Here is a 58,004-nt window from a genome sequence, read left to right as displayed (position 1 = left end):
AAATCGCCTAATGAGGACATGTTGGGGACGCGGCTGGAGATGCTCACATAGATTGCTGAACCAAATAATCTCCTGATGAATCAAAATATTATTAAGAGCGACTACGATTTCAGTCCGTGTACTGTACAACTCAGTATATTTAAAAGGCCCCAACTCCTCAAGTTAATGCGGATTTGGGTTCCCGCAAAAGAAATTGTGGATTTGGGTAATCACGGTCCATAAACTGCCCTGTTCGCTCCGCATGAACCACGACACACTACCAGTCTGTCTGCCTCGCTCCGGCTGGTTGCCTATTTAACACACGTTGGGTCGCCCGCATATGCTCAGCTCAAGCCAAGCTACGCTGGTGCACGCCCCTTGCATCCATCCATCCATCCACGGGAACCATGGAGGAGAAGCCGGCCATTGGCTTGGGGAGCCTGGTGAGCAGCCTGCGAGTGGTGTACAAGAGCGGCAGGACCAAGGACCTCTCATGGAGGCGGTCGCAGCTCAAGGGGCTCATCAGGCTCCTGACGGAGAAGGAGGAGGAGATCTTCGACGCGCTCCACGACGACCTCGGCAAGCACCGGACTGAATCCTTCAGGGACGAGGTATTAACAGACGGTTCGTGCTTCGTTTAGCCAAGCTCTTCCCTGATCTGTGCTGCTGGTCTCTAGGTCGGGGTTCTCGTCAAGTCCATCAAGCACACGCTGCAAAACCTCGAGAAATGGGCGGCCCCTGAGAAGGCAAGCCCTTGCCAATCTTCATGGCTTACAAACGTCATTGGGCTGCTGCATGACTTCTTGTTTTTGTCAGTGTAGGCTCCTACGCCGCTGGTTTCCTTTCCGGCGACGGCGCTGGTGCTGCCGGAGCCGCTCGGGGTCGTGCTCATTTTCTCCTGCTGGAATCTTCCAATAGGTGCCCTCTTTGCTCCACAATCCCTTCAGTTTCATGATACCTGTTCTCTCAGTTCTTCATTATCTTTGCAATGAGATGAATAGACGATGAAGTCGGTAAAAATCAATCTTGACAGACCAATGCTCACCGCTAGCATCTAAAAAACGAATCTCGCCACTAGTACCAGCGTAGCATCGAAAGAGGAAAGAAGTTTTTTTTTCGAAACGGGAAAGAGGAAAGAAGTTCAAGAAGACGATTACGAGGTGTTGTTGGCTCGCTGTACGCTCACATGGTTTACTGCCAAAGGACCTCACATGCTCGTACGACCAAAGAACAGCGGTGCTGTACGAGGTCTGAGTTCAAACAACCTTTCTGATGGCAACAAGCTGGGTGCAGTCTTGCGATTGTGACAAGTGCCTTCTATTTTCACTATACATGTTGGTTGGCTGGTCACTTTTATGACAGGTTGATAATTTGATATGCGTAAGGCTGTTCCCTTTTTTCCTTCTTCTAACTGCATTTTTTAATATGAATAAAACACTAACAATAATAAAAGTTAACACATTAATATCAAGATCATACCCGGTCTCTAGAACGATACAATATCAAGATATTGAGATGCACACAGCCAAAAACATAAAAGAAGAATAAATAAATAACGGAAATGTTAACGTCCACACGCGTGGGCGTTGACTATCTCGACCACACGCATTCATCACCGTCCAGTACTATATGCACGAATTTTGACACAATCTGGCTGATTTTCTGTGCCACGTAAGACAAGGCGTGTGTGTGGTGTGTGGCATAGTTCGCCCACACATCCGTTTTATCACACGGAGGGGCCGGTGTGTGGGCGTTTAGCAGTTCACCCACACACCAGTTTTCAGTCACGCACAAGGGCTGGTGTGTGGGCATTTGCCATCTCGCCCACACGCCCGCCTCCTCTCCCACACGTAAACTGCTAGTTGCCATGTATTTTTGCAGCGCACATGGCAACTGGCTCTAGTGTGCTTTATAAGCAGGTGGCAACTCTCTTTTTTTACCCGAGTTGCCATGTGTTTTTGCAGGGTACACGGCAACTGCCTAGTGTGCACGTAAGCAGATGGCAACTGTCTTTTACCGAGTTGCCATGTGTTTTTGCATGGTACATGGCAACTGCCCCAACGTGCACGTACATGGCAACTGCCCTAACGTGCACGTAAGCAGATGGCAACTCTTCTTTTTTACATGGCAACTGCCCTAGCATGCTTGTGAGCACATGGCAACTCTCTCAACTGCCTAGTGTTAGTATGTGGCAACTCCTAAAGTTATGAAATCATGGCAATACATTAGATCAGACCATACATGGCAACTACAGTTGAGCAACCATGGCAACTGCAGTTGTCCGACATGGCAACCATAATTCAGCGACATGGCAACTGCATATAAACGAACATGGACGAGGGTCTGGACCATGGCAACTGCGGGCGCGCGGTGGGCATCATGCGTCGCGTGCGGGACTAGAAGGGTACGAGGCCTGACATACGGGCGTGTGGGCGTTATCAACTTCGCCCACACGCACGCGTGTGAGAGGGTTCAGGAGGGAAAAAAATATGTGTGTGGGCATTAGTTGTTTTGCCCACACGTAGGTGTGTGGTGTCAGGACCCCGATCCTAAGTCACACCGATCTAGCATGTAACACATCATATCACTTTGCGGCCTCACGCACGGTATTCCCACGGGTGCCACCTTACCTGGGCCGGGACCATTTGCGCCTTTTGCCTCACGTATATGATAGTGCCGCTAGTATCCATATGACAGAGAACCCGGGCCGACATGGCTAGTCGTGAACCCAAAGCGGCACTAACCCATGGGGACAGGCATACATGAATCAACCTCGAGCATGTCGGTCAACAGCGTGTGAATCCGGGCTGTAGCATTGGGCTAACAGGACTCCGGTAACCCGGGCTGTAGCAGGCTAGGCAGGACTCCGGATGTCACCGCGTGACATTTCCCCGAAGGGACAGACACAGGAACGAGGTGAAACACATGCCGGCCAGTCAAGTGTCCTGAGCAGTAGTGCTGGGCTAGTAGGACTCCGGTGAACCGGGCTGTAGCGGACTACTATGGCTAATGGAAGCACTAGACTACATTTCCCCATAAGAGAGGCTGCCAAGAATAAACAACTAGATTGTCGGATCCCATACATACCAAGCATTTCAACCATACACACAATATGCTTGATATGTGTAAATACAACATGGCATCACAACATAACTCTACGACTCAAGTATTTATTCATTAGGCTCCGAGGAGCGAGATATTACAAACATGGGTCTCATGACCCAATATTCAGAGCATACAAGTCAAAGCACACGCGGAAGCTTAACATGTCTGAGTACAGACATCTATAAATGAAAAAGGTTGAGAAGCCTGACTATCTACCAGATCCTGCCGAGGGCACAAGATCGTAGCTGAGGTAACAAGCTAAACGTCGAAATCCAAGCGGAACTTCTAGCGAGACTGAAGTCTCTCTGCAAAACATAAAATAAGCAAACGTGAGTACAAATGTACCCAGCAAGACTTACATTAGAACTATCTACATATGCATCGGTATCAACAAAGGGGTGGTGGAGTTCACTGCAGCAAGCCAGCTTTGACTCGGTGGCTAACCTGAACTACGACTGCAAGTAACTCTTTTGAGGTGGCGCACATGAGTCCACAAATTCACCATATCAATACACCACTATGGATCCGCTCCCGTCTCCCTACGAGAAGGCCATCCATAGCACTCACGCTTATCTTGCGCATTTTAGAGTATCCACTTTCACTTGTCTATGAACTATACAAGGGGTCCAAGTTTCCATATCCGAGGAATCCGGCTATTCGAATAGATAATGATAACCCTGCAGGGGTGTACTTCTTCACACACGCTCTCGCCACTTATCGCCCTGTACACGTCATGTATATAACACCCTCGATGCGACTATAGCTCCCACGTGTCGAGGCACGACTTAGAGACATAATCGCATTGAAGGCATATGTCGCAAGTTAGGCAATCTTCACAACATCCCATGTAATATGAACAATAAAAGGGAGAACATAGTTGGCTTACACTCGCCACGTCATGCAAGTACATAAATAACATTACATCATCCAAACACTCATGGCCCGACTACGGCGCCAAAATAAAAGAGAACCCAACATGCGACAAAGCCCCGAATCAAACCCCAACTAGGCACCACTACTGATCATCAGGAAAAGACACGTAGTAACGCTGAGAGTCTTCGTCGAACTCCCACTTGAGCTCGTACTCGTCACCTGGAGCGGAATCACCTGGACCTGCATCTGGAGTTATAGTATCTGTGAGCCACAGGGACTCAGCAATCTCACACCCTCGCGATCAAAACTATTTAAGCGTATAGGAAGGGTAAGGCAATATATGTGGAGCTGCAGCAAGCGACTAGCATATATGGTGGCTAACTTATACGCAAAAGAGAGCGAGAAGAGGAGGCAAAGCGCGAGCGAGAATCTAGAGGAACATCCTGCGCAAGCATACTCCAACACCGTGTCCATTTCCCGGACTCCGCCGAGAAGAGGCCATCACGGTAACACACTCAGTTGATTCATTTTAATTAATTAAGGTTCAAGTCATCTACAACCGGACATTAACAAATTCCCATCTGCCCATAACCGCGGGCACGGCTTTCGAAAGTTCAATCCCTGCAGGGGAGTCCCAACTTAGCCCATGACAAGCTCTCACGGTCAACGAAGGAATAGACCTCCTCCCAAGACGTTCCGATCAAACTCGGTATCTCGGTAATTCAAGACAACTTCGATAATGGTAAAACAAGTCCAGCAACACCACCCGCTGTGCCGACAAATCCCGATAGGAGCTGCACATATCTCGTTCTCAGGGCACACCGGATAAGCTAAGCGTACGGGAGCCAACGTAACCCAAGTTGCCGAGGGACGGCCCCGCACGGTGCTCTAGGTTGGACCAACACTCAGAGGAGCACTGGCCCGGGGGGGTAAAATAAGATGACCCTTGAGTCCGCGAAACCCAAGGGAAAGGCTAGGTGGCAAATGGTAAAACCAAGGTTGGGCACTGCTGGAGGAGTTTTATTCAAGGCGGACAGTCAAGGGGTTCCCATTATAACCCAACCGCGTAAGGAACGCAAAATCCGGGAACATAACGCCGATATGACGGAAACTAGGGAGGCAAGAGTGGAACAAAACACTAGGCGAGAGGCCGAGCCTTCCACCCTTTACCAAGTATATAGATGCAATAAGATAACATGGCAATATAATGATATCCCAACAAGTAAATAAAAGATGTTCCAATAAGGAACGGCCTCCAATCTTCACCTGCAACTAGCAACGCTATAAGAGGGGCTGAGCAAAGCGGTAACATAGTCAATCAACGGTTTGCTAGGACAATGGTGGGTTAGACGCTTGACATGGCAATTTGGGAGGCTGACAAGCAAAAGGTAGGCATCGTAGCATTGGCATAGCAAAAGAGCGAGCAAACTAGCATAGCAAAGATAGTAGTGATTTCGAGGGTATGATCATCTTGCCTGCACAGTTGTCAAAGTTGACTGGATCCTCAAGAGCAAACTCAACGGGCTCCTCGTTAGCGAACTCGTCTCCCGGCACTACCCAAACAAGACAAACAGGCAACAAGGACACAATCAACCACGTGCAAGGACCAAGCGATATTATGCAATGATGATATGCTATGCGGGATGCGATGCGGGATGCAAAATGCAAGATATGACAGAAAATTGCATGAACCTGGCCCCAACTTGGAATTCCAAGGGTGCCACTGGAAAGATAAGATGAAATCGCTTGAAAACGATGTAAAGAACGCCGGAATCGGAGTTACGGTTTGGAAATGGCAATCGATTCAAAATTGACACCGGTCTGCGATTTACAGCAAGTAGGCATCTAAATGCAATGAAATAAACATGCTACAGCCACCAAACATGACAAAAAAATACATGGCAGGGATGCACACAAGATGCTTAACAAAAGTCTAGCACTGAGCTACGGCCAATTCATTCATTAGGAGGTTCAAACAAGCATGGCAAAAACGCAAATGCAAAGCTGATTTCGGACTTAGTGAAATCAACACTTGTCTGAAATTTCGGATCACGAAGCCCTCTTCGGAGCAGCAAAACAACATGAAAAATGACCTAATTAAGACAAGTAAGAACATGGCATGGAGCTACTCAACAAGCTTAACAAAAGACCCAAAGTGACCTGGGGCCAAAAGGGTTCACAAAATATACTAACGGGTACACGAACATAGCTAAAACACAATCAGTTTTCAGACTTAGTGAAAACTGAGACATGCTGAAATATAACTCACGAAGGCACGTAAACGAGCTCGATGCACTCACCACGATGCAAGTCATGGCAAGGAAAGTATACATCCATTAAGAAGGCATAAAATGCAAGCTAGACATGGCAAGAACAATGGCATAGCATGCACGGATCAACTACAATAACGTCGGCAAAATCGCAAACAAGTTGACGATCTGTCCAGATTCACAACGAAGCAAAAGTAGAGCTCGATTGACTCAAGATAGGGTGCTCCATAATTGCAAAAAAAGACATGGATGGATATACCATAACAATATTAACAAAACTCCTTTACTGATCATCCTTAAAAGAGGCACGGATCACTAGGAAACAAGCTGAACATATGGCATCATGAACTAAATAATCCCAGACTTAGTGAAAACTACTAAGTCCCTGAAAACTGATTTACCGGATGCCTCACTTTACAAGCTTGCACAAGTCATCACACACATCCTAAAAATGCATGGGTTGCACCTCTGGAAAGAAGACAAAATCCTTAACAAAACATATGAAGGACTCACAGGCATATCATGCACACAATAATCATGGCAAAAATGACAAAAGTCTAAGATGAACTAGCAGATCTGACAATTAACTCACGAAGCCCTCTTATAACAGTATTTCGAGCATCAAGATGAGCTCAAATGAAAATGATGCAATGGAACGAAATGATGTATTCGTCGAGGCGAACATTTTCATATACTATATGTCCAAAACGAAGCTACGGATGCAAAGATACGGCCGGTCAAAGTAGACATAAGAATTAGGGTTAGGGACGAAAAAGTCAACCGAAAATATCTCCAGATCCAGATCTGGAATCACTGTTCACGGGCACGGACTTCGAGGTCGCCGGATTCTTCGCCAGAGTTCGTCCGGGATCGCCGGAGCTTGGAGAGGAGGAGGCCGGACGGCGGGGCCGGCCGGATCCGAGGCGCGGCGGGGTAGCGGCGGCGATGGCGAGGTCGGTGGCGGCCGGGCGGCGGCGCGGGCTCGGCGCCGGGCGGGGCGGCGGCGAGGTGCGGCGGTCACCGGCATCGAGTGGCGGGGCGGCTCCGGCCACCGGGCGCGGGGACGGAGGAGAGAGGCGGCGGCGCTCGGGCGAGGAGGCGGCAGCCCGGACGAGGCGGCGCGGGGGCCAGGGATGGGCCTGGCGGGCCGGCGGCGGAGGCGAGTGGCGCGGGCCACGTGGCGGGAGGCGGTTGGCTGCGGCGGTGGGGCGGACAAAGTCCGGCATGGCCGGACACGTCCGGTGCGCGGCGCATCCGATTTTTAGGGTTTCGAGAGGGGGAGATGATCCGAAAATTGTGGGGCTATTTATAGGCATAGGTGGAGCTAGGAGAGTCCAAATGAGGTGTGGTTTTCGGCCACGCGATCGTGATCGAACTCTCTAGGACATGGAGCAGAGTTTGGTGGGTTTTGGGCCAAATTGGAGGGGTGTTGGGCTGCAACACACACGAGGCCTTTTCGGTCCCTCGGTTAACCGTTGGAGTATCAAACGAAGTCCAAATGATACGAAACTTGACAGGCGGTCTACCGGTAGTAAACCAAGGCCGCTTGGCAAGTCTCGGTCTAATCCGGAAATGTTTAATCCCCACACACGAAAGAAAGCTAGAAATGACCACCGGAGGAGAATGAAGCGCCGGAATGCAAAACGGACAACGCAAATGCTCGAATGCATGAGATGAACACGTATGCAAATGCAATGCACATGATGACATGATATGAGATGCATGAAAACGAAAACAACACACGGAGACAAAGACCCGAACCCGAGAAATAAATATAACTTAACGCCGAAAACGGCAAGAGTTGGAGTACAAATTGGGCAAGTTATATCTGGGGCGTTACAACACTCCACCACTATGAAAGGATCTCGTCCTGAGATCTAGGACTGAAAGAACTCCGGGTACTCATAACGGAGGTGATCCTCGTGTCCCCAGATAGCTTCACGGTCGGAATGGTGTGACCACTTGACTTTGAGAAATTTGATTGACTTGTTGCGAGTCTTGCGTTCAGTCTCTTCAAGAATAGCAACTGGGTGGTCACGATAAGAGAGATCTTCTTGGAGCTCAATGTCCTCGAAGTTGACGGTGCGGTCAGGAATCTTGAAGCACTTTCGAAGCTGAGAGACATGGAACACGTCATGAACATTTACAAAGTTTGAAGGAAGCTCGAGTTGATAGGCGAGGTCGCCTCTCTTGCTGACAATCTTGAAAGGTCCCACGTATCTAGGGGCAAGCTTCCCTTTGATACCGAAGCGACAAGTACCTTTCATAGGAGAGACACGGAGGTAAACAAGATCTTCGATCTCGAAAGCCAAATCACGGTGCTTACTATCATAGTAGCTCTTCTGGCGGGATTGGGCTGCTTTGAGGTTATCACGAATGACTTTGCACATTTCTTCTGCTTCTGTGATTAAGTCATTACCCAAAAGCTGACGTTCACCGGTTTCAGACCAGTTGAGAGGGGTACGGCACTTCCTGCCATACAGAATTTTAAATGGGGCCTTGCCCGAACTTGCTTGAAAACTGTTGTTATAGGAGAATTCAGCATAAGGAAGACATCCTCCCACTTCATGCCGAAGGAGATCACACAAGCCCTGAGCATATCTTCAAGAATCTGGTTGACACGCTCGACTTGACCGCTTGTTTGAGGATGAAAAGCAGTGCTGAAGCGGATGTTGGTGCCCATGGCCTTCTGAAAAGAATCCCAAAACTTGGAGGTAAAAATGCTGCCACGGTCTGAAGATGTCACTTGAGGAATACCGTGCAGAGAGACAATTCGAGAGGTATAGAGTTCCGCCAATTGAGCTGCGGTGATCGACTCTTTGATAGGCAGAAAGTGAGCCACTTTGGTGAGCTTGTCGATGACAACAAATATAGCATCATTGCCACGCTTGGACTTTGGAAACCCAGTCACGAAGTCCATTTCAATGTGGTCAAACTTCCATTCTGGAATGGCAAGAGGTTGGAGGAGACCAGCTGGCCTTTGGTGTTCTGCCTTCACTCTTCTGCAGACATCACATTCATTCACGAATTAAGCTATCTCGCGCTTCATTCGAGTCCACCAATAAGTTTGCTTAAGGTCTTGATACATCTTCGTGCTCCCAGGGTGGATGGAGAGGAGAGAATTGTGAGCCTCGTTCATGATCAGTTTACGGAGTTCACCTTTGGGCACAACAATACGATCCTCGAAGAAAAGAGTGTCCTTGTCATCAAGGCGGTAGCACTTGTACTTGGACTGACTCTTGGCAATCCCAATCTTCACCTTTTTCACCATAGCATCAAGAAGCTGGGCTTGGCGAATCTGGTCTTCTAAGGTAGGAGAGACTTGAAGGTTGGCGAGGAAACCTTGAGGAACAACTTGCAGATTAAGCTTGCGGAAAGCTTCACAAAGCTCGGGTTGATAAGGCTTGATAATCAGACTGTTGCAGTAAGCCTTCCTGCTCAATGCGTCAGCAATCACATTAGCCTTGCCCGGAGTATACTCGATACTCGGGTTATACTCTTGAATCATTTCGACCCATCGAGTTTGCCTGAGGTTGAGATTAGGCTGAGTGAAGATGTACTTGAGACTCTTGTGATCAGTGAAAATGTCCACTTTTCTTCTCAATAGAAGATGTCTCCAAGTCAAAAGAGCATGCACAACTGCCGCCAACTCGAGATCATGAGTGGGGTAGTTCTTCTCATTAGGCTTCAACTGGCGAGATGTATAAGCAACAACTTTCTTCTCTTGCATCAATACTGCGCCAAGACCTTGGAGAGAGGCATCACAAAAGACCTCGTACGACTTGGATTCATCAGATGGAGTCAGAACTGGAGCAGTGATCAATTTCTCTTTCAAAGTGTTGAAAGCAATATCACACTCCGGAGACCAAACGTACTTGACGTGCTTCTGAAGAAGATTAGAGAGAGGCTTCGTGATCTTAGAAAAGTTTTCAACGAATCTTCGGCAATAGCTTGCGAGACCGAGAAAACTGCGGAGTTGCTTCACATTCTGAGGAGGTTCCCAATTCACAATTGCGGACACCTTCTCAGGATTCACGGCAATGCCCTTGGCAGAGATGACATGACCAAGATAAAGAACCTCATCGAGCCAAAATTCGCACTTGAAGAACTTGGCGTAGAACTGATGTTCCCTGAGCTTATCAAGAACCAAACGCAAGTGCTTGGCATGATCTTCCTTGTTCTTCGAGAAAACCAGAATGTCGTCGAGATAGACCAAAACGAAGTCATTGGTGTAGGCGTTGAAGATGAAGTTCATCATGCGAGAGAACGTCGGAGGAGCGTTGGCGAGGCCAAAAGACATGACAGTGTATTCATATGAACCAAAGGTTGTTCTGAATGTTGTCTTGGGAATATCTTCTTCACGAATGCGAATCTGGTGATAACCCATACGGAGATCAAGCTTGGAGAATACTTGGGTACCTTTGAGTTGTTCGAACAGCTCATTGATGTTGGGAAGAGGGTATTTGTTCTTGATGGTCTTCTTGTTCACCGGACGGTAATCAACACAAAGTCGGTCCGTTCCATCCTTCTTCTTCACAAAAAGAACACCACAACCCCACGGAGAAGAACTAGGCCGGATAAGGCCCATTCTTTCCTGCTCATCGAGTTGCTTCTTCAGCACTTTCAACTCTTCAGGTCCGAGCTTGTAAGGACGCTTGCACACAGGTTCCATGCCAGGCTCAAGTTCAATAACGAATTCAACTAGCCGGTGCGGAGGCATTCCTGGGAGCTCTTCTGGAAAGACGTCTTGATATTCGCAAACGACTGGAATTTGCAAGATGGCGTCCAATTCACCCTTCTTATTGAGAGAAAACAGACGAATGGTATCATCACGAGCGGCAAAGACAATTACATCCTCAGACGAATGAGTCAATTGAATCTGCCTGGCTGCACAATCAAGCTGAGCCTTGTGCTTAGAAAGCCAATCCATCCCAAGAATAAGATCAATATCCTAGTTACCAAGAACCATTGGAGAAGCCAGAAACTTGAAATCACCCATCATGATAGAAACATCCGGAACTATTGAAGTAGCCCTCATAGACTTAGCCGGAGAAACCACTCCCATAGGTTTACCCAACATTTATGAAACGAAGTCATGCTTGGAAACAAATGGTCTTGACATGAAACAATGCGATGCACCAGTATCAAAAAGAACTTTTGCTGGAAAAGAGTTAACTGGAAAGTTACCCATGATCACATCTGACGAGTCCTCTGCCTGAGCTGCATTCATCAAATTCACCTTGGCATGCTTGGGGTTATGCTTGACCACAGCTGTACTTGCCGATCTGACAGGAGGAGGAGGAAGACGCCTCTGGTTGAAACACTTGTTAGCATAGTGACCCTTCTGTTGGCACTTGTTGCAAGTGACCTCTGAAAGCGGACGGTGATACGGAGCACTCGATCTTGGAGCTTGAGACGAAGTCTTATTCTGAAAGCCAGGGTTGGGTGGGTGGGAAGAACCACTACCACCTTTGCTCTTCTGCTGATACGGCTGACGGAACGGAGGAGGAGGAAGCCAAAACTTCTGCTGCTTGGCCACTTGAGTAGAGGAAGAAGAAGTAGCATCTCTGACTCGCTTCTTGGAAGCATCACACCTCAACTGAGCAGCCTCTTGCTTCAGTGCCATGTTGTAGAACGCATCGTACCTCAAGGGCTCAAAGAGGATAAGAGCGAGCTAAATTTCTTCTCTGAGACCACCCCTGAACTGATATATCATGCTCTTCTCATCAGGCATGTCCTGCTTGGCAAAGCGGGCGAGCTTCTGGAACAACTTGTTGTAGTCATAGACAGACAAAGAGCCTTTCTTCAGATTGCGGAATTCCTCATGCTTGCTTTCAACCACGCTCTGCGGAATATGATGAGCTCGGAAATCTCGACGGAAATCATCCCAAGTGATAACACGTCCACCTCTGGAGTCCCTGTACTGCTGGAACCATTCTGCAGCTTGATCTTTGAGTTGGAAGGAAGCGAACTTGACAAAGTCCTCAGGCCTGACGTTACTGCACTCGAAATGCTTACACAGATCCACAAGCCAATCGTCAGCATCGGTTGCCTCAACACAATTGCTGAAAGTTGTTGGCCCGTTAGCAAGGAACTGGTTGAGTGTAGCAAAGTGACTCTGATTGCTGCCTAGATTCCCTTGACTGCCTTGATTGCGCTCTTGGAGAATTTGCATGATCAGCTGAGTGTTTGCATTGGTTGTGGCCATCACAGCTTGCCATGCCTCTGGAGGAGGTGGAGGTGGTGGCGGATCAGGATTCGGAGTCGTGCGCGTTGGAGGAGCCATCCTGAAGAGGTTGACCACCATTAGCACATTGACAGATAAATATTGAAGCTGAATCCAACGGAATGGAAATTGCAACATATAGTCTTCACATCCGAACAAAATGAACGAATGCATTCCTCTTGAAATGGTCACATATCCATAAATTGAGAAGCCACGTAGAATTAAGATAGAGAAATAAATCAACAAGGTACGGAACGAGAACGAATAATCGGTAAGAAATCTCAATCTCAAACCAATATCCGTGGAAGAAGAAAAAAAACTAGAGCTACTAGAATTCCCACCTATGAAACTCCCGAACCTTTCCGTTATGCAATCAGGTGTTGGGGATACAGGGGAAGCATAATATCTCACCCAAACTAGCAAATCCTACATCCAGCTGTATCCATCCTTCAACACATAACCAAGAAACCTTCGGAAACCATCTACCTCAACCTTCGAAAAGCAACCGTTATACAAGTTATGGCGATACTCCCGAACTCCCGCCCCAGTACTGGGTGGCGTCGAGGTTATCTCACCAACGAACTGCATAAAAGAGATTTTCGATGTCGGCGAACATATCTCAAGTATTCCAGAATTGCAACGATAAAATTATGATGACAACACCTCAGAGCTCAACTCCCCGGGACACTTCCACTAAACCCCTGACAAGAGGCACCAAGACAATGTTCTCATCATAAGCCATCGGAACGATTACAAGATACTCGCGTGATCCTAAAATTTTTTTTAGAGAAATTTGAGAAGAGAAGAGTCAAAACTCTACGTCAGGATGTCTTACCAGAGCGATGAGGAGACTGGGAAGTAAAAAGAATTCCTAAACTCTCCGATATATAATTCCTAAAGACTCAAAACATTTTTATAGACACAACTCGGCCGCTAAAAACGATCAAGCAATGGGGCTCCTAAGGTCGGGGAAGGCTCTGATTACCAACTTATAACACCCTCGATGCGACTATAGCTCCCACGTGTCGAGGCACGACTTAGAGACATAATCGCATTGAGGGCATATGTCGCAAGTTAGGCAATCTTCACAACATCCCATGTAATATGAACAATAAAAGGGAGAACATAGTTGGCTTACACTCGCCACGTCATTCAAGTACATAAATAACATTACATCATCCAAACACTCATGGCCCGACTACGGCGCCAAAATAAAAGAGAACCCAACATGCGACAAAGCCCCGAATCAAACCCCAACTAGGCACCACTACTGATCATCAGGAAAAGACACGTAGTAACGCTGAGAGTCTTCGTCGAACTCCCACTTGAGCTCGTACTCGTCACCTGGAGCGGAATCACCTGGACCTGCATCTGGAGTTATAGTATCTGTGAGCCACAGGGACTCAGCAATCTCACACCCTCGCGATCAAAACTATTTAAGCGTATAGGAAGGGTAAGGCAATATATGTGGAGCTGCAGCAAGCGACTAGCATATATGGTGGCTAACTTATACGCAAAAGAGAGCGAGAAGAGGAGGCAAAGCGCGAGCGAGAATCTAGAGGAACATCCTGCGCAAGCATACTCCAACACCGTGTCCACTTCCCGGACTCCGCCGAGAAGAGGCCATCACGGTAACACACTCAGTTGATTCATTTTAATTAATTAAGGTTCAAGTCATCTACAACCGGACATTAACAAATTCCCGTCTGCCCATAACCGCGGGCACGGCTTTCGAAAGTTCAATCCCTGCAGGGGAGTCCCAACTTAGCCCATGACAAGCTCTCACGGTCAACGAAGGAATAGACCTCCTCCCAAGACGTTCCGATCAAACTCGGTATCTCGGTAATTCAAGACAACTTCGATAATGGTAAAACAAGTCCAGCAACACCACCCGCTGTGCCGACAAATCCCGATAGGAGCTGCACATATCTCGTTCTCAGGGCACACCGGATAAGCTAAGCGTACAGGAGCCAACGTAACCCAAGTTGCCGAGGGACGGCCCCGCACGGTGCTCTAGGTTGGACCAACACTCAGAGGAGCACTGGCCCGGGGGGGGGGGGGGGGTAAAATAAGATGACCCTTGAGTCCGCGAAACCCAAGGGAAAGGCTAGGTGGCAAATGGTAAAACCAAGGTTGGGCACTGCTGGAGGAGTTTTATTCAAGGCGGACAGTCAAGGGGTTCCCATTATAACCCAACCGCGTAAGGAACGCAAAATCCGGGAACATAACGCCGATATGACGGAAACTAGGGAGGCAAGAGTGGAACAAAACACTAGGCGAGAGGCCGAACCTTCCACCCTTTACCAAGTATATAGATGCAATAAGATAACATGGCAATATAATGATATCCCAACAAGTAAATAAAAGATGTTCCAATAAGGAACGGCCTCCAATCTTCACCTGTAACTAGCAACGCTATAAGAGGGGCTGAGCAAAGCGGTAACATAGCCAATCAACGGTTTGCTAGGACAATGGTGGGTTAGAGGCTTGACATGGCAATTTGGGAGGCTGACAAGCAAAAGGTAGGCATCGTAGCATTGGCATAGCAAAAGAGCGAGCAAACTAGCATAGCAAAGATAGTAGTGATTTCGAGGGTATGATCATCTTGCCTGCACAGTTGTCAAAGTTGACTGGATCCTCAAGAGCAAACTCAACGGGCTCCTCGTTAGTGAACTCGTCTCCCGGCACTACCCAAACAAGACAAACAGGCAACAAGGACACAATCAACCACGTGCAAGGACCAAGCGATATTATGCAATGATGATATGCTATGCGGGATGCGATGCGGGATGCAAAATGCAAGATATGACAGGAAATTGCATGAACCTGGCCCCAACTTGGAATTCCAAGGGTGCCACCGGAAAGATAAGATGAAATCGCTTGAAAACGATGTAAAGAACGCCGGAATCGGAGTTACGGTTTGGAAATGGCAATCGATTCAAAATTGACACCGGTCTGCGATTTACAGCAAGTAGGCATCTAAATGCAATGAAATGAACATGCTACAGCCACCAAACATGACAAAAAAAATACATGGCAGGGATGCACACAAGATGCTTAACAAAAGTCTAGCACTGATCTATGGCCAATTAATTCATTAGGAGGTTCAAACAAGCATGGCAAAAACGCAAATGCAAAGCTGATTTCGGACTTAGTGAAATCAACACTTGTCTGAAATTTCGGATCACGAAGCCCTCTTCGGAGCAGCAAAACAACATGAAACATGACCTAATTAAGACAAGTAAGAACATGGCATGGAGCTACTCAACAAGCTTAACAAAAGACCCAAAGTGACCTGGGGCCAAAAGGGTTCACAAAATATACTAACGGGTACACGAACATAGCTAAAACACAATCAGTTTTCAGACTTAGTGAAAACTGAGACATGCTGAAATATAACTCACGAAGGCACGTAAACGAGCTCGATGCACTCACCACGATGCAAGTCATGGCAAGGAAAGTATACATCCATTAAGAAGGCATAAAATGCAAGCTAGACATGGCAAGAACAATGGCATAGCATGCACGGATCAACTACAATAACGTCGGCAAAATCGCAAACAAGTTGACGATCTGTCCAGATTCACAACGAAGCAAAAGTAGAGCTCGATTGACTCAAGATAGGGTGCTCCATAATTGCAAAAAAAGACATGGATGGATATACCATAACAATATTAACAAAACTCCTTTACTGATCATCCTTAAAAGAGGCACGGATCACTAGGAAACAAGCTGAACATATGGCATCATGAACTAAATAATCCCAGACTTAGTGAAAACTACTAAGTCCCTGAAAACTGATTTACCGGATGCCTCACTTTACAAGCTTGCACAAGTCATCACACACATCCTAAAAATGCATGGGTTGCACCTCTGGAAAGAAGACAAAATCCTTAACAAAACATATGAAGGACTCACAGGCATATCATGCACACAATAATCATGGCAAAAATGACAAAAGTCTAAGATGAACTAGCAGATCTGACAATTAACTCACGAAGCCCTCTTATAACAGCATTTCGAGCATCAAGATGAGCTCAAATGAAAATGATGCAATGGAACAAAATGATGTATTCGTCGAGACGAACATTTTCATATACTATATGTCCAAAACAAAGCTACGGATGCAAAGATACGGCCGGTCAAAGTAGACATAAGAATTAGGGTTAGGGACGAAAAAGTCAACCGAAAATATCTCCAGATCCAGATCTGGAATCACTGTTCACGGGCACGGACTTCGAGGTCGCCGGATTCTTCGCCAGAGTTCGTCCGGGATCGCCGGAGCTTGGAGAGGAGGAGGCCGGACGGCGGGGCCGGCCGGATCCGAGGCGCGGCGGGGTAGCGGCGGCGATGGCGAGGTCGGTGGCGGCCGGGCGGCGGCGCGGGCTCGGCGCCGGGCGGGGCGGCGGCGAGGTGCGGCGGTCGCCGGCATCGAGTGGCGGGGCGGCTCCGGCCACCGGGCGCGGGGACGGAGGAGAGAGGCGGCGGCGCTCGGGCGAGGAGGCGGCAGCCCGGACGAGGCGGCGCGGGGGCCAGGGATGGGCCTGGCGGGCCGGCGGCGGAGGCGAGTGGCGCGGGCCACGTGGCGGGAGGCGGTTGGCTGCGGCGGTGGGGCGGACAAAGTCCGGCGTGGCCGGACACGTCCGGTGCACGGCGCATCCGATTTTTAGGGTTTCGAGAGGGGGAGATGATCCGAAAATTGTGGGGCTATTTATAGGCATAAGTGGAGCTAGGAGAGTCCAAATGAGGTGTGGTTTTCGGCCACGCGATTGTGATCGAACTCTCTAGGACATGGAGCAGAGTTTGGTGGGTTTTGGGCTAAATTGGAGGAGTGTTGGGCTGCAACACACACGAGGCCTTTTCGGTCCCTCGGTTAACCGTTGGAGTATCAAACGAAGTCCAAATGATACGAAACTTGACAGGCGGTCTACCGGTAGTAAACCAAGGCCGCTTGGCAAGTCTCGGTCCAATCCGGAAATGTTTAATCCCCACACACGAAAGAAAGCTAGAAATGACCACCGGAGGAGAATGAAGCGCCGGAATGCAAAACGGACAACGGGGAAAATGCTCGAATGCATGAGATGAACACGTATGCAAATGCAATGCACATGATGACATGATATGAGATGCATGAAAACGAAAACAACACACGGAGACAAAGACCCGAACCCGAGAAATAAATATAACTTAACGCCGAAAACGGCAAGAGTTGGAGTACAAATTGGGCAAGTTATATCTGGGGCGTTACAACACTCCACCACTATGAAAGGATCTCGTCCTGAGATCTAGGACTGAAAGAACTCCGGGTACTCATAACGGAGGTGATCCTCGTGTCCCCAGATAGCTTCACGGTCGGAATGGTGTGACCACTTGACTTTGAGAAATTTGATTGACTTGTTGCGAGTCTTGCGTTCAGTCTCTTCAAGAATAGCAACTGGGTGGTCACGATAAGAGAGATCTTCTTGGAGCTCAATGTCCTCGAAGTTGACGGTGCGGTCAGGAATCTTGAAGCACTTTCGAAGCTGAGAGACATGGAACACGTCATGTACATTTGCAAAGTTTGAAGGAAGCTCGAGTTGATAGGCGAGGTCGCCTCTCTTGCTGACAATCTTGAAAGGTCCCACGTATCTAGGGGCAAGCTTCCCTTTGATACCGAAGCGACGAGTACCTTTCATAGGAGAGACACGGAGGTAAACAAGATCTTCGATCTCGAAAGCCAAATCACGGTGCTTACTATCATAGTAGCTCTTCTGGCGGGATTGGGCTGCTTTGAGGTTATCACGAATGACTTTGCACATTTCTTCTGCTTCTGTGATTAAGTCATTACCCAAAAGCTGACGTTCACCGGTTTCAGACCAGTTGAGAGGGGTACGGCACTTCCTGCCATACAGAATTTTAAATGGGGCCTTGCCCGAACTTGCTTGAAAACTGTTGTTATAGGAGAATTCAGCATAAGGAAGACATCCTCCCACTTCATGCCGAAGGAGATCACACAAGCCCTGAGCATATCTTCAAGAATCTGGTTGACACGCTCGACTTGACCGCTTGTTTGAGGATGAAAAGCAGTGCTGAAGCGGATGTTGGTGCCCATGGCCTTCTGAAAAGAATCCCAAAACTTGGAGGTAAAAATGCTGCCACGGTCTGAAGATGTCACTTGAGGAATACCGTGCAGAGAGACAATTCGAGAGGTATAGAGTTCCGCCAATTGAGCTGCGGTGATCGACTCTTTGATAGGCAGAAAGTGAGCCACTTTGGTGAGCTTGTCGATGACAACAAATATAGCATCATTGCCACGCTTGGACTTTGGAAACCCAGTCACGAAGTCCATTTCAATGTGGTCAAACTTCCATTCTGGAATGGCAAGAGGTTGGAGGAGACCAGCTGGCCTTTGGTGTTCTGCCTTCACTCTTCTGCAGACATCACATTCATTCACGAATTAAGCTATCTCGCGCTTCATTCGAGTCCACCAATAAGTTTGCTTAAGGTCTTGATACATCTTCGTGCTCCCAGGGTGGATGGAGAGGAGAGAATTGTGAGCCTCGTTCATGATCAGTTTACGGAGTTCACCTTTGGGCACAACAATACGATCCTCGAAGAAAAGAGTGTCCTTGTCATCAAGGCGGTAGCACTTGTACTTGGACTGACTCTTGGCAATCCCAATCTTCACCTTTTTCACCATAGCATCAAGAAGCTGGGCTTGGCGAATCTGGTCTTCTAAGGTAGGAGAGACTTGAAGGTTGGCGAGGAAACCTTGAGGAACAACTTGCAGATTAAGCTTGCGGAAAGCTTCACAAAGCTCGGGTTGATAAGGCTTGATAATCAGACTGTTGCAGTAAGCCTTCCTGCTCAATGCGTCAGCAATCACATTAGCCTTGCCCGGAGTATACTCGATACTCGGGTTATACTCTTGAATCATTTCGACCCATCGAGTTTGCCTGAGGTTGAGATTAGGCTGAGTGAAGATGTACTTGAGACTCTTGTGATCAGTGAAAATGTCCACTTTTCTTCTCAATAGAAGATGTCTCCAAGTCAAAAGAGCATGCACAACTGCCGCCAACTCGAGATCATGAGTGGGGTAGTTCTTCTCATTAGGCTTCAACTGGCGAGATGTATAAGCAACAACTTTCTTCTCTTGCATCAATACTGCGCCAAGACCTTGGAGAGAGGCATCACAAAAGACCTCGTACGACTTGGATTCATCAGATGGAGTCAGAACTGGAGCAGTGATCAATTTCTCTTTCAAAGTGTTGAAAGCAATATCACACTCCGGAGACCAAACGTACTTGACGTGCTTCTGAAGAAGATTAGAGAGAGGCTTCGTGATCTTAGAAAAGTTTTCAACGAATCTTCGGCAATAGCTTGCGAGACCGAGAAAACTGCGGAGTTGCTTCACATTCTGAGGAGGTTCCCAATTCACAATTGCGGACACCTTCTCAGGATTCACGGCAATGCCCTTGGCAGAGATGACATGACCAAGATAAAGAACCTCATCGAGCCAAAATTCGCACTTGAAGAACTTGGCGTAGAACTGATGTTCCCTGAGCTTATCAAGAACCAAACGCAAGTGCTTGGCATGATCTTCCTTGTTCTTCGAGAAAACCAGAATGTCGTCGAGATAGACCAAAACGAAGTCATTGGTGTAGGCGTTGAAGATGAAGTTCATCATGCGAGAGAACGTCGGAGGAGCGTTGGCGAGGCCAAAAGACATGACAGTGTATTCATATGAACCAAAGGTTGTTCTGAATGTTGTCTTGGGAATATCTTCTTCACGAATGCGAATCTGGTGATAACCCATACGGAGATCAAGCTTGGAGAATACTTGGGTACCTTTGAGTTGTTCGAACAGCTCATTGATGTTGGGAAGAGGGTATTTGTTCTTGATGGTCTTCTTGTTCACCGGACGGTAATCAACACAAAGTCGGTCCGTTCCATCCTTCTTCTTCACAAAAAGAACACCACAACCCCACGGAGAAGAACTAGGCCGGATAAGGCCCATTCTTTCCTGCTCATCGAGTTGCTTCTTCAGCACTTTCAACTCTTCAGGTCCGAGCTTGTAAGGACGCTTGCACACAGGTTCCATGCCAGGCTCAAGTTCAATAACGAATTCAACTAGCCGGTGCGGAGGCATTCCTGGGAGCTCTTCTGGAAAGACGTCTTGATATTCGCAAACGACTGGAATTTGCAAGATGGCGTCCAATTCACCCTTCTTATTGAGAGAAAACAGACGAATGGTATCATCACGAGCGGCAAAGACAATTACATCCTCAGACGAATGAGTCAATTGAATCTGCCTGGCTGCACAATCAAGCTGAGCCTTGTGCTTAGAAAGCCAATCCATCCCAAGAATAAGATCAATATCCTAGTTACCAAGAACCATTGGAGAAGCCAGAAACTTGAAATCACCCATCATGATAGAAACATCCGGAACTATTGAAGTAGCCCTCATAGACTTAGCCGGAGAAACCACTCCCATAGGTTTACCCAACATTTATGAAACGAAGTCATGCTTGGAAACAAATGGTCTTGACATGAAACAATGCGATGCACCAGTATCAAAAAGAACTTTTGCTGGAAAAGAGTTAACTGGAAAGTTACCCATGATCACATCTGACGAGTCCTCTGCCTGAGCTGCATTCATCAAATTCACCTTGGCATGCTTGGGGTTATGCTTGACCACAGCTGTACTTGCCGATCTGACAGGAGGAGGAGGAAGACGCCTCTGGTTGAAACACTTGTTAGCATAGTGACCCTTCTGTTGGCACTTGTTGCAAGTGACCTCTGAAAGCGGACGGTGATACGGAGCACTCGATCTTGGAGCTTGAGACGAAGTCTTATTCTGAAAGCCAGGGTTGGGTGGGTGGGAAGAACCACTACCACCTTTGCTCTTCTGCTGATACGGCTGACGGAACGGAGGAGGAGGAAGCCAAAACTTCTGCTGCTTGGCCACTTGAGTAGAGGAAGAAGAAGTAGCATCTCTGACTCGCTTCTTGGAAGCATCACACCTCAACTGAGCAGCCTCTTGCTTCAGTGCCATGTTGTAGAACGCATCGTACCTCAAGGGCTCAAAGAGGATAAGAGCGAGCTAAATTTCTTCTCTGAGACCACCCCTGAACTGATATATCATGCTCTTCTCATCAGGCATGTCCTGCTTGGCAAAGCGGGCGAGCTTCTGGAACAACTTGTTGTAGTCATAGACAGACAAAGAGCCTTTCTTCAGATTGCGGAATTCCTCATGCTTGCTTTCAACCACGCTCTGCGGAATATGATGAGCTCGGAAATCTCGACGGAAATCATCCCAAGTGATAACACGTCCACCTCTGGAGTCCCTGTACTGCTGGAACCATTCTGCAGCTTGATCTTTGAGTTGGAAGGAAGCGAACTTGACAAAGTCCTCAGGCCTGACGTTACTGCACTCGAAATGCTTACACAGATCCACAAGCCAATCGTCAGCATCGGTTGCCTCAACACAATTGCTGAAAGTTGTTGGCCCGTTAGCAAGGAACTGGTTGAGTGTAGCAAAGTGACTCTGATTGCTGCCTAGATTCCCTTGACTGCCTTGATTGCGCTCTTGGAGAATTTGCATGATCAGCTGAGTGTTTGCATTGGTTGTGGCCATCACAGCTTGCCATGCCTCTGGAGGAGGTGGAGGTGGTGGCGGATCAGGATTCGGAGTCGTGCGCGTTGGAGGAGCCATCCTGAAGAGGTTGACCACCATTAGCACATTGACAGATAAATATTGAAGCTGAATCCAACGGAATGGAAATTGCAACATATAGTCTTCACATCCGAACAAAATGAACGAATGCATTCCTCTTGAAATGGTCACATATCCATAAATTGAGAAGCCACGTAGAATTAAGATAGAGAAATAAATCAACAAGGTACGGAACGAGAACGAATAATCGGTAAGAAATCTCAATCTCAAACCAATATCCGTGGAAGAAGAAAAAAAACTAGAGCTACTAGAATTCCCACCTATGAAACTCCCGAACCTTTCCGTTATGCAATCAGGTGTTGGGGATACAGGGGAAGCATAATATCTCACCCAAACTAGCAAATCCTACATCCAGCTGTATCCATCCTTCAACACATAACCAAGAAACCTTCGGAAACCATCTACCTCAACCTTCGAAAAGCAACCGTTATACAAGTTATGGCGATACTCCCGAACTCCCGCCCCAGTACTGGGTGGCGTCGAGGTTATCTCACCAACGAACTGCATAAAAGAGATTTTCGATGTCGGCGAACATATCTCAAGTATTCCAGAATTGCAACGATAAAATTATGATGACAACACCTCAGAGCTCAACTCCCCGGGACACTTCCACTAAACCCCTGACAAGAGGCACCAAGACAATGTTCTCATCATAAACCATCGGAACGATTACAAGATACTCGCGTGATCCTAAAATTTTTTTTAGAGAAATTTGAGAAGAGAAGAGTCAAAACTCTACGTCAGGATGTCTTACCAGAGCGATGAGGAGACTGGGAAGTAAAAAGAATTCCTAAACTCTCCGATATATAATTCCTAAAGACTCAAAACATTTTTATAGACACAACTCGGCCGCTAAAAACGATCAAGCAATGGGGCTCCTAAGGTCGGGGAAGGCTCTGATTACCAACTTATAACACCCTCGATGCGACTATAGCTCCCACGTGTCGAGGCACGACTTAGAGACATAATCGCATTGAGGGCATATGTCGCAAGTTAGGCAATCTTCACAACATCCCATGTAATATGAACAATAAAAGGGAGAACATAGTTGGCTTACACTCGCCACGTCATTCAAGTACATAAATAACATTACATCATCCAAACACTCATGGCCCGACTACGGCGCCAAAATAAAAGAGAACCCAACATGCGACAAAGCCCCGAATCAAACCCCAACTAGGCACCACTACTGATCATCAGGAAAATACACGTAGTAACGCTGAGAGTCTTCGTCGAACTCCCACTTGAGCTCGTACTCGTCACCTGGAGCGGAATCACCTGGACCTGCATCTGGAGTTATAGTATCTGTGAGCCACAGGGACTCAGCAATCTCACACCCTCGCGATCAAAACTATTTAAGCGTATAGGAAGGGTAAGGCAATATATGTGGAGCTGCAGCAAGCGACTAGCATATATGGTGGCTAACTTATACGCAAAAGAGAGCGAGAAGAGGAGGCAAAGCGCGAGTGAGAATCTAGAGGAACATCCTACGCAAGCATACTCCAACACCGTGTCCACTTCCCGGACTCCGCCGAGAAGAGGCCATCACGGTAACACACTCAGTTGATTCATTTTAATTAATTAAGGTTCAAGTTATCTACAACTGGACATTAACAAATTCCCATCTGCCCATAACCGCGGGCACGGCTTTCGAAAGTTCAATCCCTGCAGGGGAGTCCCAACTTAGCCCATGACAAGCTCTCACGGTCAACGAAGGAATAGACCTCCTCCCAAGATGTTCCGATCAAACTCGGTATCTCGGTAATTCAAGACAACTTCGATAATGGTAAAACAAGTCCAGCAACACCACCCGCTGTGCCGACAAATCCCGATAGGAGCTGCACATATCTCGTTCTCAGGGCACACCGGATAAGCTAAGCGTACGGGAGCCAACGTAACCCAAGTTGCCGAGGGACGGCCCCGCACGGTGCTCTAGGTTGGACCAACACTCAGAGGAGCACTGGCCCGGGGGGGTAAAATAAGATGACCCTTGAGTCCGCGAAACCCAAGGGAAAGGCTAGGTGGCAAATGGTAAAACCAAGGTTGGGCACTGCTGGAGGAGTTTTATTCAAGGCGGACAGTCAAGGGGTTCCCATTATAACCCAACCGCGTAAGGAACGCAAAATCCGGGAACATAACGCCGATATGACGGAAACTAGGGAGGCAAGAGTGGAACAAAACACTAGGCGAGAGGCCGAACCTTCCACCCTTTACCAAGTATATAGATGCAATAAGATAACATGGCAATATAATGATATCCCAACAAGTAAATAAAAGATGTTCCAATAAGGAACGGCCTCCAATCTTCACCTGCAACTAGCAACGCTATAAGAGGGGCTGAGCAAAGCGGTAACATAGTCAATCAACGGTTTGCTAGGACAATGGTGGGTTAGACGCTTGACATGGCAATTTGGGAGGCTGACAAGCAAAAGGTAGGCATCGTAGCATTGGCATAGCAAAAGAGCGAGCAAACTAGCATAGCAAAGATAGTAGTGATTTCGAGGGTATGATCATCTTGCCTGCACAGTTGTCAAAGTTGACTGGATCCTCAAGAGCAAACTCAACGGGCTCCTCGTTAGCGAACTCGTCTCCCGGCACTACCCAAACAAGACAAATAGGCAACAAGGACACAATCAACCACGTGCAAGGACCAAGCGATATTATGCAATGATGATATGCTATGCGGGATGCGATGCGGGATGCAAAATGCAAGATATGACAGAAAATTGCATGAACCTGGCCCCAACATGGAATTCCAAGGGTGCCACTGGAAAGATAAGATGAAATCGCTTGAAAACGATGTAAAGAACGCCGGAATCGGAGTTACGGTTTGGAAATGGCAATCGATTCAAAATTGACACCGGTCTGCGATTTACAGCAAGTAGGCATCTAAATGCAATGAAATAAACATGCTACAGCCACCAAACATGACAAAAAAATACATGGCAGGGATGCACACAAGATGCTTAACAAAAGTCTAGCACTGAGCTATGGCCAATTAATTCATTAGGAGGTTCAAACAAGCATGGCAAAAACGCAAATGCAAAGCTGATTTCGGACTTAGTGAAATCAACACTTGTCTGAAATTTCGGATCACGAAGCCCTCTTCGGAACAGCAAAACAACATGAAACATGACCTAATTAAGACAAGTAAGAACATGGCATGGAGCTACTCAACAAGCTTAACAAAAGACCCAAAGTGACCTGGGGCCAAAAGGGTTCACAAAATATACTAACGGGCACACGAACATAGCTAAAACACAATCAGTTTTCAGACTTAGTGAAAACTGAGACATGCTGAAATATAACTCACGAAGGCACGTAAACGAGCTCGATGCACTCACCACGGTGCAAGTCATGGCAAGGCAAGCATACATACATTAAGAAGGCATAAAATGCAAGCTAGACATGGCAAGAAAAATGGCATAGCATGCACGGATCAACTACAATAACATCGGCATAATCGCAAACAAGTTAACGATCTGCCCAGATTCACAACAAAGCAAAAGTAGAGCTCGATTGACTCAAGATAAGGTGCTCCATAATTGCAAACAAAGACATGGATAGATAGATCATAACAAGATTAACAAAACTCCTTTACTGATCATCCTCAAAAGAGGCACGGATCACTAGGAAACAAGCTGAACATATGGCATCATGAACTAAATAATCCCAGACTTAGTGAAAACTACTAAGTCCCTGAAAACTGATTTACCGGGTGCCTCACTTTGCAAGCTTGCACAAGTCATCACACACATCCTAAAAATGCATGGGTTGCACCTCTGGAAAGAAGACAAAATCCTTAACAAAACATATGAAGGACTCACAGGCATATCATGCATACAATAATCATGGCAAAAATGACAAAAGTCTAAGATGAACTAGCAGATCTGACAATTAACTCACGAAGCCCTCTTCTAACATCATTTTGGGCATCAATATGAGCTCAAATGAAAATGATGCAATGGAACGAAATTATGTACTCGTCGAGGCGAACATTTTGATATACTATATGTCCAAAACGGAGCTACGGATGCAAAGATACGGCCGGTCAAAGTAGACATAAAAATTAGGGTTAGGAACGAAAAAGTCAACCGAAAATATCTCCAGATCCAGATCTGGAATCACTGTTCACGGGCACGGACTTCGAGGTCACCGGATTCTTCGCCGGAGTTCGTCGGGGATCGCCGGAGCTTGGAGAGGAGGAGGCCGGCCGGATCCGAGGCGCGGCGGGGTAGCGGCGGCGATGGCGAGGTCGGTGGCGGCCGGGCGGCGGCGCGGGCTCGGCGCCGCGCGGGGCGGCGGCGAGGTGCGGCGGTCGCCGGCATCGAGTGGCGGGGCGGCTCCGGCCACCGGGCGCGGGGAAGGAGGAGAGAGGCGGCGGCGCTCGGGCGAGGAGGCGGCGGCCCGGACGAGGCGGCGCGGGGGCCAGGGATGGGCCTGGCGGGTCGGCGGCGGAGGCGAGTGGCGCGGGCCACGTGGCGGGAGGCGGTTGGCTGCGGCGGCGGGGCGGACAAAGTCCGGCGCGGCCGGACACGTCCGATGCGCGGCGGATCCGATTTTTAGGGTTTCGAGAGGGGGAGATGATCCGAAAACGGGGGGGGCTATTTATAGGCATAAGTGGAGCTAGGAGAGTCCAAATGAGGTGCGGTTTTCGGCCACGCGATCGTGATCGAACGCTCTAGGACATGGAGCAGAGTTTGGTGGGTTTTGGGCCAAATTGGAGGGGTGTTGGGCTGCAACACACACGAGGCCTTTTCGGTCCCTCGGTTAACCGTTGGAGTATCAAACGAAGTTCAAATGATACGAAACTTGACAGGCGGTCTACCGGTAGTAAACCAAGGCCGCTTGGCAAGTCTCGGTCCAATCCGGAAATGTTTAATCCCCACACACGAAAGAAAGCTAGAAATGACCACCGGAGGAGAATGAAGCGCCGGAATGCAAAACGGACAACGGGGAAAATGCTCGAATGCATGAGATGAACACGTATGCAAATGCAATGCACATGATGACATGATATGAGATGCATGAAAACGAAAACAACACACGGAGACAAAGACCCGAACCCGAGAAATAAATATAACTTAACGCCGGAAACGGCAAGAGTTGGAGTACAAATTGGGCAAGTTATATCTGGGGCGTTACAATGTACCTCGGCAACCTTCAAGCGGAAGCCGGGCGAAGGAGTCGGCCACGACCTGACTAACCAACAAGTCTCTAGTCCAGGTTTATCGCCTATTCGGGTTCCATCCACAAGGAGATCCGGCCGGGGTGTCGCTCACGGCCCCAAACGATGTGTGCAGGGTTCCCAAGCCCACCACCCGGGTGCCACTTGGTACACCGTGCCACTGTGCCTAGTCTGTCCCAAGCCCACCTGTACCGGGTGCCACTTGGTAGACTACTAACACTACCTACAAACACCAGAAACTAGTTGCAACTCCTGGACAGAGATCGAGTTGATTAATAAGCTGAGAGGGGCCGAGTTACCGGAACCCAATGTGTGGTAGTAACTGTTCATGGATCACAAACACAGAACTCAGTTCCTGAGAACGGCTGCAATGAGACAACCCACCATGTACTCCTACATGGCCTCTCACCACTACCTTTACCAAATCGTGTTCACACACTTAGATCTCAACGGTAGGACATGTTCACCACGTTCCAATTCATTCCCGATGAATCAGACCGGACTCAACTCTAAGCAGTAGCAGGCATGACAGCAAGCATGAATGAGTAGGCACATCAGGGCTCAAACAACTCCTACTCATGCTAGTGGGTTTCATCTATTTACTGTGGCAATGACAGGTCATGCAGAGGAAAGGGGTTCAACTACCGCAGCATGTAACAGTTAAAACGTTGTTGTCCTAATGCAGTAAAAGAGAGCAGGAGCGAGAGAGTGGGATTATATCGGAATGAACAAGGGGGTTTTGCTTGCCTGGCACTTCTGAAGATATTATAACTCTTCATCGGTGTCATCGAACTCATCATCGAAAGCACGTCTATCGAGAGGGGACAATCACCGACTAGCAAAGAAGGAACACAATCAATGCAAGGCACATTCACATGAATGACATGTCATGTTAAGGTACTGAATTTACCTAATGCAATATCTAGCCAAGTTAATTGAAGTGGAACTCAAACAAGATCAAATTCCAACTCCAAATGTTATTTCATAAATTGCCCTAATTATCATTTGTCCTATTCAGTGAGGTTAACTTGTTCAAACATGCATGAAAATGCCATATTCAGATTCTTTGGATTTTTCTGATCATTTTTCATATATAATTTATTTCATTTGGAGCTATAGATTAATTTCTATGATTTTTAGAAGTTTTAGACATTTTCTGGAATTTCCTGAATAAAAATAAATCCAGAAAATGCATTACCGCATCAGCATGACGTCACTGTGATGTCAGCGGTCAACAGGCACGGTCCAGGTCAAACCTGACCAGGGGGGCCCACTGGTCAGTGACCCAGGGCTGGTTTGTGTGGCTGACAGGTGGGCCTGGTCAACTGCCAAGTCAGCACGGTCAAAGATGACACGTGAGGCCACCAAGATTAAGTTAAATCTAAGTCCTGTGGTTAATTAAGGGACGGGGCCCGCTGTCAGTGCCTTGAGAGGTTAATTAGCGGGTGATTAGCCTTTAACTAAGTGGCCACGTCGGCGGCTAACCGCCGGTGACACACAGACGCGGCGGCGTCGCTCGTTCCGGCGATTCCGGCGACGAGAGGAGGCGGGGTTGGGCTCTACGGGTAGTTGGCGCAACGTCGCGTCCGTTGGTGGCCGTGGTTGGGCCTAGGGTGGCCGGGGTCGACGGCGGCGAGCTCGGTTGCGGCTGCCGGAGTTCGGGTGGCCACGGGTTAGCTGCTGCAGCCTGCAAACGGGCGGTTGCTTGCGCTAGGAACGCTCTACAGGACGCCGCGAACACGTTGTAGTCGCCGGGGTGACCAAATGGTCACCGGAGCTGCGTTGACGGCGAGCTCAGGCGGCGGCGTGCTACGGTCTGCAAGGGGGCGACGGCTATGGCGAGAGACAGACCACGGGGTAAGGGGAAAACGGTGGCGGAGCTCACATCGATGCCGTAGGGATGGTTAGCGGGCTCGGGGACGCTCGGAGGTGTCGAATCGGCGGTGGCGATCTCCGGTGGCCGTCGGTGATGATGACGACGATGGCGACGCGTAGGGGCTCTTCCGGTCGCGTAGACGAAGTGGAGGACGAGGGAGGCACGGCGGAGCTCGGGGCCGCGTCGGAGAGGTGAGGGGGTGGCGGTGAGCGCGGCGAACGGCGTCGGTGGTCTCGGGTGTGCTCGGCGGCGTGAGGAGGAGAGGCCAGAGGAAGGGGGCGAAGCAGAGGAAGGAGGGGAAAGTGAGAGGGGGCCACCCTCATCTCCTGGGCGTGCAGGTGGACTCGGGGAAGGCTAGCCAGCGTGAAGCAGGAGGTGGCGCGCTCGGCCGCGTGTGAAGTCTCTCCCTCTGCCTACTGGCAGAGGTTGAAGATGACTGGCAAGTCGCCAGGTGGGCTGGGCCGGCCACTTGGGCTCCAGGTGGGCTGCACAGGTAAGGTTTCCTCTCTCTCTCTCTCTCTTCCATTTCTGTTTTCTATTTATTCTGTTTTGTTTTCTTTTTATTTAATCATTTTTCCACTGATTCAAATTCAAAAGAATTTCAAAACAGTGACAAAACCCTTTGAATAATTTTATGTTGCTAGATGGACTTTTTCAACAACACATAAAACATTTCAAAGTTAATTGAAAATATATCCCATATATTATGAATATAATTCCAAATTCAAATACAATAATGATTTAAATTCAGTGCCAAAATAATTCCTTAAAAATGTTCAATATTTTTGGTTTGGATACAAACCCTTGCCAAAATTATCAAACATTAATGAAGGCCATTTTGGTTTCACTGAATGCAAGCTTGAGGGTTCTTGCCCCTTTTTTTATTTAAGTTTTTGAGCCTTCCATTTTCCTCAATTCAAGTTTCAGAAATTTAGACATGATGCAGGATGCTTATGAAACTAATTGCAATCAAATTCTAGGGCTTTGACATGTGGGCTGGTTGCTGTCCATGCCACACGAGGCGTGTGGCACAACTATCCGATACACCACACGTGTGGCAGTTATCGAGACCCATAAACAAAAAAAGAGCCGACACGCCCAACCAAACACAACAATCAAACAAAAAGAAACATCATTCACCGACCTCGACAACACACAAAAACAAGAAAAGTTCACCGAAAGCAATGCTTTCAAGAAGGAACGACGTGCACTCGTTCCCGTCGCCCAAAAGTAGTTAAGTTGTTCAAAATATGAACAAAACACTGCTCCAAATCCACCAAATGGAATTCGCCAGTTGGTAGTCTATGTGCACTGAATCAATCAAGAGACAGTGGTCCATGAACTCCAAGAGCTGAGTTGGGTTTGAGTGAAAATGAACAAAACTGACCCTTTTCCGAAACTTCAACACGAAATGGCCCCGGTCTGAAAATATTTCATAAAATGGCCCTTTTGCATGACGCCCAGGGCTAGGGCGCCATGCTAGATACAATGACACATCGGGCTAGGGCGTCAATGCTATTTGGCATGGCGCCCTAGCTCGGGGTGCCATGCTACATGTCGCAACCATGGTGCCCTAGGCCGGGGCGTCATGCTCTCTAGCATGGCGCTCCAGCCCCGGGCGTCATGCAAAAAAGGGCCATTTTGTGAAATATTTTTTAAATTGCGGCCATTTCATGTTAAAGTTTCGGAAAAGGGTCGGTTTTATCCATTTTTCACTGGGTTTGACATCCTTGCGACTGGCCTAATTCAGTCCTCACCATGTGCGACTGGCCTAATTCAGTCCTCACCATGTGTTTCGGAATAGATATAGAGCTCGTAGACATACAGGTCATGTACCCAATCAGTTGTCATATGCCAAAAGAGAGAAATCTTTGCATCACCAAGAGTGATATCGGTGGAGGCGTGATATGGTTTTATGTATTTTCCAACAAAGGGCAAATTAGAATGCCATGTGTCGTAGGGTTTATTAGAAGTCGGCCAATCAGGATCCATCCATTAAAACCATACCAAAATTCTTGATATTAAGACCAAGATCCGCGATGAGATTTTTTTTTTAAAGAGCTCTAGGCTCTTCTAACGATAATGGTCTTGTAGTTGACCATAGAGTGCCCACCACATGCCGTTTCACCACAGTCATGAAACCACAAGAAATGAGGTCAAGCTTGGCGTCACTGCTAATTCTACTAGGGGTGTTTTAACAGGCTTAAGCCTGCCCTCTAAAAATATTGGTACCACTTAGTCAACTAAACCTATCTTTTGACAATTATACTAAGGTGATTTTTTTTTGTGAAAAATACTAAGCAAGGTGATTTACATGCAACAATTGCGATGCACTTTGTTTCTCAGCTTAGCTCTTTGATGTTTTGCTTGTAGAAATTATAGGCTGGCTAAATATTTCTGTTGTTGTGTTGTATTTGTCATAAATTTGTTTACCAAGTTTTAAGTTATGGCAAGCCACAAAAATGTGGTAACTAGTAGTGAAAACTATATGTGACAGTAAAATAAACAGCGACAAAATTTGGCAATATGTGACTCTACACGCCGAACATGCTTTTAACGTTGCCTGTTCAACCTGTTGTAGTTTGCGTGCTCAAAACGTACACAATCTCCCATTTATGCTGCATGCAGGCTTAGCTCTGGAGCCACTCTCCGGTGCCTTAGCGGCTGGCAACGCCGTGGTTTTGAAACCGTCCGAGCTCGCGCCGTCCACCGCAGCACTTCTCGCTGCCAACATACCGAGATACCTTGACGCCGAGGCTGTAAAGGTCGTCTTGGGTGCAGCGGAAGTTGGACAAGAGCTAATGGAGCACCGATGGGACAAAGTCCTCTTCACCGGTAGGTACTCCAAGCCTGCAAGTTCATCTGGATCCTGATTTCTTAAGAAAAGTAGCTGTTGGCAATGCCTGACGGTTCTATTATTTGCGTTGAGGGGGCGCCCGTGTAGGTCGCATTATCATGACAAAAGCTGCAAAGCACCTGACCCCAGTGGCACTTGAGCTTGGCTCGAAATGCCCGTGCATTGTCGATTGGCTGGACAGCAAAAGAGACAGTCAGGTAAACCCCCTGGCCTTCGCTTGTTTTCAGTTTTGCCAAGGTCGGATAAGATAACCTTACCACAGGCATCTCAACATGTGCAGGTTGCTGTAAATCGCATAATAGGCGCGAAATGGTCTACTTGCGCCGGTCAAGCTTGCATAGCCATCGATTACATACTTGTGGAGGAACAGTTTGCGCCGATTCTGGTCTGGTTCCTGCTGAACTGTTCTTGTGTCACGAGACCAAATTACCTGCTGTTTTACGTTCTGACAATTAATATAGTTATTCTCTGAATTAAGATTGAGCTGCTGAAATCAACACTCGAGAGACTCATCACGAAACCAGAGGACATGGCGCGCATTCTGAACGAGAGACAGTTCAATAGGTTGAGTGGCCTCCTGGAGGATCACAAGGTGAGCCGTTCCATTGTGCATGGTGGAGACGTGGACCCAAAGATCTTGTAAGTTCCTCAGCAGCACCTCGCCTCAGTGCTTCTTATCATTGGCCCTCCCTGTACACTGCTGCAGTACTGGGTGTCTCTTTTCTTTCTGTGTGTCTCTGTCTGTCTGTCTCTGTCTCAAGCCATGATTCCAATGGCGCAGGAGCATCGAGCCCACCATCCTGCTGAATCCACCGCTCGACTCCGACGTCATGACAGAGGAGATTTTCGGCCCGCTCCTCCCGATCATCACTGTACGTCAATCAACGACCACAGCGGCAGCCTTCCACTGAAACCGACAGTCGAGCCAACATGTGATGATGCCTCTGCTTGCATGCAGGTGAAGAAGATCGAGGAGAGCATCGAGTTCGTGAGCTCCAGGCCCAAGCCGCTCGCGATCTACGCCTTCACCACGAGCGAGGCGCTGAAGCAGCGGATCGTCAGGGAGACATCGTCCGGGAGCGTCACCTTCAACGACGCGATCGTGCAGTACGGGCTGGAGAGCATCCCGTTCGGCGGCGTCGGGCAGAGCGGGTTCGGGCAGTACCACGGCAAGTACTCCTTCGAGATGTTCAGCCACAAGAAGGCAGTGTTCAGGCGGAGCTTCCTGGTGGAGTTCATGTTCAGGTACCCGCCGTGGAGCGACGACAGCAAGCTCGGGATGCTGCGGCACGTCTTCCGCTATGACTACGTGTCGCTGTTCCTCGCGCTGCTCGGCCTGAGGAGGTGAACGGGGCGGAAGGAGGAAGACAATGCCGGCGAAGCTGGAGAATCTGCACTCGCCGTTGCGTGTAGTCAATCATGCTCGATGGCTATCCCGTGGTTTACACGGGTTGATGAATGTGTGTTGTACTTAAGCATCTGAACTACCGCCACCGCGTCCCCTTGTGAAAAATGCCTGAACCATCATGCAACCCTATCAGGATATTGCACCAACAGTTTCATGGTCTAATATATTTCAGTTGAGTCAATTACACCGATGGTGCTTGAACTACGATCACTTTGTTGTTAGAACTTGTGGTATACATTGAACTGGTGTAATAACTTGACTCGGGTGTGCAAATAGAATGCTAACCAACGCTTGGATACGAAATCAATGCTGCCAACATGGCATGGGGCCATCTGTCAGTGACTAGAAGTGTGTGGCCTGCTTTTTTTTGCAAAAAAACCTCGACATTGTTTATTTCTCACAAAAGAAGACCCTGCCCACACGGTAGATGGTATTTTGTTTTATTTGATGTATGACATGTGAGCCCCGACCTAAAAGTTAAAAGGGAAAATGTTAGACCCCTACATTCCAACACGCGACATGGTTTTTTTTTAGAATCCAGCACGCGACCTACTGTTAGGGTGCACACGCTCATAGCCACTGCACCAATCACATTTGGATGTCTAACAAGGATAACAGTCGTTAATGTAGTATAAGGACGATACGTGTGGAGCTTAGATCAGATAGTGCAGCCCATTTTGCACGCGCTAGTTCTTTTTGAAATATTTGTGAAACGTAAGTAATTAATATAATGTCCAAATATTTTTTATAAATATTATACATACAAACGATAAAAACATTTAAACATACACACATGTATTATATAAAATTGATTATTAGATACGGACATTTAAATGCTTAATTAATAGAAAAATGTACATGTGCTGCTTATTATATATTCAAATTGATGAATACAAAATTTATTTGAAGTTGTGAAGACTGAATGGTGTAGCAGCCAGGATCGACTCTGACATGGGCAAGGGTCGCACGTTCTAGACGTGGAGGCCTCCATTTTTTCTCGTTATTAATTTTCAGTATGTACACACGGGGGCCACTGGCCATAGAGTCGGAAAAAATGAAACGCCATCTTCCAACGTCGACATAGCTTTTGTCGCGCGCGGGGGGGGGGGGGGGGGGGGGATAGTTCAAGGGAGTTTTCGTAACAAAACTGGCCACACACCCTCCTGTCTGCCTTCAAGTCACTGACGGCGGGACCCATACCATGTTGGCGCGCCTAATCAGCGGCTCGGGTGTATACAGCCGAGATTTGCATCGTATTTGTATGTCCGAGCCAAGTTGTTACACCAGTTCGATATATGCCGCAAGTTCTAGCACCAAAATGATTGTTTGTGTCAAGTTCAAGCACCACCGCTGTAATTGACATTTCAGTTCTTGTACTTTACTTTTTTAATTAAAATCTGTAGCTGGACATGAGATCCCTGGATTTTATTGTTCAAAGTTAGGACATGACTAATAAGCTTAGATGGTTATGTTTTTTTGTGGTGGAACCAGCCCGTCCGGGTTCAAGTCCTAGATTGGTATGAGTGTTTGCATATTTCTAGATTTATTTCTGATTCTCCAACGCTATTCTTTCAGCGATACGATGTGTCTAACTACAAGGCGTTTATGGCCATTTCGTCAATCTTAAGATCTGTCGAATTAGTTTCCCAAAGGTGCTCACATATGTATAAAATGTGTGGGTGCAGTGATAGGGGTGAGTGTGCGTGCGTGTAATGAGCGTCTACGTTTGCACTATGTTCCTAAAAAACTATCTATTGTATACATTAGTTGTAACAAATCATGGACCAACATTAAGTAACAAATCACAACCGCTAGATCGACATAATTGTACCTATGCAAATTATAACTGTTGCAATTACACAAATCACAAGTGTTTGACCTAAGGATATTACAACACCTAGGTCTACATAAATCTATCTAAATATATAATAACCCTTAGGTTCATGCATTTAAAAAAATGAAAGTGACATTTTAAGAAAACATTTGTACAATGTACAAAAATGCTTAGTTTAAGAAAAAGATTCATATCATTCAAAAAAATGTGTCCACGTGTATTTGAAAAAAAATTAACACATAGGATTATAAAAAATGTTCAAAACATGTAGTATTAGAGAAAATGGTTAACCATGTATCAGAAAAATGTTAAACATGTATAAAAATAATGTTTCGTATGTATATGAAAATTATACAATGTGTATGAAAAAAATGTAGTCATCTATATTTGAAAAAATGTTCTCATGTATTTGAAAAATGCTATATATATAAAATGTTTTAGATGTATACGAAAAATGCACAATATGTATGAAAGAAGATAGACATCAAAGTAGACATTTGAATAAATGTTAGTCATGTTTTTAAAAAATATTTAACATCTATAATTTTTTTCCAGAAGTATATCAAAAATATACAATATATATAAAAAATTAGACATAGGTTGAAGAACAATAATAAAATAAAAAACTAAACGAGAAAAATAAAAGACTGAGAAATCCAAAGAAAGAAAAATAAAATCAAAAGATACCTGAAGAGAAAAAAATCCAAAGAAAACGGATGCAAACAGTCAAAATCGAGAAAGAAAAACATAGAGAGAAAAACCCACGCAGAGGCAGCTACAGTATCCAGCTAGCCCATTAGCCTCGTGCCCAAGGTGAGCCGGAACTATGTCCCGCAGCAAGCAAGACATAGTTCTCGCGCATACAGTGGCGTTTTAGCTGGGTCAAAATCATTGTCTTGACTTTGTCAGGAACTTTAGCACAAAATGAACTCATTCGAATTTTATTTCGCGATCTGATCTTTTTCAAAAACGCCACAAACCGTGTCGTTTTTGCCCTAAATAGAAACACCAAACCCTCGCGTGCTACTGAGCTGCAGACGTGGCAGTCCGAAATGCCAAACTCCGCTGCGTTTCCACAAAGGGTTTGTCACGTCTAAGATAATATCACCCTATTTGTGGCTTTCCTGATCTATCCGTTTGTTTTCTCCTCGATGGTCTGTCACCCGCGCTTCCTCCCTTCATGCCTCGTCACTCCAAAGGTTGGGCCTTGTTTGTTTGTTTGATTTCTTTTTTGTTTGTTTATTTTGTGAGGTGCCCCGCGCTGCGGGCCGTGTTCCGCGCAAGGAACCTCCGGCTGAGCCGGCCATACGAATTCCACACGATGGTCGACAGTGCAACGTTGGAAAAGTCAAAAAAAACAAGAGCGGCCGCACGGATTCAACACAAAAACCTCTTACTGTCACACACACGCTGTTAGGCGCTCATGTATCTAATCACCGTGAATATCTGAATACCTATCTCAAGCGGCCGATCGAAACAGTTTCGGAACTTCGCCAACATTTCTTCAAAATCTTCATTTGTAATCGAGAAAAATAGTTGTTGAGAACATTTTTTGCTATTGAGAATAATGTTTTGGAATATAAGAACATTATTTTCAAACTTCCGAACATTTTATGAAAACGTGAACTTTTTTTGAAAATGCACACTCTTTTCTTAAAAAGTTGAACTTTTTTAGAAAAGTACACACACCCCTAGTTACGAGTCGATGGTCGGCTTGCAACTAGGGACTCTTGAGAAACACAAAAACCCCTAGTTGTGAGTCGATGGTCGGCTTGCAGCTGGGGGCCAGGCACACACCCTTAGTTGTGAGTCGATGGTCGACATGCAATTGGGGACCCTCGACAAACACACACACACACTCCTAGCTGTGATTCAGTGGTGGACATGAAATTGGGGACACTTGCAAACACATACACCCCTAGTTGCGAGTCGATGGTCGGCTTGCAGCTAGGGGCCAAGGACACACCCTTAGTTGCGAGTCGATGGTCGATATACAACTGGGGACCCTTGACAAACACACACACACACACACACACACACACTCCTAGCTATGATTCAATGGCGGACATGTAATTGCGGACATTTGACAAACACATACACCCCTAGTTGCGAGTCGATGGTCGGCTTGCAACAGGGGGCCAGGCACACACCCTTAGTTGCGAGTCGATGGTCGACATGCAACTAGGGACCCTCAACACACACACACACACACTCCTAGCTGTGATTCAACGGTGGACATGGAATTGGGGACACTTGACAAACACATACACCCCTAGTTGCGAGTCGATGGTCAGCTTGCAGCTTGGGACTCTCAACACACACACACACACACACACACCCTTAATTGTGAGTCGATGGTCAGCTTGCAACTGGGGCCACGGCAAAACACTCACACCCTTAGTTGTTGAGTCAATGGTCGGCTTGCAAATGAGGGCCCCTCGACAAACACAAGCACCCTTAGTTGCAAGTCAATGGTTGACATGCAATTGGGGACCCTAGACAAACACACACACACACACACTCCTAGTTGCGAGTCGATGGTGGACATGCAGTTGTGGACCCTCGACAAACACATACACCTCTAGTTGCGAGTCGATGGTCGGCTTGCAACTAGGGACCCTTAACAAACACACACCCCCTAGTCGCGAGTTGATAATCAACATGCAACTAGGGACTCTAGACAAACACACAAAAGCACCCTTAGTTGCGAGTCGATGCTCGATCTGCAACTGGGGGCACCGATAAACACACACACCCCTAGTTACAAGTCGATGGTTGACATGCAACTAGGGACTCTCGACAAACACACACACACATCCCTAGTTGCGAGTCGATGGTCGGCTTGCAACTAGGGGGCCCCAACACACACACACATACTTGCGAGTCGATGGTTGACATGCAACCGCGGGCCCAAACACACACACACACACACACCCTTAGTTGCGAGTCGATGGTCAGCTTGCAACTGGTGGGCCAAAAAAACGCACACCCCACTTAGTTGCAAGTCGATGGTTGACATGCAACTGGGGGCCCAACAAACACACACACCCTTAGTTGCGAGTCGATGGTTGACTTGCAACTGGACCCATAGAAAGACACTCCTCTCCCCTCCCCCAATTGCGAGTCAATGGTTGGCTTGCAATTGGGAGCCCTCGACAAATACACACACCCTTAGTTGCGAGGCGATGGTTGACATTCAACTAGGGACCTCGGTAAACACACAAATACATCTAGTTGCGAGTCAATGGTCGGCTTGCAACTGGGGCCGTGACAAACATACACCCCTCCTAGTTGCGAGTCGATTGTCAGCTTGCAACTGGGGGCCCAAACAAACACACCCCCCCCATAGTTGCGAGTTGATGGTCGACTTGCAACTGGGAACCCTCGACAAACACAAACAGCCCCTAGTTGTGAGTCGACTGTTGGCTTGCAACGGGGGACCCTCGACAAACACACACACACACACACACCCCCTAGTTGCGAGTCGATGGTCAACATGCAACTGCGGACCCTCGACAAACACACACTTCCCTAGTTTCGAGTCGATTGTCAATATGCAACTGGGGATCCTCGACAAACACAAATACCCCTAGTTGCGAGTCGGTGATTGACTTGCATCTGGGACCAAAAAATCAGCCCCTAGTTGCTAGTCGATGTTGGACTTGCATCTGAGGCGAAAAAAATCTAACTGAGTTGCAAGTTGAGGTTGGACTTGCAACTGACACCAAATTTCTTGGACTTGCGAGTCGAAGGTGAACTTGCAACTAAAGAAAGAAAAAGTTGGGTACAGTTGTGAATTAATACTGGACTTGCAACTAAGGCGAAAAAATGATTGGTCCAGTTGCAAATTGAGAGTGGACCTGTAACCAAGGCAAAAACAAGAAAAAAAACGGCCGCACATAAAAGGTGTTGAACTAATGAAACAAAGAGAAAAATACAAGGAGGCAAAGCAGCCGCAGAATGAAAATGATAAAAGAGGCAGCAAGCAAAGCACCATGTCTATTTCGCTCTACAAAGCAGGCAAATAACAAACGAGAAAAAAAATACCATCAAAACTGACCGGGAAAAAACTAAAAATGAACCTAACAAAAATGGTCGACAATGGGACATCGCAATGACTCGGGGCACGCGCAACAAAACAAAGTGGGATCAAATTTGGACCCAAAAAATACAACAAATAGATCAGACATAACACAACTTAGATGAGACATTGTTAAAGTGTTCAAATATTTTTAAAATGTTGATGAATTTACAAAATTAAAAAAATTATTCACAAATATTGCATGTACTTTAATAAGTGTCCGCACACTTCAAAAAGTGTTCACGTACTGAAAATATCACAAATTGGGAAATGGAAAAAATAAAAATTAAAAGGAGAAGAAATTGAATTACAAAAAATATCATAAATTTCAAATTAAAAAAAACAAAAACAAAAAAGCAAAAAAAAAAGAATAAACACAATGAGAAACTAGAGAAGAAGGCTCAAGGAGAATATGTATGAAAGCTTAACTCTTTGGGTTTTTTTTTTTTTGAGAATCAACTCTTTGAATTCTACATCCATATCGTACACATGCTTGAAAGAAAAAAAATACTTGGAGCCCATATGAAATAACCTCCCCATTCCACACCAGCAGGCACGTACAACAGGAAAACTGCCACCGGCCTGACACAAAGAAAGCGACTCATTTCCAGCGCGAGGGACACTGCGACACGGGACAAGAAAAAACAGTTTGCACGAATCCTACAGCCTTGATCATACGGTAGGCAAGTTAGATGTGGCATAAGTAAAAATCATCTAGATGTGAATTAGCCAAACTGTTCCACAAACACCATAGCTCATGGCGTTGCTGGAGCAAACTGCTACTGTGTTTTTGACTACTCTGGAGCTGTAGACGTACTGGTGAGCCATAGGAGATGTAGCAGATTGATATATGGAGTCACCACAACTGAAAGGCCTGCTGCTCCGCTGTTGTCGATTGAAACCTGTAAGACGGAGGAGCATTTTTTTTCCTGCTACAGAGGTCTTTTTACAGTCTTTTTTTTAGCCACGGAGGTCTCGTTGTACTTTTTTTACAATAAAGGTCTTGTTACAGTTTTTTTCCAACAGATGCTTGTTGCAATTTAATTATTTTTATAACAGAGATCTTGTTATAGTTTTTTTTTGCCACAAAAGCCTTGTTGTAGAAAGTAGAGATCATGGGGAGCCAGGTCCAACATCACACGTGGGAGTGCAACCAATGCGGAAGATGCCAGTGTGATAATCCGTCGGCTGAACCATATCATTTCCCATTTTATTTCTTTTTTTTTCGGAAACGCTAATGCTTTGCCGGCTGATCGCGCGAAGAGTTCTGCCGCATGTGTAGATGTTGGATCACCTTTATTCATGTGTCCACACGCACGTTCGTTATTTCCCTTGCCTACCACGTGCCCCTTTACCTTATTTTGCAACAACAGTGGTGTTGCAAACCATAGCGGCGAACAGCGACTACAACTTAGACAAGATTTTGCAACATCAGCTCTGTTGCAAAAAACTCTACAACAAAACCTCAGTTGAAAAAATATCTACGACAAGAACTCTATTGCAAAAATAATCCTGCAACACAACCTATGTTACAAAAAATATATTCTGTAACATAACCTTTGTTGCAAATGTCACTGCAACAAGATATGTGTTGCGAAGTAGAGTTGGACGTTGAGCCGCTGGAGTGTGCCACATCCAACGACTCGCGAGGCGGCGGATCTTTTAAAAGATCCCCGGCTGACGCATAGCAGCCCCTTTACTTTACTTGTTTCTCTGCCAGTTTTTCTGTATTTCTTTTCGTATTTTTCATTTTCTCTTCAATTTTTTGTTTCCAGTCTTCCATTTTATTTTTTTAATATCTTCATTTCCCAAATTTATAAATTGTTTTAATCCATGGATTTTGTGTATGAACATCTTTTTACATGTCATGAACATATTTTAAGCATTGCACGAAAAAAATTATATATTTGCATGAACATTTTTTGAGTGTTATTTAAAAAAAATGGTGCAAAAATTTGTAGAAGTTGTGCAAATTATTGTTTTTATTACCATGAACATTTTTAAAAAGTGAAAACTTATTTTAAGTGTTGTGAAGTTTTTTTTTAAATGGCACCAATACTTTCATATATGTTATGAACATTTTCTTTAGACTGCACAAACAAAAGTTTCACTTTCATGAACATTGTTAAAAAAATCAAGAAGTAAATGTTTGATTTTTCTTTTGAAATGGGATGAACATTTTTTTTTAGATGTTACTGACATTTTCTGAATGTACGAACATTATATTAAAACTTCATGAACATTTTTTCTCGGATGTGTGAACATTGTGAAAAATTTCAAGAACAATCTTTTTTATGAACTACATGAACACTTGTGTATGATACATGAACTTTTTTAAATTACATAACAATAGCCTAAATATATTGGATTTTAATAGAGAACAAATAAACAGAAACTAAAGGTGGGAAAAGGGAAGAAAAAATGTGCTTACGTTGTGCTATATTTTGGGTTAGGCAAGAGCTAGGGGATTAGAAACTTGGCCCAACCCATTTAATTGTGTTGTAGGCGAGCGTCCCATACACCTCCCTACAAGCAATATATAGACAACCTCGAACCTGAGCAGGGTTGTTGGTTACACTATAACTAGTCAGTTAAGAGCATAGTTACTAGGAAGTGAAAAAGCAGTCGAGTTAAAAAGATGTCACAAGCAAACAACACATGATTTCCTGCAAGCACAATTAGGGAATTCTCCAACCCAAATTTGCCGATCAATTCCAGAGGGGAGAGACATTCTCGCTCAAGGGCTCATTTGAAGGATTGGGGACGGGAAAACTATTGACAAGTGGCAACACAACTGGTTACCCATAGACTATAACATGTGCCAGATCTGAGAATCCTCCACGGCTGGTTAGTGAGCTCATCTTACAAAACTCTGCAGCCCGTGACCTGGAAAAGATCCAAGTGACCTTCATCGTAACAGATGTCGAGGTGATCCTATCAACCCTTGCGCACTAGCCAGGTGGTTCATTTTGGTCTTGGAATTTTGAAAGGAAGGTTGTGTTCTCCATTTGGTAAGCCTATTGAATGCTCGTGGCCACAAAGTTCCGACGGGAGGCGTGGCTAGAGGAACATGGAGACACATCGAACTTGGAGGCAGAGTAGCGAACGTGGACCAAGATGTGGAAAGTACAGGTACCACCGAAGCTAGAAATGCTCTTGTGGCAACTTGCCCAATACTCCATGCCTATGACCAATCTCGTTCATCATAGGCACATGTTTCCGGCCAGTAATTGTGGCATTCGCGGTTCGAAGGATTCATGGAGTTATTCTTTACCTGAGTGTAACATGTCACGTTGTGTTTGAGCACTTGGTGATTCAGATTTAGTTGAACTGATGCACCAAACCAATGAGCCAGATGTCGTGGTCCTAACTCTGACAGTGATGTAGGGGGGTGAGTATGGAGAGGCGAGATCCTAGCTATGGGAAAGTTGTTACACGCGAGGTTTACGAGTTCAGGCCCTTCTCGGAGGAAGTAATAGCTCTACGTCTCGGGGCCCGGAGGCGGTCGACTGGATTATGCGTGTATAGGTTACAGAGGTGCGAACCCTTCCTACTGAGGAGGGGGTGGCTTATATAGAGTTCGCCGGCCCCCTCCTGCCCTCAGTAATGCAGGGTTTAAAGTACATTTAAGATTGGGCGTTACTGGTAACGCCTCTAATAAAGTGTTATAATGACCATGAAGACTACTTAACGGCTGACCGTTTGCCTACAGAGCGACTGCTGATCTCCTGGCGGTCGAGTGATAGCTTCTTGGTCGAGTGTCTTGAGCCCGTCGAGTGGGATGCCTTCAAGTCGATTGAAAGGTGATTTCTCCCAGGGGTGTCCTAGAGTAGGACTCTTGGGTCAGGCCCGTGTCCCTACCCTAGGTACATGTCTTCATCATTAGCCCCCGAATGGATCGAGGTTAGAGTGGGGAAAGAGTTGGAGATCTTTCCGACTGGTTCTTCGGGCTATGTGAGTGCCTCGTTTCGGGACAATCGTCACGGATGACGTTGTCAACCTTTTTCAGTCGCCTTGATCCATTCCAGGCCTTCCGTCGAGTGAATTTCTTTGTTTGTGCCATACCGAGTGCCGGCGCGATCGGGGTCTTCCGTTTTTTAGCAAGTTGTTCTGCGGCCCGCGGATGTCGCGGGATTTGGATTTTGGGAAGCGCGCGGGACGGGAGCGACCGCAGTAATCGGAAGCGATAAAGCGGAAGTTCCTCGATCTCCGCGTCGCCTTTTTCGCCACGTACTGCGCGCGCGTCTGCTGCGGGATTTGACTGGATGGCCTGGGCCTACCGGCCAGCCACTCGGGAGCGGCCCCTTATAAGTTGCCGGCTCGGGGTTTCTAAGCCGTGCGCTCTCTTCTGCTTCCTTCCTTCTTTCTTCCTCTCTTCCTTCGCCAGCCCTCCTGCGACCCTCGGCCGTACCCTAGCGCCGCGAGCCCGTGCGAGATCTCCCCGGCGACAATGGTGAAGGGCAAGACCACTGCTTTGGAGCGCGCGAAGAAGGCGGCGGCGGCGGGGAAGGGGAAGAAGTCTTCGCGAGGTGGATCTTCGTCCCGAACCACCCTGCCCAAGGGTTGGATTCAGGGTGATTGGATGCCATCGGTGCTCCGACAGGAAGACCTCGACGACATGGTCGAGGGAGGATCCATTCCCCACGAGGCCGCGCGTCTCCCGGGGAGGGAGATCGAGCCGCAACCCCGCGACGGTGAGTGCGTGCTCCTCGCCACCCACATCGACCGAGGGTTTTCTCTGCCTCCCCATCCGTTCTTCCGGAGTTTCTTGAATTTCTTCGGAGCGCAGCTCCATCACTTTACCCCCAATTCCATAGTCTACCTTGCCGCGTTCATTTCCATGTGCGAGGCTTTCCTGGGTTGTCGTCCGCATTGGGGGCTTTTCAAGCATATCTTCACTTGCCGCTCCCAGCCGGTGAAGAAGGCCAAGTCGAGTGACGAGAAGACGCAAGTTATCCAGTTGTGCGGGGGTCTGGCGATCCAGACGAGGGGGAAGAGCTGTTTCCCCTCTATCACCTTCCCGGAGTCGGTCCGCAGCTGGCAGTCGACCTGGTTCTACTGCCAGGACCAGGCGACCCCCGGGCAGTCGACCGGTCTTCCTCCTTTTTCACTCGACCGAGCCGAGAAGCCTATCTCTCTGAAGGTCACGCCGGAGGAAAGCGCCCAGGTCAAGGTATTGGCGGGTCGAGTGGTTGAACTTGTCCGTGAGGGGGTGACTGGGATGGACCTGTTAGAGGTCTTTCTCCAGAGGCGCATCCAACCGCTCCAGGCGCGAGACCATCCGATGTGGCTGTATTCTGGCCTTAACGACACCACCCGGATCCACCCGGAGGAGGTCACCGATGAGATGCTGGAGGGGTGGTTGTCAAGCATCACAGGGAATAAAGACAACCCCTGAGGAGCCAGAAGGGTGATTCCACTCGACCACTCATATGAAGTGGATCAGGTATGTTTTTGTGTCGGATATCTGATCTTCTGTATTAGTCTTCTTTGTGTAAGTCGACTGACTTTCGTCCTGTCCGTTGTCTTCCAGGCTACCACTGAGATGTACTCGACGCCCAACGGAGCCCAAGGGCCGACCGAGGAAGGCGAGGGGAGCGGAGGCGAGAGCGGGGTCGACCAGGTCGAGTGGGAGTCCGACGGTGAGGGAGAGGAGGGCGACGACATCTTCTCCAGTGAAGAGGAGGAGGAAGCTGAACCCTCCCGCCCGGAGGGACGATCCAAGCTCGCCCACGATCCAGCGCAGGAACGTGGCAAGGCGACCGCTCCTGTCGGGCAGTCGTCGAAACACCCTCGGACTTTTTCTCCTCCGCCGACCGGGAAGGCTCCCAAGCACCCACGAACGGCGCCATCTAAGCCGCCCAAGGCCTTGCCCAAGATGAAGATAGCTGTTCCCACCATTTCGGGGTAACAACAACACTTGCTTTCCTTTGTCGACTGTGGACGGATCCTTGGTCGATTCCCTGGGCCAACTGACTAATCTTTTTTGATTTGTAGTGGAGCAACTTCTGAGGTCTCTGCCAGGAACGACGACCAAGAGATGGAGGACGCTGTCACCTCCAACCCTGGTACGATCACTGCCGTCCTGCTTACGAGTCGACTGAAGTGTTGGTCGATTGAATGTTGTCCTTGCAGCTCCTCCTCATGTTATCGACCTCCCGGACGATGACGACGACGCACCATTGAGGGTGAAGAGGAAGAAGAAGGTGTTGGCTGGCAAGACTCCGCAATCCACTCCCACGCCTGAGGCTGCAGTTCGGGATGATGGCGAACCCACTCGGGATTCCGTGACCTTCGCTGTTCCTTTGACGAGTGTGCAGCCTTCAGCGTCGACTGCAGATCCGTCTTCGCTTTTTGCTGCGTACCCCGTCCCTGAGGACCAAGCGGCTGCTACGAAGGAGGCTGTACGCCAGGCTGGAGTCATGATGGAACAGGTAAAAGTGGCTCGGGAGGCTTTCCAGGCGGCTTACGACGCAAGCTCGGCTCTTCAGAGCAATGTCCAGGTCAGTCGACTTCAACACTTGGTCTGTTTTTGTATGTCCTTTGAAGATTCTCTTTCCCGAAGGTCTTTAAGTTTGTACACCCACTGGGTGTGTGTGTTGTTTTTTTTGACGAGTGGGGGCACGCTAAGTGCACCCACTGGGTGTAGTCCCCGAGACTACGGTCGGCTGCTGGCAGTCGGCTGTAGTCTTTAAATTGAGTCATAGTTGAGTTTCTTCGCTCTGTCTGATCGGGCCATGTCGAACGGAACGGTATCCCGTCGACTGCGGGCAGTCGACGGCTTTCTCTCTCTTCTTTTTTTTACTGGGTGTAGGCTTACTATCTCTTAGCTGCTCGGAAGCAACTTGTCTTTGACTCGACTTCAGGGGTCGGTCGGGTGGCCTTTGACTCGACTTCGGGGGTCGGTCGGGTGGGATAGGAACCGGTAGGGGCATGCTAAGTGCACCCACTGGGTGTAGTCCCCGAGACTATGGTGGACTGTTGGCAGTCGACCGTAGTCTTAGTGTTTACTGCCTTTGTTGCTTTTTCCTTTTTACTGAAATTGCAACTCCTCCTCTCTGGCTTCAGAAATCTTGTGATCTTGGAACCCACTTGGCTGACTTGGAGAAGCAGCAAATTCAAATGAAACTTGATCCGGAGCTGGCCAGGACAGAACTGCAGACGGTCAGAGATGGCGCCGCAGGTAAGACGCCTTTGTCAACTGGTTAGTGTTTCTTCGCTTTCTCCGACTCAATCATCGTTTTTGCAGAAAAACTGAAAGAAGCTCTGGCAAAGAAGGATCAGGACTTGGCTGCTGCCCGCAAGGAGGCTGAAGACAAGACCGCTCTGGCCGCATAGAAGCTATCTTCGGTCGACCACTTAGAACAAGAAAATACCAAGCTCAAGACTGCTCTGAATGAAGCCAACAGGGAGTGTTCACGTTGGAAGAAGGAGAACCTCACCCTGAGCGAGAAGCTGGAAGGCCTCGCTCGCGGGAGAAACGACCTGGAGAGCTACTTGGGGGACCTCGCGAAGAAGTTGTACCTTAAGCTTGGAGGTGCGCATTCAGTTCCGACTGGTTTTTGAGTCGACTCATTCTGTGAAAATTGTCTTATCCTTGAATCTTGTATGCAGAGCTTTGCCAGAATTTTGAAGAGGAGACCAGTCGAGTGGAGCCGAGCTTGGACCCTGTTAACTCTCTTGTGAAGGACAAGGCCGCAATGAACGTGCTCCGTCTGGAGTCTCGTGTTGACGGCGTCGTGGATTACTTGGCTCGACTGAAGGTTGCCATGACGCGGATCGACCCGACACTTTGGCAGAATCTACGCTCCAGAATGATCTCGAGTCTCTGATGACTCGACTCAATGGAATCTCTGACCAAGTGCAGGAGTGGAAGAAGTCTGCAGCTCGGTGTGGCGCTGACGTGGCTCTGTCCCTGGTCCACGTCCACTGTAAGGAGGTGCGGGAGGAGAAGCTGGCCACCATCCAAGTCGCCAACACGAGGAAGCACAACTTCCAAGACTTCATGGAGACATTCATTCCTGCTGCTACCCGCATCGCAGATGGAATCGACTTGGATGAGTTCGTCGCCCCTGCCAGTCCTCCTCCTCCTGAGGAATGAAAAAACTTGCCTCGGGATGCCGAGTGTATTTTGTAATCCGTTGAACTCTGCCTTAAATTCGCTTCGGAATGCCGAGTGGAAGTGTAACAGTTTTAACTCTGCCGAGCTGTGGGCTCGAGTACTTTGATCTGAGGTCTCTCGGATCTTTTAGGCTTTATTTGAACTTGATTTGTCGTTGAATCTCTTTGTGGATGACCCGTCGAGTGGGAGGTTTGCTCTCCACTTGGTAGGATTTTTAAACTTAGGCGAGTGCTGACCGCAGCTAAGTCTCTTCGTAGGAGAGCTTAGGCGAGTGCTGGACTGCAGCTAAGCCCTCCGAGTGGGAGGTTTGCTCTCCACTCGGTAGGATTTTTTAAACTTAGGTGAGTGCTGACCGCAGCTAAGTCTCTCCGTAGGAGAGCTTAGGCGAGTGCTGGACTGCAGCTAAGCCCCCGAGTGGGAGGTTTGCTCTCCACTCGGTAGGATTTTTTTAAACTTAGGCGAGTGCTGACCGCAGCTAAGTCTCAGCGTAGGAGAACTTAGGCGAGTGCTGGACTACAGCTAAGCCCCCGAGTGGGAGGTTTGCTCTCCACTCGGTAGGATTTTTGAACTTAGGCGAGTGCTGACCGCAGCTAAGTCTCTGCGTAGGAGAACTTAGGCGAGTGCTGGACTGCAGCTAAGCCCCCGAGTGGGAGGTTTGCTCTCCACTCGGTAGGATTTTTTAAACTTAGGCGAGTGCTGACCGCAGCTAAGTCTCTGCGTAGGAGACCTTAGGCGAGTGCTGGACTGCAGCTAAGCCCCCGAGTGGGAGGTTTGCTCTCCACTCGGTAGGATTTTTAAACTTAGGCGAGTGCTAACCGCAGCTAAGTCTCTGCGTAGGAGAACTTAGGCGAGTGCTGGACTGCAGCTAAGCCCCCGAGTGGGAGGTTTGCTCTCCACTCGGTAGGATTTTTTAAACTTAGGCGAGTGCTGACCGCAGCTAAGTCTCTTCGTAGGAGAACTTAGGCGAGTGCTGGACTGCAGCTAAGCCCCCGAGTGGGAGGTTTGCTCTCCACTCGGTAGGATTTTTAAACTTAGGCGAGTGCTGACCGCAGCTAAGTCTCTACGTAGGAGAACTTAGGCGAGTGCTGGACTGCAGCTAAGCCCCCGAGTGGGAGGTTTGCTCTCCACTCGGTAGGATTTTTTAAACTTAGGCGAGTGCTGACCGCAGCTAAGTCTCTTCGTAGGAGAACTTAGGCGAGTGCTGGACTGCAGCTAAGCCCCCGAGTGGGAGGTTTGCTCTCCACTCGGTAGGATTTTTTAAACTTAGGCGAGTGCTGACCGCAGCTAAGTCTCTGCGTAGGAGACCTTAGGCGAGTGCTGGACTGCAGCTAAGCCCCCGAGTGGGAGGTTTGCTCTCCACTCGGTAGGATTTTTTAAACTTAGGCGAGTGCTGACCGCAGCTAAGTCTCTGCGTAGGAGAACTTAGGCGAGTGCTGGACTGCAGCTAAGCCCCCGAGTGGGAGGTTTGCTCTCCACTCGGTAGGATTTTTTAAACTTAGGCGAGTGCTGACCGCAGCTAAGTCTCTTCGTAGGAGAGCTTAGGCGAGTGCTGAACTGCAGCTAAGCCCCCGAGTGGGAGGTTTGCTCTCCACTCGGTAGGATTTTTTTAAACTTAGGCGAAACGGGTTCGCGGCTAAGACGCCCACTGGGGGTTCTCGTATGTAAACAGAAGTGATAGCAATCATTGGAACACTCTTGACTTTGATAAAAAAGGACTGCGGAAGTTTCTCTTATTACATCTTTATGGGAAGGAACTTAAGTGTAAAAGGGGCGGAGTAGTTCCGCATTCCAAGCTCGCGGCTCGTCGATCTGGCGATCAACATTGTAGAGGTGATACGCTCCATTGTGGAGGACTCTGGTGATGATGAAGGGGCCTTCCCAAGTAGGAGCAAGCTTGTGAGGTTTCTGTTGATCCACTTGGAGGACCAAATCTCCTTCTTGGAAGGCTCGACTCTTCACATGTCGGGCATGGAATCGACGCAAGTCTTGCTGATAAATGGTCGATCTGATCATGGCCATCTCTCTTTCTTCTTCCAGGAGGTCTACTGCATCTTGCCGAGCCTGTTCTGCTTCGTCTTCGGTGTAAAGCTCGACTCGGGGAGCGTTGTGAAGGAGATCACTTGGCAGAACGGCTTCAGCTCCATAAACAAGAAAGAATGGGGTTCTTCCAGTCGACCGGTTAGGGGTGGTCCTTAATCCCCACAAAACTGACGGAAGCTCGTCGACCCAGGCACCTGCTGCATGCTTGAGATCACGCATTAGCCGAGGCTTTAGTCCTTTGAGGATCAGACCATTTGCCCTTTCAGCTTGTCCATTCGACTGGGGGTGGGCGACTGACGCATAGTCGACACGAGTGCCTTGAGAGGCGCAAAAGGCACTGAACTGGTCTGAATCGAAGTTTGACCCATTGTCAGTGATGATGCTGTGAGGGACTCCATATCTGAACATTAGTCCTCTGACGAAACTAATAGCAGTGCTAGCATCGAGGTTCTTGATGGGTTTAGCTTCAATCCACTTGGTAAACTTGTCGACTGCCACAAGCACATGGGTGAATCCGCTCCTGCCTGTTCTCAGAGGGCCGACCATATCCAGTCCCCAGACAGCGAAGGGCCAGACGAGTGGAATGGTCTTCAGGGCTGATGCGGGTTTGTGGGACATGTTGGAGTAAAACTGACACCCCTCACACTTGTCAACTATCTCCTTTGCCATCTCATTCGCTCTTGGCCAGTAAAATCCCGCTCGGTATGCTTTGGCCACAATGATCCGGGAGGACGCATGGTGACCGTAGGTCCCCGAATGGATCTCATCAAGAATCATCTGACCTTCTTCCGGAGTTATGCACTTCTGACCGATTCCAGTCGCGCTTTCTCTGTACAACTGCCCCTTTATGACCGTGAAGGCCTTGGATCGGCGGACGATCCGTCGAGCCTCTTCCTCGTCCTCTGGGAGCTCTTTCCTTAGGATATATGCGATGTATGGTATCGTCCAGTCGGGAGTAATGGCCAAGACTTCCATGATCAGGTCGACCACAGCAGGAACTTCGACTTCAGTCGGATCTGTGGCACTTTTCGGTTGTGGGGCTTCTTCTGTGAAAGGATCCTCCTGGACTGACGGCGAGCGGATGTGCTCCAAAAACACATTGCTGAGAATGGCTTCTCTCTTGGAGCCTATCTTTGCCAGATCATCGGCTGCTTGATTTTTGAGTCGGGGGATGTGATGAAGCTCTAACCCCTCGAATTTCTTTTCTAGCTTTCTCACTACATTGCAATAACCAGTCATAGCTGGACTTCTGACGTCCCACTCCTTCATCACCTGATTAACCACCAAATCTGAGTCGCCATAGACCATGAGGCGACGGACGCCAAGTGAAATGGCCATGCGCAACCCATACAAAAGTGCTTCATACTCTGCTTCATTGTTGGAGGAATCGAAGTGAATCTGGAGAACATATCTGAGCTTATCTCCTCGGGGGGAGACTAGAACTACCCCAGCACCGGAACCATTCAGCATCTTAGATCCATCGAAGAACATGGTCCAGTGCTCCGAGTGAACTTGAGTCGGAAGCTGCTGTTCAATCCACTCGGCGACAAAGTCTGCGATCGCTTGGGACTTAATAGCCTTCTTTGCTTCAAACCTGATATCTAAGGAAAGGAGTTCAATCGCCCACTTGGCCACTCGACCAGTTGCATCTCTGTTATGCAGTATCTCTGACAGTGGGGCGTCGCTGACGACTGTAATGGAGTGGTCAGAGAAGTAATGTGCAACCTTCTTCGTGGTCATGTAAATCCCATATACAAGCTTCTGGTAGTGAGGGTATCTTTGTTTTGAAGGAGTCAAAACTTCAGACAGATAATAGACTGGGCGCTGAACTCTGAAGGCCTTTCCTTCTTCTTCCCGCTCGACCGTGAGTACTGTACTGACAACTTGTCCTGTGGCCGCAATGTACAGCAGCAGAGGCTCTTTGCTGATTGGGGCAGCAAGCACCGGCTGGGTGGAGAGCAGAGCTTTGAGTTCTGCAAACGCTGCGTCAGCTTCTGGAGTCCACTCGAACTTGTCAGACTTCTTCATCAGTCGGTAGAGAGGCAATGCCTTTTCACCGAGGCGAGAAATGAATCGACTCAAAGCGGCCAAGCAACCTGTAAGCTTTTGGACATCGTGCACGCGCACAGGACGCTTCATCCGGAGTATGGTGCCAATTTTCTCAGGATTGGCGTCGATCCCTCGTTTGGAAACGAGAAAACCGAGTAACTTCCCGCCTGGAACTCCGAATGTGCATTTTGATGGATTGAGCTTGATATCATACCTCCTGAGGTTGGCAAAAGTTTCGGCAAGGTCAGCTCGCAGGTCGGAACCTTTGCGTGACTTGACCACAATATCATCCATGTATGCCTCCACATTCCGACTGATTTGAGTGAGTAAACACTTCTGAATCATTCTCATGAACGTGGCTCCGGCGTTTTTGAGGCCGAACGGCATAGTGACATAACAGAAGCATCCGAATGGGGTGATGAAAGCTGTTTTGATTTCGTCGGGTCCATACAGACGGATCTGATGGTATCCGGAATAAGCATCTAGAAAAGACAATCTCTCGCACCCCGCAGTCGAGTCGACTATTTGGTCGATGCGAGGAAGAGGAAAATGATCTTTCGGGCAGGCCCGATTGATATGTTTGAAATCAATGCACATGCGAAGTGACTTGTCCTTCTTGGGGACCATGACGACATTGGCGAGCCACTCGGAGTGGTAAATTTCTTGGATGAACTCTGCTGCTAAGAGCCGAGCCACCTCCTCGCCAATGGCTTGCTTCTTCTAAACGGCGGACCGCCGAAGATGTTCCTTCACAGGCTTGAATTTTGGGTCGACCCGTAGACGGTGCTCAGCCAGCCCCCTGGGAACTCCAGGCATGTCGGAGGGTTTCCATGCGAAGATGTCCCAGTTCTCACGGAGGAGCTGGATGAGCGCTTCCTCCTATTTGGAGTCAAGCGTCGTTGAGATGTGAGTCGGGGCAGCGTCGGGGTCGGTCGGGTGAACGTTGACTGTTTTTGTTTCACCGGACGACTGAAAAGCTGATTCTGAAGCAGGCTTCTTGGCTCGTAGCAACTCGCTTGGGTCGGCAGTCTTTTGGTACTCTTGCAGCTCGACCACTGCCATCTGAGCATCTGCAATCTTTGAGCCCTTCTGAAAGCACTCTTCCGCCTTCTTCCGATTGCCTGTGATAGTGATCACACCTTTGGGGCCAGGCATCTTCAGTTTGAGGTACACGTAACATGGCCGGGCCATGAAGCGTGCGTAAGCTGGCCTGCCCAAAATGACGTGATAAGCACTTTGGAAGTCCACGACCTCGAATGTCAATTTTTCCTTGCGGTAATTCTTTGAATCACCGAAAACCACATCAAGAGCGATCTGGCCGAGTGATTGGGCTTTCTTCCCAGGAATGACTCCATGGAAACTCATGTTACTGGTGCTGAGTCTGGACATCGGAATGCCCATTCCTTTCAATGTTTCAGCATATAATATGTTCAGGCCACTGCCTCCATCCATCAGGACTTTAGTCAGTCGAGTGCCTTCAACAATTGGGTCGACCACCAAAGCTTGCCTCCCAGGGGTGGCAATGTGCGTCGGGTGATCAGACTGGTCGAATGTGATGGCAGTCTGGGACCACTTCAGGTAACTGGGTGTTGCCGGGGCAACCATGTTCACCTCTCGGTTAATGACTTTCAGTCGACTTTTGCTTTCGACATCGACAAAAATCACCAGGGTGGAATTGACTTGGGGGTATCCATCGTCACTGTCTTCCTTATCCTCGATTCTGTCCGACTCTTTTTCCTTGTCCTTGGACTGTTTTCCTTGGAACTGCTGGATCAGGAGCCGGCACTGTCGAGTGGTATGCTTTGGGTAAATGAAATTACCCTCTTCATCCTTCTTGGTGTGGATGTGACATGGCAGATCCAAAACATCGTTTCCATCTTGATCCTTGACTTTTTTGGGCTTCCAGGTGCCCTTGGGTTTTCCCTTGAAGCTTCCCTGGGCTACGGCCAGGGCCTCCCCAGGAGCGGCCGGCTCGGCCTTCCGCTTCTGCTTCCGACTGGAATTGCCTCCAGTTTCCTGGGTGACTGCTTTCTGCTTGCCACTCCGGAGTCGATATTCGTCTTCTCCGTTAGCATACTTGGTGGCAATCTCCATCATCCGATTCAGAGACATCTCTCCAGTTCGACCGAACTTCAGATTCAACTCTCTGTATTTAACATCTTCCTTGAAGGCACAAACCGCTTGATGGTCCGGTACGTTCTCAACCGAGTGATGCAGTGTGATCCACCTCTGGATGTATTCCCTCAGAGTTTCATTCGGCTTCTGCACGCAAGACCGCAGCTCGGTTAGGCCTGCGGGTCGCTTGCTTGTTCCTTCAAAGGTTGTGATAAACACTCGGGAGAGGTCCTCCCAAGTGTAAATGCTGCTGGGTGCCAACTGATTTAGCCATGCTCTGGCCGAGCCCTCTAACATGAGAGGCAAATGCTTCATGGCCACCTCGTCGTTGCCACCGCCAATCTGTACAGCCACTCGGTAATCTTCGAGCCAGGTGTCAGGCTTAGATTCACCGGTGAACTTGCCGATTCCAGTCGCCAACCTGAAATTGGGAGGTATCACTGCGGCTCTGATGGCTCGACTGAAACACTCTGGCCCTGAAGCGCGTACTCTGCTGCTGGCAGGAGCATCTCTGTTGTGGCCTTCTCGATGAGCTCTGTTCCTGTTAACCAAACCTTGAACGAGGATGGATCTCGCATCAAAGCCTGGGTCTCTGGGGTCGACTGGAACCCTCTGCCCAACGCTACGAGGGCGTCTGTCATCTTGCCGTCGAGGCGCATATGACCCACTCCTCGGGGGAGGGGTTGGCACTCGACGTCGATCATCACGGTCGAATCGGTGATCATACTGCTCATTCCTCCTGTACTGATCATACTGGCCACCACGTCCCTCGCGCCTCGGGGGCGATCTCGGGCTGTGAGCTGACTCGACTGTATCTGTCGCGACAGACCGACTGTGGATCCTATTCCGCGACTGAGAGACAGCGGAATTCTGGTCTCCCGCCGCCCGGAGCAATGCTCTGATCTGTAACAAGCCCCTGCCAGCCTCCGACTGGGAGGGCTGAATCGATTCTGCTATACGGGCCGCGGTGGCCAGATTCTGAACTGGGGTTCGATATACCCGCGTCGGCGGGAAGAGCTGGCGTCGACTAGACTCGGGAGCCCGCTGACGCGCTTGCTCGTCGAGTGCTCGCTGGAGATTCTTCAGTCGAGTGCGCTCGGCCAAGTTGGCCAAACGCGCGTCCTCCAAGGCCCGGGCCTCGGGGGTCTCTCCGACGATAGGAGTGCGGAGCGCGTCCATGTTCCTCTCGCTGCAATGACGTGAGAGGTTCGGGGAGATATCGTCGTGGGGGTGCGACGGATCGCCCCCACCCGCGCCTCCGTCAGTGCGAGGGAAACCAGGGGGACTGTGTGTTCCATCGACCGCCAGAACCTCAGCCGCTGGATCGCTGCTGTCGCACTCGGATGCGGTCTCCACGGAGCCAGTCGACAGATCGAACAGGCCGTAGAGGGATTCGACGGGCTCGATGGCCGCGACTTGCGGGGCTGCCGATTGGCGGGCCACGGCGTGCCTCACCCACCGCTGAAGTCTCGACCGACCGGAGCGCTTGCGCTGGTGGGAGACAGGGCGGGGAGACGATATGGGGGCCGACCCATATTGGGTCGACGGTTGCCGCAGGAGGACGCCGCGAACGCATGCGCGGAAATGTGTCGCACCGCGGGCGGGGAGCGCGTCGATGTCGAGCGGCGCCTCCTGAAGCCAGGCAGAGTCGTCGATGATGAAGGTGAACGCGCCGAGACGGATGTCGCGGTCCTCCACCAAAACTCCGCAAGAAAACATGATCAAAGGGATCGAGAAAAATCACAACTTCTCCAACTAAGCGCTAAGATTCTTGCCCCACGGTGGGCGCCAACTGTCGTGGTCCTAACTCTGACAGTGATGTAGGGGGTGAGTATGGAGAGGCGAGATCCTAGCTATGGGGAAGTTGTTACACGCGAGGTTTACGAGTTCAGGCCCTTCTCGGAGGAAGTAATAGCCCTACGTCTCGGGGCCCGGAGGCGGTCGACTGGATTATGCGTGTATAGGTTACAGAGGTGCGAACCCTTCCTACTGAGGAGGGGGTGGCTTATATAGAGTTCGCCGGCCCCCTCCTGCCCTCAGTAATGCAGGGTTTAAAGTACATTTAAGATTGGGCGTTACTGGTAACGCCTCTAATAAAGTGTTATAATGACCATGAAGACTACTTAACGGCTGACCGTTTGCCTACAGAGCGACTGCCGATCTCCTGGCGGTCGAGTGATAGCTTCTTGGTCGAGTGTCTTGAGCCCGTCGAGTGGGATGCCTTCAAGTCGATTGAAAGGTGATTTCTTCCAGGGGTGTCCTAGAGTAGGACTCTTAGGTCAGGCCCGTGTCCCTACCCTAGGTACATGTCTTCATCACCAGATGTTAAAAGGTGGATGCTGTCTTTGAAGGATTATATACTGCATATAGATTTTGTGACTATCTTAGTTACTCTATGGGCCATCTAGCACGTGAGAAGGAAGCCACTCCGTGATTTTTTTTTGAAGTCCCACACATCATTTTATCGAAGGCTACATGGCCAACCTTTTTGGTTCCAAGCACCATCCAGCACCTTGACTGCAAGTCTACTGAAACATTGTTGGCTCGGCACATTGGATCCCCCTCCCGGTGTTGCAAAGATCATACTTGATGGGATCGTTTCGTGAGCATCTAGTGCATCATCTTTAAATGATCCATGAGTGGGGTCCATGACCCTTCGCTCACGACGCTTTAACTGGCAGTCTGCATGACTAAGATGGTTTGATTCGATTGGTTGTGTTAGAGCCTGGTCTTGTCGCCTCATGACCAAAGCTCTGTATTTGGGAATTTTCACAAGTGTTGTGCAGGAATCAACTTGCACTAGCAGGCTTCCTGGGATGACTTGTCGTAAAGATTGGCTATCTACATCTACAATTCAAGAACATGGGAGCTTCATAAACCGGCTTCGGCTTTGACAAGCTTGCACAGGCTAGCGCCAGCAGATCAACATCGACCAGGAAGCAGCCGGATCCAAAGACCAGTTCAGGGGCTATTGAAGGTGTTACGCTCCATAGGTGCCCACCTTACCAGGAACTAACCTTTTTTTTGAGAAAAGCTTGCTAGGCTTTATTGATCAGCTGAAATGTTTGCAGGAATTATAATTGGGTCGTGTGGAGTACCCAACCATAGGTGTCTTCCAACAGGAAGAGAAACACCAAACCTAGCTAGCTTATGAGGTTCAAAATTTGACTCTCGAAATTCAAAGCAAAAATTACAAGAATTAAAAGTGGTAGAAGTTTCCAAAATTTCCTTAATGATAGCGCCATAATCTCCTCCTGCTCCCTGGTGAATGTGTTGTATCGCTTGCTTGTAGTCCGAAGCGACTTGAATATTTTCCATGCCAAGATCTTGCGCCAGAGCCAAACCCTCCCTACATGCAATCGCCTCGAGCGACGGAGGATCAACTAACCCATGGATCACAATCATGGACGAGCCAAGAAAAGCTCCATCCCGATCTCTGCATACCGCGGCTGCTGTGCCCACAGTCTGATCTGTTGAGACACCTGCATCAACATTGATTTTAATAAAGCCTTCTAAAGAAGGAATCCATCTGCTAGTAACTCCAGGTTGTGCCCTTGCTGCTATATGTGCTTCTGGACGAGGTGCAAGCTGTTCTAACTCAGCAATAAAATTAACAACAAAGTTGTAAGTCGCATATGGACTCTGGTTTATCCCCTCGTGGATCAATTTCCTCCTAGCATACCAGATTGCCCACAATGTAACAGCCATCTTTGTCAGCTCATCGTGACTAAGTACATCCATCATAGAAAACAGCCAAGCTCGCGCTGAAGGTTCCGATGTTACAATCATATGTTCCAAAAGTTCATGGTCCATCAAAGCCCATACACATCTTGCCATGTTGCATTCTAACAGGCTGTGCCTCCAAGAATCTTGTGCACCACACACATAGCATTCCTCATGGTGGGACATATTTCTGTTTTTTCGAACATCTTCTGAAGGAAGTGAGTTTTTCGACAAGCGCCACAGAAAGTTCCTCACCTTTGATGGAACCGACACCTTCCACAACTTCTTCCATGACTTAACATTTTCAGTGTTGTTTCAGGAGGACGCTCTCTCCTCTAGCCAGTCCTCCCTGCGTCTCTTAGTTTCTGCCAACATCTTGTACGCAGACCGAACAGAGAAGATTCCGTTCTTCTCAAAACCCCAAGACCAAAAATCATCTATTATCCGTGTACACAATGGAATACTTAATATAGCAGCCGTATCATAAGGGAGGAAGACTTGTTCAATCAGCTCAGTATTCCATCTCGCATTTGTTTGATCGTT

At 48.2% G+C, this 58,004-nt stretch overlaps 1 protein-coding gene across 2 annotated transcripts; it reads left to right on the top strand.

The window, feature by feature from the left end:
- Positions 1-271: 271 nt before the first annotated feature.
- Positions 272-33,795, top strand: LOC125513904 (aldehyde dehydrogenase family 3 member F1). Of its 2 annotated transcripts, none has more exons than XM_087528254.1 (9): positions 272-590; positions 657-725; positions 801-897; positions 31,861-32,067; positions 32,177-32,286; positions 32,370-32,474; positions 32,568-32,728; positions 32,871-32,961; positions 33,048-33,795. In XM_087528254.1, the coding sequence occupies exons 1-9, from the start codon at positions 387-389 to the stop codon at positions 33,435-33,437; spliced, it is 1,434 nt and encodes a 477-aa protein (XP_087384380.1). In that variant the 5' UTR covers positions 272-386; the 3' UTR covers positions 33,438-33,795. The 2 variants fall into 2 exon arrangements, with proteins under 2 accessions (XP_087384380.1, XP_048535071.2); XM_048679114.2 differs by having other exon boundaries at positions 273-590; positions 32,162-32,286; positions 33,048-33,794.
- The last annotated feature ends 24,209 nt before the right edge of the window (positions 33,796-58,004 follow it).

The sequence above is a fragment of the Triticum urartu genome, chromosome 6A (assembly GCF_056163025.1).
Source record: "Triticum urartu cultivar PI428250 chromosome 6A, HENAU_Tu73, whole genome shotgun sequence".
Lineage (NCBI taxonomy): Eukaryota > Viridiplantae > Streptophyta > Magnoliopsida > Poales > Poaceae > Triticum > Triticum urartu.
The sequence above is the reverse complement of the archived record's forward strand: the minus strand, read 5'-3'. Positions and strand labels throughout refer to the sequence as shown.

Coding starts and splice junctions, on each gene's coding strand:
- LOC125513904 (XM_048679114.2), top strand. CDS start 387: ATGGAGGAGAAGCCGGCCATTGGCTTGGGGAGCCTGGTGAGCAGCCTG. Junction 898..31,860: donor CTGCTGGAATCTTCCAATAG/GTGCCCTCTTTG, acceptor TGCTGCATGCAG/GCTTAGCTCTGGAGCCACTC. Junction 32,287..32,369: donor ACAGCAAAAGAGACAGTCAG/GTAAACCCCCTG, acceptor CAACATGTGCAG/GTTGCTGTAAATCGCATAAT.